The following is a 72,089-nucleotide window of genomic DNA, read 5'->3' as shown; positions in this document are numbered from 1 at the left end:
CACACATATATTAGGAAAGGAGTGATTGTTTATAGTCACCCACTGGTCTTTGTACTGGTGGCAGAGGCTGTGGCTGTAATGCTGGTACTGGCTGTGGAGGCGTGCTTACCTTAGGGGTGACCTCAAACAGAGGTTTTAGCATGAGGTGAGACAGGATCCATCTCTTCTTTTCCTTTTCTTCTTCTTTTTCCTCTTTCTCCTCCTCTATCCTGGCTTGTTCGTCTATGGCCTCCATTGCCAGTTCATCTAAAAGCCGCCTGGCATACTCAAGGTGCATCTAAATTTCTATCAATTTCGCTATTCTGCTCATTTTTTCTAGAAGTTGATGAATCAACGACGGGTAGCCAGACTGAATTAACTGAATAAAATTATAGTCGCTTACGCAAACTAAGTGCTTTTGCGACTTGTTAATTCTTGATGACCAGGATACTTAATTGATAGGGGTTGCAGGAATGGAGCCGCTACAATCCCGGGTTTATGTGTGAGTGTCACACCTCTTAATTATGGTTTCTGGAGGAGGCAAGGGAGGAGAGATATCTTCAGAACGCGCCAGACGCAACCGGAAAGCTAGAAACGCCAAGACCTATTTTAACCAAATTTAGTCCAGTTGTACGATTGCACAATAAAGATATGTCCCAATGTTGTGTGAGCCACTTGTGTAATTAACCTAATCAATTGAGTTTTGTAATGTTGTTCAGCATTGTTTATAGTAGTTGCAATTTTGTGTACAGAGTGTACTCAGGTTTCGAAAAACATTGCCAATCAGCTGGGTGTTAGTCGCCCGATTAGTTTTGAGTCTCGCATTTTGAGCTGGAGTTGTTAATTTTGAAGGCGGTGTGGAAAGGATCATGTCTGATTAGGGCCACATAAGATAGAGTCGTTGTTCTTGTTGTTCTTTCTTCTATTCTTGGTTGATCTTCTGGATTGTGTAGCCAGACTGACAAAAGCCTTCCTTTATATTTGTGAAGCGCGGACGTGAAGGAAAACATCCTATTGATACCAAAACTCACAAGACCCATATCATCACCAAACAAGGCTAGCAACTTAGGCAGCATACATGGACACCCACACCGGATAAAGGTTCCCAGAATGATTAGTTCAACATATACCACATCTACCCAGACCAACACTCAGCAGGTAAAAATGAAGGACGCAGAAACTCAGAAGGACATAATCACAATGGAAGCTACCACTGAAACTGAGATACCGCCATAGACAGAAGAAGAACAGAACTCAGAAGAACAAATGGTAGTAGCGGAAGAAGAAAATACTGATGAGAATAACGAAGAGGAGGGCACACTAGAGCAGCGCCATGAAGAACTAGGAATCCACACAACCATCACGGGGAAAGTAGACGGCTACTCAGTGGGTTCCTGGGAGATGACTGTCGTCCGTATTGATGACATAAGCTTGATGGTCTTGAGGTTTGTGATGAGGCAGTTCATCTTTACCACACACGACTGGATTCCAAGAAGCAGTGTACGAACTGTGGTTCAGAAGGTTATAAAGTTCCCAGGTATACATTTTTGTGTTGTTTTTTTTTTCTTGTTTCTTTTTCCACAGGTAATGATAAGTCATCAATTCAATCCTGACGTTTTGCTTGAAAAGTAATCGTCACTTTGCTTTGTCTCCACACTCTGAGCCAAGACAGCTTCGATGCGATCGCTCTTTAGAGCAATCATTGGAGGAGAGGAATGATCACGCAAGTCTTTATACCACTGATGCAACATTGCTTCTTCTGAGATGAGACCCCAATCGTCCTCCAGATATTCGTCCAATGGTCCAATGTTTCTTCTTGACTCAGCATCAGACATCTATCGTGTTCAATTTGACTGGGATGATCTTTTTGACATCCATAGCTATCTTTCTTGATCAATTCCATAATTTAACCGCCAGGTGTTTGGCAAAACAGGAGACTAAATGTTGTTCTTGTTCTGGCCATATGGATCTCATCACTATGTTCTCTTCGTCTTCTTCTTGGGATTCTGCCTCTACGGTATCCTCCCATTTCCATTTCAATAGATTCTTCACTATCCAAAGAGGGATAAGATACCCTCGTCGCTGCCTTGGTCTGGAGTGAAATCAGAGGCACACAAAGTGTAACCTTCTGTATAATCCTCGTACGTAATGCCGTGACTGGTGTTGATTCCTGACTGTCCCGTGACATCATACAGGGACAACTACGATCTCAAGTAATCCTTCTTCTCATCATTAAAGTCTGGTTCGAAAGGCCTGGTATATAAGGTTTTGCCATCACGACTAACTTCGATCTTGGACGTGTTGTAGTGCTGAAACTAAAGGATTTTCCTCGAAGGTTCTATTGAAGGCTGTATTTTTGACGATACCAATGATCAAACGTTTGGGTAACTGTCATTGGAACAGATGATCCTCGATCATCGATTGAAGTCCAGCTTGAATGGTACAAGTTTTCACTTCCATGCGTCGTTTCGGATATTTGGCGGTCGTTCTGCTCAAAGTGTGACTGATGTCGTTTCCCACTTTAGTAACACTTCCACACGTCGTACGTAGAGTCTAGCTTCTTGATTGACTGTTTTCTAATAGGCAGACTCAGCTATCAAATGGAAAGCGGTATTGCTACGATTCAGTCTCAGGCGGACATCCATTCCGGTCAGCAAATACTTCTCTTGCAACCACATGCCTAAATGCAAACGATGCATCAGTTCTGAATTTTTGTTGGGTCCTCTGATTTTGTTTCGTCGACCATTGAATCCCACACTGTGGTTAGGTTCTTTATCTGTAATGAATTCGGTATCGTTGAAATCGCCTGCTGTGTCAGGTTTCCATACCACACAAGCATCCAGATGGGTGTTCTTGGCTTCTTTTCAGTACGTCAAGAGATTTTTCAGGTACGCTCGGTAAGGGTACGTATCCATGCTGCTACTGACCAATTTGTTATTTACGTACAAACCAACGCCACTGAACAAAGGATGCATGAAATTGTTGATGGGGGCTACTTTATCTTCGTCCATTATACAGGGACCGTCTGTCGACGTGTCGATCACTTTCACTTTTATGTACAAATAACTGCTATTCAGATCAATGTAATCTTCAAGCTGTCATTTGATTTCAAACTCGATGGGAGCTGCTCCTGAGGCCTTGACAGAGGAGACGGGATGGAATTCGACCCTTTGGGATTCTTGCATCGTCATCATGGTGGGTGGCATGGCAAACAGACCCAGTTCCGACTTGGAACATGCGCAAGACTCTCGGTGCATCATTTTCATTCTTTCTTTTTTCTCCCTGTTTTTAATAATCAAAAACATCTAAGTCTCGGACGGTTCATCTTTTCTTGGTCTTTCTAGCCCTAGAGGTGTGAAGGCCTCTGGAAGGGTGTCTTCGTCGTCGCTTCTTTCTGCCCTGTCCTTGCTGTGGTGTCAGGGAAGCAGGAATGCCTGAATCGGTAGCGTTCAGGGCATTTATTGGAATTTCTCGTCGGCCCAAAATGTCCTGCCCGTTTGAATCAAGACATTTTTGCCTGCTCTCAAGAAAGCTTCTTTGGGGTCTTGTTTGTCGATGATGACATTTTGGAGAAATACTTTGCCCTGCGTCAATGCGGCATCTTTCGAAGAGTACAAATCTCGTGTCACCATCGATTTCGAAACCGGCGCCACCGAACGAAAGGCTGAAATTCAGTATATCTCCTAAACCATGTTCTCGCTGTCAAGCGACGTCTCGGTACACTGGATAAATGACTTACAACTCGTTAGAGAGTCGTTTTCGAAAATGTAGTATCACCGTGACTCTCCCTTTGGAGAATGGAATATTTTGTCCCAGATCTCCTTTTACAGCAATGTTGACACTGTCAAAATACGACCTACTGACGGATAAGGTATCCACGTAGTTTGCGAAAATGCCTTTCTGAGTCTCGTCGCCCTTGTTGTATTTTTCTGTCTTGGGAAAGTGGTAAATTTCGTACACTTCTAACATTTGGTATCCCAAGTCCAGAGCTTTGAACAATTCCACGCTGACTCACGTTCCTGTCAGGGCGCATTCTTCCTGGATGTGTTGACAAGGTTGGTGTTCGGCGCAAGTACGACACAAGTTCGGCACAAAGGAAACATCAGTTTTCCTTGGCAATGGGGACGTAAAATGGGATGGTACAAATCCGTGGGAGGCAAGACTTTGCACTTGATCAATCCTTCGTATTGTCGAATGTTGTCCAGGTCGATGTGTTCCGTTAGCAATTGCAGGTGCCCTGCGAGAAAGTGACAATATTTGCACACGTAAGGATACAGCGAACACACGTCTAAGTATTTGATTTCTTCTCATTTCTCTTCGTCGGCATGGTACAGCAAACAGGTGGCATTTGTCCGTCCTCCGTACAAACTGTCCCTCGGGTTCAGTGGATCCACCACGTTGTATCTTTCCACGGTGCGTTTAAACTCGGGATCGGTTTTCAAACGGTGATCGTACTCTTGTTCCCACATTTCCGTCCACTTGGTATCCTTGCTGTTTTAACTTCAAGCGCCGCTGACAAGTGGCCTTGTACAAGTGTTCCATGGTACGTTGTAAAAACTGATTTTTAGTGTCACGTTGAGTATAGCAGATGGGACATCCGTGAAATAAACATCGGTTAAACTCGTACACGATCTTGGGGTTTTCTAAGTCCATGCCATCCACCGAATACGTTCCGATGGTCTTTTCGCCTCCTCCGTTTCTGGCATGTCGATTCTATTTGTCTTCCTTGTCGCAGAAGTAATGTAGCGTAGGGCTTTGAACCAGTATCGACGTTTGATAAAGTTCGTCATTTGAGGGCTTATGACAGCCAGGGTGTTTTTGGGCATGAATCGTTGGCGTTACACTAAGGAACACGCTTTGGCAATGGTACAGGCTACTTTCAAAGGATCGATCCTTCCGTGTTCCATGAACAGTTCTCGAAATTTTTCACAGCAGCGCCGTAAAAAGTCCACGTCTGAACGACAATACTTTAGAATTTGTTCCTGAAAGTCAAAGGGGTCCTAGACGTGAGTCCGGAACCAAGCGTAGAAAGCTTCTCGTTGTTCGGCACACATGAGACTCAGGCAAATGGGGCGGAACGACGTGTTGATTTACTTCTGTATTGAAAAAGTGCGGAAATAGCCTTTGGCCATTTATGTCATTCCAAACGTTTTAGGCATTCGACTCAATGTCTTGGCCAAGTAACTCATCGAATCTTTAAACGGCACTTGTCGCACTTGCATGGAAATGATTTTGGCTCCTTTCAAATTCATATTCGGACGTTCGGTACATTGTTCCGTATAGTATCTGAGAAGAAATTGTCCATCGTATCCAGAGAAATTATGAGCCATCACCATGGCATGGAGATGACAATCTCCGTATCGTTCGATGTCCTCTTGGCTCCACGTCTCGTCGATTGGGTCTAGGATCCACTGGGTGAAATCGGACAACGTGTTAGGTCCCCAAACGTTTTTTTTTTTTTGTTTTGTTTTGACGTCCTGCAGGAATCTTGATGAGCCACGCAGATATTAGCAATGTGAATGCCGGTCTCTTGCGTGCATTCGAAATCGAAAAAGATGAAATTGCCTTTCTTCTGGTCATCTTCCTCCTCTTGTTTGGGATGGCATTTATGAATGTAGCATTCGTGTTCCTAGTCCACGATTTGGTGATAAATGTGACATGGTTTCTATCCTCGACAAACGTGTAACTTGGCACTATTGGTACGTATGCCTTGTCCACAAGTAGGACACAATCTCAGGAGTTATCAAGCACTTTTCCGCTGTGAATCTTGCGTCTTCAGATGTTGGTAACACGCAGGGCTGACAAATATTCGCTGACAGGCAGGGCAATGCACTCGTTCTTGTCCTTCGTCCAGATAGGGTTGAGATGCCAAACATCCCTCACATTTCGATCCACAATGCTTGTGTTGCTTTCCATTGTTATATCCATAGTCACATTTCTCGCAATAATAGCCGTATCTCAGGAATGCAGTGATACTGGTAATGGCATCGAAATGTTCATCGTGATAATAGACGTGAATGTATTTTCCGTCTTTGAAATTTTTACCTCGAAACAACAGAGGTCAGCGCACTTCTTGAGGGTGCACTTTCAAGGTGTAACGTCGAGCCAAGACGTCTTGCTATACTTTTTTTAAAGAGTGTCTTTGGATAGCTTCGCTTGCTGTAACACGAGTTCTGCCTCTCTTTGTTGTTTGGATAGGTCCGATCGTTGAATGGATTTCTAGGCTCGTTTCCATTCTACCGTGTCGTTCTTGTCGGCATACGTTCGTCCCACCACGATGGCACGGGTGAAACATATCTTATCGTGAGGGTTGCTAATTTGGATGATGCTCTTTTTGGTGCTGCGAAGGTCGTCCACCAATAACATCTTTTGAGTCCTGTTCTTTGGGGAAAAGGCACATGTGTCATGATGTGAAACTTGTAGTTGGGTTGTTGCACGTGTTGAATCTTGTCGATGACTTTAGAAGATGCCAGTTCTGTCGGGCTGCTAAATTCAATCCGAATGGGGGACTTGATGAATGGAAAGTCTCAAGCGATCGCCTTTTTTGGCTTCACATTGCCGTTTCAGTGTGGTTAACAAAGAATCCCACACATCGGTGATGAACGCTTCTGCTTTCATCAGTGGTACGTCGGACTTGAAATCTTTAAACTTCATCATCACATGTAGGCTGTGGTTCTAAATTTTCTAGAGGAGCGCCTTTCCGTTTCTCTCATGTGATAGTACTTTTCAGGGTTTACCAGTGATGGTAGACTGTGGTTGGGTGTAGACTCTCTGGGTCTGGATTCTGGCTCACTCATGTCGTCTTCAAAATCGCTGACATGAATTTGAGCCAAGACTTCAGCTATTGTGAGAGGCGATAAATCACGTTTCTACCTCTTACGTTCTTCTCCTTTCTCCACGAAATGATGTGATCGTTTCATCTTGACTGCAAACAGTCAATGACTACATTTTAAACGCTATGGGTCCCTATATCAATGTCAGACTAGTGTATCCCCTATATAAAGGGTCAGTTTCGTCCATCCCAGTATTCATTTCATTCTCAAACCGACCAGAATGATGGGAGAGCCCACACAGATCGAACTTCTGATCAGATCTTTGCGAGGTGTCATACGAAAGTTTTCTTCAGAAAAGCCCACGGACTACTCTCCATGCGTTCGAGATAAAAGTCGAGATAAAAATCGAGATAAAAGTCAAGATAAAAGTCAAGATAAAAGTAGATGCTTGATATATCTGTCAGAAGAAAAGGGCACTGGGCTACAAAATGTCCAGACCGTCAAAAAGCAAAAAAGGCGTCAGAAGAGACAAAAATGAAGATACCTGTTATCGTTGTCAAGAAAAAAGACATTAGTCTTCGGACTTCCCTAAGAAACAACAAGAGCATGAGGAAGAGATTGGTTCCGAATAGGAAGAAGAGGTGCCCTCCAAAAAGGAAGAACCCCGACACGTCCAGAAAGAGAAAAGAGAGAAGAAAAAAACACGAGACGAAACTGAGGAAGAATAGGAGGAAAAACCTGTGAAAGTGAAGAAATTCAAAAACAAGGAGAGTGAACAAAGACATAGAAGTCTATAGACTTTTAAAGTGTTACGTTGTGATATTGTATCGTAAAATTTGTGCCAGAATAGACCAGAAAGAAAAACGCAAGTGTTTCTTGGTTCTGAATTCTTAGAATAAGGACCTACACTCACTCATTCACACAAGTGCATCATGGGGAAAAAAAGTGATTCTGAGTTTTAATTGATTTTGTCAAAATTAATACTATCTCTTTTCGAGAGAGGTGTGTGTTCCTGAAAAGGACCGTTAGATGTTTTTGTTTTTTTTTATTAAAAATAACTAACTAAAAAACTAACTAAAAACATATTCCAGTAATCGTCTTTAACTGCTTCAAGCCTTTGCCACGGACAAGGCCTACTTCTGGACTTGATCCTGTCAATGATTTGGTTGAAAGCACTAGGGTGGGTATCTCAGACGCAGTAACAGGGTTGGGCTGTTTGGTTCGGGAAGGTCTTTTTCTCTTGGGTCGTAATAAAGAAGTCTGATACATTTGTTTCAGACTCATTAACTCTTCGAAAATGTCTAAGAGCACCGTTACCGTTTGACTTTCATTGTCTTCCTTCTCTCTTAGACCTTGTTTCTTCTCTGTTTCTTCTTCTTTCTGTCATTTCCTTCATCTTGCCTCTTCTTCTTGCGGTTGCTGTTGAAGGAGAAAAGCTTGTTCTGCTTCTTTCTGCTGCTGTAACAATTTCTCCAGTGCCTCTTTCTGTCTGTGTTTAAAATCCTTGACATATGGTAAGGAAGGAGAAGGTGGCGAAGGTGCTGGTACCGGAACAAATTCTTGCGAAGAAGAGAGAATAAGTACTAAATCCCAAATTAAAATTGGTCTCTTCTGGAAGTATGACTGTGTTGACTTTGGTAGCCGCTGTTATGCCATTCCTTTTCGACTCCACGGCCGGTGAACAGCAATTCATCGTCTTCTTAGTTTCCGTCATGTTTGAAAATTCTGTCGCATTGATTCACTGCGCAAAGACGCTAGCATATATATATATATATATATATATATATATATATATATATATATATATATATATATATATATATATATATATATATATATATATATATATATATATATATATATATATATATATATATATATATATATATATATATATATATATAGGGAATATGACGCTACAGACAGCTCTTTTCGGATTGGAAGACAGACTCCGCACTGCGACTGAATTTCGTGACGCGTGTTAGGATTGGTGAAAAAACTCAACCCATTTCGATTCGCTCTTCCACTATTAATAACCGCAGTACACTTCATTCCCTTCACCTGTTCTCGTCACAAGATGTGGTCTAACGTTAAAGCCTATACCCTCGTACTGTGGATGCTGTTCCGCACGGACTACCCGTGAATGTCAAATCATCATAGACAAGCATCCTGATCACCGATACGAGCGTTTGGAAAAGAAGGATCAATGTGGAGAGCCAAGGCTATCTGAAGCGAGTCCTCATCTACAGTTAAGAAGTCAGAAGAAGTTTGAGGAAAAGAAGAAAACATATGCAATGCCCTCTGTGTTAACGGAATGATGTTAACATAAAAACCAACGGCCCTTTTCAGGGCCACTCCATTGCCTCTAAAAGATATATTTATTCTCTTTGTCATATATATCTGTATCTTTGTCTGTTTCTATGTCTCTCAAGTTCTATGTCCCGTCCCGCCAAGCTTCCTAGCTTTTTTTACCCGCTATTTGGTCCGATTGAGGTCAGCTCCCTGCAACACTGCTGTCAGTGGACAGTACCATGTCGTCAATTCGAATTGGCGCTAAACAGTTCCATACCCTTGTCGCTGTACTGTCCCAATATTTTTGTCGCTTTATAGTCCCAACCATGTTAAATTTCCCCATGTTAAATTCCCCTTGTCGCCAAACGTTCCCACAACCATTTTTACTGGGATTTCCATTGTTGCTAAAGTATCCCCTTTAACTACTCCTGTTGCTTTTATTGTACTTACTCTTGCAATGCTTGTTGCTATTCTTATACTTACTCTTGCAATGCTTGTTGCTATTCTTATACTTATTCTTGCAATGCTTGTTGCTATTCTTATACTTACTCTTGCAATGCTTGTTGCTATTCTTATACTTATTCTTGCAATACTTGTTGCTATTCTTATACTTACTCTTGCAATGCTTGTTGCTATTCTTATACTTACTCTTGCAATACTTGTTGTTATTCTTATACTTATTCTTGCAATGCTTGTTGCTTTTATTGTACTTACTCTTACAATGCTTGTTGCTATTCTTATACTTATTCTTGCAATGCTTGTTGCTGTTCTTATACTTACTCTTGCAATGCTTGTTGCTATTCTTATACTTACTCTTGCAATGCTTGTTGCTTTTATTGTACTTACTCTTACAATGCTTGTTGCTATTCTTATACTTACTCTTGCAATACTTGTTGCTATTCTTATACTTATTCTTGCAATGCTTGTTGCTATTCTTATACTTACTCTTGCAATGCTTGTTGCTATTCTTATACTTATTCTTGCAATACTTGTTGCTATTTTTATACTTACTCTTGCAATGCTTGTTGCTATTCTTATACTTACTCTTGCAATGCTTGTTGCTATTCTTATACTTACTCTTGCAATACTTGTTGCTATTCTTATACTTATTCTTGCAATGCTTGTTGCTATTCTTATACTTACTCTTGCAATGCTTGTTGCTATTCTTATACTTACTCTTGCAATACTTGTTGCTATTCTTATACTTATTCTTGCAATGCTTGTTGCTATTCTTATACTTACTCTTGCAATGCTTGTTGCTATTCTTATACTTACTCTTGCAATACTTGTTGCTATTCTTATACTTACTCTTGCAATGCTTGTTGCTATTCTTATACTTACTCTTGCAATGCTTGTTGCTATTCTTATACTTACTCTTGCAATGCTTGTTGCTATTCTTATACTTATTCTTGCAATACTTGTTGCTATTCTTATACTTACTCTTGCAATGCTTGTTGCTATTCTTATACTTACTCTTGCAATGCTTGTTGCTATTCTTATACTTACTCTTGCAATACTTGTTGCTATTCTTATACTTATTCTTGCAATGCTTGTTGCTTTTATTGTACTTACTCTTACAATGCTTGTTGCTATTCTTATACTTGCTCTTGCAATGCTTGTTGCTATTCTTATACTTATTCTTGCAATGCTTGTTGCTATTCTTATACTTACTCTTGCAATGCTTGTTGCTATTCTTATACTTATTCTTGCAATGCTTGTTGCTATTCTTATTCTTATTCTTGCAATACTTGTTGCTATTCTTATACTTACTCTTGCAATGCTTGTTGCTATTCTTATACTTATTCTTGCAATGCTTGTTGCTATTCTTATACTTACTCTTGCAATGCTTGTTACTATTCTTATACTTACTCTTGCAATGCTTGTTGCTATTCTTATACTTATTCTTGCAATGCTTGTTGCTATTCTTATACTTACTCTTGCAATGCTTGTTGCTATTCTTATACTTACTCTTGCAATGCTTGTTGCTATTCTTATACTTATTCTTGCAATACTTGTTGCTATTCTTATACTTACTCTTGCAATGCTTGTTGCTATTCTTATACTTACTCTTGCAATGCTTGTTGCTATTCTTATACTTATTCTTGCAATGCTTGTTGCTATTCTTATACTTACTCTTACAATGCTTGTTGCTATTATTATACTTATTCTTGCAATGCTTGTTGCTATTCTTATTCTTATTCTTGCAATACTTGTTGCTATTCTTATACTTACTCTTGCAATGCTTGTTGCTATTCTTATACTTATTCTTGCAATGCTTGTTGCTATTCTTATTCTTATTCTTGCAATACTTGTTGCTATTCTTATACTTGCTCTTGCAATGCTTGTTGCTATTCTTATACTTATTCTTGCAATGCTTGTTGCTATTCTTATACTTACTCTTGCAATGCTTGTTGCTATTCTTATACTTATTCTTGCAATGCTTGTTGCTATTCTTATTCTTATTCTTGCAATACTTGTTGCTATTCTTATACTTACTCTTGCAATGCTTGTTGCTATTCTTATACTTATTCTTGCAATGCTTGTTGCTATTCTTATACTTATTCTTGCAATGCTTGTTGCTATTCTTATACTTACTCTTGCAATGCTTGTTGCTATTCTTATACTTATTCTTGCAATGCTTGTTGCTATTCTTATACTTACTCTTGCAATGCTTGTTGCTATTCTTATACTTACTCTTGCAATACTTGTTGTTATTCTTATACTTATTCTTGCAATGCTTGTTGCTTTTATTGTACTTACTCTTACAATGCTTGTTGCTATTCTTATACTTATTCTTGCAATGCTTGTTGCTATTCTTATACTTACTCTTGCAATACTTGTTGCTATTCTTATACTTACTCTTGCAATGCTTGTTGCTATTCTTATACTTACTCTTGCAATACTTGTTGCTATTCTTATACTTACTCTTGCAATGCTTGTTGCTATTCTTATACTTACTCTTGCAATACTTGTTGCTATTCTTATACTTACTCTTGCAATACTTGTTGCTATTCTTATACTTATTCTTGCAATGCTTGTTGCTTTTATTGTACTTACTCTTACAATGCTTGTTGCTATTCTTATACTTATTCTTGCAATGCTTGTTGCTATTCTTATACTTACTCTTGCAATGCTTGTTACTATTCTTATACTTACTCTTGCAATGCTTGTTGCTATTCTTATACTTACTCTTGCAATGCTTGTTGCTATTCTTATACTTATTCTTACAATGCTTGTTGCTATTCTTATACTTACTCTTGCAATGCTTGTTGCTATTCTTATACTTACTCTTGCAATGCTTGTTGCTATTCTTATACTTACTCTTGCAATGCTTGTTGCTATTCTTATACTTACTCTTACAATGCTTGTTGCTATTCTTATACTTATTCTTGCAATGCTTGTTGCTATTCTTATACTTACTCTTGCAATGCTTGTTGCTATTCTTATACTTACTCTTGCAGTATTAGCTTCTTTCCTTGTACTTACTCGTGCAGTGTTTTACGTACGCTTGCATTTCTTGCTTCCATTCCTGTAATTACTCTTGCAATTCTTGTTTCTATTCTTGTACTTTATCTTACAGTGTTTGCTTATATTCTTGTACTTACTCTCGCAATGCTTGTTGCTATTCTTGTATTTATGTTGAAACACTTGCTTCTGTTTTTGTACTTTCTCTTGTAGGTTTTGTTTCTATTCGTGTACTTTCTCTCTTGCAATGCTTGCTTTTATTATTGTACTTAATCATGGATTTCTTGTTTCTATCTTGTACTTAATTTTGCAATGCTTGCTTCCTTTCGTGTACTTTCTCTTGCCATGCTTGCTTTCATTCTTGTACTTACTCTTACAGTGATTGTTTTGTTACGTTTCTATGGTCTTAAACTAAGTAACAGAAAAGAATAAAAACCGCAAAGTTTTGTAAAATTCATCCAACATTGTACTTCCATAGAACACAAAGTGAAAATTTAAAAAGAACACACAGTTATGTTAATTAAATCCGAAATAGTCCTAAACGTTATATCAGAAGTCGAAAAGGATCAAGTATACCGATTTAATTCCAGTGGTGCTCCGAATGAATAGTGTTGATGTGCTGGAATAGTGTTAATGTGCTAACAGTCTTTATGTATCACAATGATATATTCAAATGTTCTTGAACGAATTTACAATAATTACAAAATAGTGATTTAGTATTACAAAGATCACTTTGTAATTTCACTGAATGATTGAAGTAAATAAATCCTCTCAAATATTAACTGAAACAAAACTTTAATTGATTACACTAAGACTGATGTTAAAATATGGAATGAATAAATATAATAAATTTTAAAACAAGGATGACAGCCATCTTAATGAATATTTCCATCAAATAGTAAACAAATTTGTTTCCAGAAACTATTAAGGTCAAAACATGTGTACCTAAAAATAATAATCCTAATATATAGACAAATATTAGAAATGTAATTTGCTGTCGTAATCTTGTACTTATTCTTGCAATGCTTGCTTCTGTTCTTGTACTTATACTTGCAATGTTTGCTTCTGTTATTTTACTTACCCTTGCAATACTTGCTTCTATTCTTGTACATTCTTTTACAGTGCTTGCTTCTATTCTAGTACCTTCTCTTTGCGATGCTAGCTTTTATTCTTGAATTCAGTCTTGCGGTGCTTCCTTCCATTCTTGTACTTACTCATGCAATGCTTGCTTCCATCACTGATTCTAGATTTTTTTCTTTCATTCTTGTACTTAGACTTACGGTGCTTGCTTCTGTTCTTGTTCTTACCTTTGCAGTGCTTGCTTCCTTTCGTGTACTTATTCTTGCAGTGCCTGCTTCCTTTCATGTACTTATTCTTGCAGTGCTTGCTTCCTTTCATATACTTACTCTTGCAGTGCTTGCTTCCTTTCATGTACATGTTCTTGCAGTGTTTGCTTCCTTTCATGTACTTATTCTTGCAGTGCTTACTTCCATTCATGTACTTATTCTTGCAGTGCTTGCTTCTATTACTGTACATACTCTCGCAATGCTTACTTCCATTCATGTACTTATTCTTCGAGTGCCTGCTTCCATTCATGTACTTACTCTTGCAGTGCTTGCTTCCATTCATGTACTTACTCTTGCAGTGCTTGCTTCCTTTCATGTACATGTTCTTGCAGTGCTTGCTTCCTTTCATATACTTACTCTTGCAGTACTTGCTTCCTTTCATGTACATGTTCTTGCAGTGTTTGCTTCCTTTCATGTACTTATTCTTGCAGTGCTTACTTCCATTCATGTACTTATTCTTGGAGTGCTTGCTTCCATTCATGTACTTACTCTTGCAGTGCTTGCTTCTATTACTGTACATACTCTCGCAATGCTTACTTCCATTCATGTACTTATTCTTCGAGTGCTTGCTTCCATTTATGTACTTACTCGTGCAGTGCTTGCTTCCTTTCATGTACTTACTCGTGCAGTGCTTGCTTCTATTACTGTACATACTCTCGCAATGCTTACTTCCATTCATGTACTTATTCTTCGAGTGCCTGCTTCCATTCATGTACTTACTCTTGCAGTGCTTGCTTCCATTCATGTACTTACTCTTGCAGTGCTTGCTTCCTTTCATGTACTTACTCTTGCAGTGCTTGCTTCCTTTCATGTACATGTTCTTGCAGTGCTTGCTTCCTTTCATATACTTACTCTTGCAGTGCTTGCTTCCTTTCATGTACATGTTCTTGCAGTGTTTGCTTCCTTTCATGTACTTATTCTTGCAGTGCTTACTTCCATTCATGTACTTATTCTTGGAGTGCTTGCTTCCATTCATGTACTTACTCTTGCAGTGCTTGCTTCTATTACTGTACATACTCTCGCAATGCTTACTTCCATTCATGTACTTATTCTTCGAGTGCTTGCTTCCATTTATGTACTTACTCTTGCAGTGCTTGCTTCCTTTCATGTACTTACTCGTGCAGTGCTTGCTTCTATTACTGTACATACTCTCGCAATGCTTACTTCCATTCATGTACTTACTCTTGCAGTGCTTGCTTCCATTCATGTACTTACTCTTGCAGTGCTTGCTTCTATTACTGTACATACTCTCGCAATGCTTACTTCCATTCATGTACTTATTCTTCGAGTGCTTGCTTCCATTCATGTACTTATTCTTCGAGTGCTTACTTCCATTCATGTACTTACTCTTGCAGTGCTTGCTTCCTTTCATGTACTTACTCTTGCAGTGCTTGATTCCTTTCATGTACTTACTCGTGCAGTGCTTGCTTCTATTACTGTACATACTCTCGCAATGCTTACTTCCATTCATGTACTTACTCTTGCAGTGCTTGCTTCCATTCATGTACTTACTCTTGCAGTGCTTGCTTCTATTACTGTACATACTCTCGCAATGCTTACTTCCATTCATGTACTTATTCTTCGAGTGCTTGCTTCCATTCATGTACTTATTCTTCGAGTGCTTACTTCCATTCATGTACTTACTCTTGCAGTGCTTGCTTCCTTTCATGTACTTACTCTTGCAGTGCTTGCTTCCTTTCATGTACTTACTCGTGCAGTGCTTGCTTCCTTTCATGTACTTATTCTTGGCGTGCTTGCTTCCATTCATGTACTTATTCTTACAGTGCTTGCTTCTATTATTGTACATACTCTCGCAATGCTTACTTCCATTCATGTACATACTCTCGCAATGCTTACTTCCATTCATGTACTTACTCTTGCAGTGCTTGCTTCTACCACTGTTTTCAGGATATTTGTTACCGTCTCGTTTTATTATTGTTGTGTATTTGTAGGTTCTTGACCAGAAATATTGTTCAGTTAGAATCACCTTTCCGATGGTTTTGGTGAACTTCATTCAGCTGAATTGTGAACCCGATTCGAAGTCTTTTTATCATAACCAAGGTCATAAACTCATTTTCTGGTTGGACCGTCAAATCACACCAAGCTAAAAATCAAGTTTATGGTCACGTCGCCAAATCACACCCCCGCATGGTCGAGATGATAATATCATATATTGATTTACTACCCTCACTTTCAGCGTATCGAGCATTAGCACCTGATATTCAGCGGTAGCCATCGACAGGCCTTATATTTCAGGTATTCGGCTGCCATCGACAGGCCTTATATTTCAGGTATTCGGCTGCCATCGACAGGCCTTATATTTCAGGTATTCGGCTGCCATCGACGGGCCTTTTTGTTCCTGGTATTCAGCTGCCATCGGCGGGCCCTCTTTTTCTTCGGACATTCTGATACTTGCCATCTCTTTTTCCTGTAGTTGTTATGGTGTTCGTGACCAGACATACGGATAGGTGACAATCACCACTCAGAAATAAAGTGTATTTTTCTCGATAGAATGGGCATGGATTAAAATGTGGTCAGGTGCTCAACGTACAAAAGAGTACAATGTATACAAACTTGACGAACATCAGAAGTTCACTCCTGCTATTTTACTTCACATATAATTTATCTCGCCAGAGTAAAGATAATCATGCCCATTCGACTCTCGTCATAAAAAATTCTTTAGCTTGACAATTAATCCAACACGAACTCTAAGTATACAATGAAAACATTATTAAAAAATACTGAACAATGTTGAAGTTATGAACATTTTAATGTTATATATACTAAATCGTACACGTCAGATATGGTACCTGAATGATCGTCACAATAACAGCCTTATACCTTTTCTAGGCCATGGGTATCAGCAAGTGTGTGCATATGGTTCCTAAGATATTCTATTTTGGCTTGTAGTGTAACCTGTTCTTTATTAAAAACTGCGAATCTTCCATTGTTATCAAAACTTTGATGAATATGTAGGGAAAATCCGTGTTTGTTTCTATCGGACTAAATTGACTGCATCCGGATCACGCCTAATTCTTGGAATTAGTCTAATCTATTGTCATATCGGAAGTCAGATGATGAAACCTTACAGAACTTCCTTAACGTAAGGGGGCAGGGGCCAGTTTTTATGTACAAAGTTAATGTCACAATCAGCGGCCTATTATACAACATCATTCAAAGATCAAATACACAAGTGAAGTCAAAAAGGCCCATATCTTTCGATACCTATATTAAAACAAAGCATAAGAATAGTATTCACTTGACCAAAAACGTCAATGGCAGTTCATAGCAGAAGAAGTGTATGCGTCCCAATCCCAAATTTCAACCTGCAATTTTCATGTCCGAATGTCATTTTTGACACCATGTGATGCTCACAGTGCAAACACAAGCCCGTTTCCTAGATGACATTCTGCAAAACAGTGTGTACTAAACAGGCTGATGAAATTGAAAATATTTGTCATCCAAGCTGTTTTTGAGATATTCTACTTCCCCCAGACCCACGTGTCTACTGCTATGGGAGGCTAGCTCTTCTTCCTAGCCGGTTATTGGTATTTCACTATCAACATACTGCAGAGTGACTATGGAAGGTGTACATGGCTGAAATCAGTTTCATGAACAACACCAGCCTGAAACACCTAGTTCACAAATATATCCATATGTTTAACGAGTAAACAATAATAGCTGAAAAAGTCACATCATAGCCTTAAGTTAAAAAATTTGCGAGGGGCCAATTTATGAAACTGGACCCAACCATCTTGAGAATTTGGCTAAAAATGGTTTATGTCAAAAGTTGTGTACATATCACATATTTAGATATTATCTATTAAAATGGTATAAAGGAAAACGTTTTGTGCGCAAAACTAAAAATGGTACTATGCTTTTAGAAAACGGACTACATTGCGGCAAAAGGCACTGCATTATTTACATTGTAAGTTATGACTGACTGCATTTCTTGAAAGATTTCAAATTGTTTGCAACCTACAGTGCTTTTACCACGATATCATCAGGACAGAAACAAAATTCCTTTACAATGTTTCATGAGTGTCAAGAAGAGATTTGGGAGTTATAAATTTTAAGACGAATGACAGAAATGATATGTTAGTTGTTAGTGACAGAAGTGAAAAGTTTCTGTAAACTTTTCTAGCAAACTTAAAGAAATCACACGTTTAAGTAAATAATGTGCTTTAGAAGTACTTTTAGACTGATATAAAACAAGCAGTTCCTAACCTTTCATTATCATTCTGGAGATGCCAATAGCAGCAATCATGTTGTGTGGGTGCGTTTGTGTGTTTGTGGGGGGAGGGTAATCAGAACAACAGTCTAGCTAATGGAGAGATCAAAGTTTAATCAATTAACATTAGACCATGCTGGAATATTGATATACTGATGTGTCGGACTCTGTTAAACTTACAAAATGACATATCAAATAAATTCATTGACATATAGCCACTGGAATTGACCACACATATACAATTACTCAACACAATTCAATAGAAAAATTTCTTCTCAAACACCAAATCACTCACATTTGACTTTAATTATTTCTGGAGTTTACAAAATCACAGTAAATAATAAGATATGGTAGAGAACAAATATTTACAGTGGCAAATTCAGTTCAAAGTAAAAAGCATTTCACCGGCTTGGCTTTTGATAAGCACGTACCATAAAACAACTCCTGTGGAAGCTAAATATGTCCGTCAAAGTCACTCTCTTGTGCATTTAGGTCAAAATGAGTATCTGGATGAGATTCAAGCTATTTTTTCTTTCAGCATGACTAACCGAATAATCCTAATATTTTACCATGCAAACTGAGACCTGCAAAAAGAAAAGAAACAAGTGATATTGATGTACTTTTAACATTCAGTGAAAACACAAGAATTTCAAAGGAGAAACTGTATGTGTATTGTCAAATGCATGAAACTGCCACTTAATTTTAAGCTTTTCCCCATTTGTTAACTGAACCTAGAAATTTCAAGATATATACATGACATTGAAACATTTCCGATTATCACCGAAGCGTGAGATATGAATCTCATACGTCAACTTCACAGCGAGGTCATGAAGGTAGAAATTATGTCGGTGTGCTAAAACTTTCATTCTTCTCACCAAAGTATAGCAAGCAATATGCCATATGCATCACTATTTCTAAGAACGTTCCACCGTTGACATTCAACATTCACAACAGTGTGCTTATGTATGATTCTTCTGAAGTCTATCTGTTCCTGTGGAGTTAAATTACTTTTAAGAATGCATGTTGACAGGTTATGCAATTGTTTATGTGTGTCTGTATTGAAATGTGAATAATATTCATAAAAATAAGGGTGCAAACCTTGACAACCACAGAAAGAGCAAGACAACACATTATGGTCACCATTTTGATCCAATATTTAGCAGGTTAACTCCAAAATATGCTTGACGCTCAGCATTATGAGGTTAGTGCTAGGACTGGTCGTCCCGGTATCAGGATAATGTGACTGGGTGGGACATCATGCCACACGTCTGCGGCATGATGCCCCAGTGCTAGACATCACTATAAACTGTCACACTGCAGACATCGTAGCGGTATGACTGAAAAATTGTTAAAGCTACGTTAAAATTTCAAATCACACACACACCCAAAATATGCTACTTTGTCATGATGTAAACAGTTCTCACAGTGAGGTACAAAACACATTTACCTCCCTCTCCAAAGAGGATTACATACAACACTATGTGATATATGGAAAAAGGAAGGAAATATAATGAAGCTAATGCATAAAAATTACTTAAATATACACAAAGAAACAGAAAATTATAATAGATGTGGCTGACTGCACCAAAATATTTTAATCAATTTTCCTTAAGGGGGTAGGGGCCATTTTTATGTACAAATTTAATGCCGCAATCAGCGGCCTAGTATAAAACAAACCATAAAAAAATCAAATAAACAAGTGAAGTCAAAAAGGTCCATATTTTTGGATACCTGTATTAAAACAAAGCGAAAGAATATTATCCACTTGACGAAAGAAGTCAATGGCAGTTCATAGCATAAGAAGTTTATCCGCCCCAACCCAAATTTCTACCTGCAATGTTCATGTCTGAATGTCATTTTTGACACCATGTGATGCTCACAGTGCAAACACAAGCCCGTTTCCTAGATGACATTCTGCAAAACAGTGTGTACTAAACAGGCTGATGAAATTGAAAATAGTTGTCATCCAAGCCGTTTTTGAGATATTCTACTTGCCCTAAACCCATGTGTTTACTGCTATGGGAGGCTAGCTCTTCTTCCTAGCGGACTATTGCTATTTCACTATCAACATACTGCCGAGTAACTATGGAAGATGTAAATGCCTGACATCAGTTTCAAGAACAACACAAGCCTGAAACACCTAGTTCACAAATATATCCATATGTTTAAATAGTAAACAATAATAGCTGAAAAAGTCACATCATAGCCTTAAGTTAAAAAATTTGCGAGGGGCCAATTTACGAAACTGGACCCTGCCACCTAAAATGAGTTATCGTGTAGCAAAAGGTGAAAGAAGGCAATCAGTTATCATAAAAGCGGCATAGTGTTGAATGTTTATACATAAAAAAGATGAAAGGTAATTCTTGTCTGAATTAGGATTTTGAAAATTTGGAAAGATTGGATTAAACTATAAATAAAAAAGCCAAAGAAATTATTGCATAAATATTGGTGATACAATTGTCACCTTTCTACACCATTCTTCCGAGATATGTAATTTCTTTATAAACAAATTATTTTTTCTTTTAAACATCGTGTTCCTGAATTGCCAGTCAAGCATTTCCCATCATTTCTATCCTTAAATTTCCATCGTCGATATCACTGAGTGGTATCTTTATTGGTTACATATTTTGTTGACGCATCGTTAGTGAACTAGTCAACAAGCAAGAATATTTATTTTAAAATGTGTCCACAACAAAAACCTGAATGATCCTGTAATCTTGATGCGATTAAGTTCAATCTTTTTAATGCATATATATATATATATATATATATATATATATATATATATATATATATATATATATATATATATATATATATATATATATATATCAATGTTACCTTGGTAACTGTACCGGGATTAGTTAAGAGTACGTATATTTTGTATGTCTTCACTTAAGAAATGGTAAATAATAGATCATCACAGTATTTCAGAGATGTTTAAACACTAATATCATTTTTTTAGAAATATAAAATGGTAACAATTCCCCTGTCTTACATGGTTCTTGTAATGCTGGTCAAATGTTTCCACGGACAAGATAAATCGACTATAAATGCATAATAAAACTGAAACACACACACATATACACACACGTGGGCTGATCCATTGATATGGTTCGAACTCACACCCATTCAAAGCGCATGTCCAGCGCGATAGCATGGAACATTTAAATATATACGGTGTGTGTGTGTGTGTGTGTGTGTGTGTGTGTGTAGTTGACAGAGTATTTCCAGACAAGGGTAATTGCGACCTAGGTCACGTAGAGGGGTATAAAATCTTGTTTACATTAGAATTATTAATTTTCGCCTAATATATATAGCAGAATCAGACTTACTTGGTGTGTTCAATTTTTAATTGGGATGGATTTATATGTCCCATTTATTATTCACTGGAATTACAAAGTGCTCAATAATATTATTGGACAAAACCACTAATTTTGACATTATTGTGATTTCAGACAGGGACATCTTGGATTATATTATTGTGATACATCAAAAGACTGTTACCACATCGCCACATTACAAGCCCTTACCTCATTAGGACATTCCATACTTCAGTTACATCAACACATTCAATATCGTAATTTATTTAGAATACCAGTTGAAATGTGTGACATTTGGACTTGTTATAGAACTTTTAGGACTATTGGTATTTAATTCACATTAAGTTCTTTTTTAAATTTAAGTTTGTATTGCAGGTAATTTGTCGAATTTTGCAAAAACTTTCCTTTCTTTCTTTTCTCTTACTTTGTTTAAGACCAAAGAATCGTGTGGGTGTGCTTGCGCGCGCGCGCGTGTGTGTGTGTGTAAGAGTTGTACAAAAACACAATGAAACGCCTTGGTAATGTTATAGACAGAAATATGGGAAAAGTATTTAGTTTTCATGTGCTGGGCATGATAGAGCCAATGATGTGCACACGCGGTCAAGTGGTTACTTGTGTTATGTATATTTGATTTAATTGTTCGTTTGTTAGACTTAATTTTATTTTATTCCATTACATGCTATTGTAATGTAACGTTTACTGTATTTGACATTGTCCATAATTGAAGCATTGTAACTAGTTGCTGACCTTCAAAATTGGTTATAGTGTTGGTAAACAACTTTTTTAAAAAAATTTTAAAATTTTCTTTCTTAGAGTAAGGATCAGCAAGTTGAGTCAAGATCATACCTGGACTACGTGACAAGTATCATGTTTCAATTGGTAAACAAACTTCTATTTGTTTCCCTTCTGGATTTACTTTTGACCCCCATCCGAGGATCTGTTTTTACTTCTTAATTAGGTGAATAACTGATGTTCTGATAAAAGTTCTATCAGTCGGGCTTAAAACATGTGACACGTTAAGTTGTATTATGTTGTTACAAGTTTGGGATGAATTTTATTTTTCCTCAAATTATTGAATTCAAGTGATTATTTTCTCTGGAAATACAAACGTGCTCTGATATAATTCTTGGACAAAGACATTTACTGGAATTTATACGGAATTCAAAACTGGAGTAATATTGTCTGTGATTCAACAAAAGACTGTTGAGACATCTGCACTTCGTAGGTTATTACTGACGTCATCGCCTTCCATCTTGAATGTTATCGGGATTTGAGCTGAGATTAACTTAGAACTTTTAATTGATAGGACTCGTGTTTTTAATTATTGGATTATTTTTAGAATTAATTCGAAAAACCGTAAGTTCATTTTTTCTCATTTTTCACATTGTATTCTGGTGAAATAAATTATTTGCTAAATTTTACAAAGCTTGTTGTCTTCACTCTTTTCTGTTACTTATTTTAAGAGTATAAACTCATAACACTAGATATTAAACTTTCTACCAACAAACTGTTTGTATACGGAGAGTTGAGTTTATTTAAATAGATATGTGCGTAATACTGAGTCCTGCTTCAAATTGCTAAACAAAACTAATTATATTATTCGATTTAAATGCCGAATAATGCTTAACGATTGCGAACGTAAGAAGGATAAAACTCGTTTTCGAATACGAGAAGGATCCTGTTGATCTCAGAATTTTGAGACAGTCTGGTTTTACCATGGTTTAGTCCATGTATCTTTCTTTGTGTCACTTTTTAACCAAAGACTACGACACATAGTTCATTCTGAATGGAGTTAAGCAGTTGCTTCGACATCTTCATACATATATAAATATATTAACAATATGTTGGAACTTACTTTCATGCCGTCCGTTTCCAATCTGACAAGCACTCTCGATATTTAATGGGTATGCGGAAGAAATAATTTACCTAAAGCCATTTTGTGGTTGGCATTGACACTTATTGTAAGATAAGAAGCGGTTTCGAACATATCTTTTATATCTTTATACATGTAGAAAACTTCATAAATGTATAAATATACATGAGAAATTGAGGTATCATTCTATTGACAAAAGATGTGATAGTGCATTGGTGTAATGTATTTTACTCGGTAAGCAAAATGTCTGGGAATAAATTAGATGTATAAGATAAATTTGTTAGTTGCATACAAATTTACACAATGACATTTTGTAAAAAAATTTACAAAATGTATGTGCTAGATTCGTGAATAAAATTTCCATGTACATACTGTCAGTATACCAAATGCATTGATTTTAATTTTAACACTATAAGTCATTTTCCTATACCGAATTGATTTCAAATTGAAAATTAAGGTTGATTTAAAGTAGCGAAAAGAGGTCTTTGCACTGATATTGTCAGTGTCACTACATATCGTAAAATATTATATGCTCATTCTTTTTCTCCGTTAACTTTTCATTGTCAGAATCGTTCAGCATTTTACGATCTTGAACTTGCGCGCAACTTCATATTGCACTCATAAAGGATCTACTTTCTACTGTAAACAAACAATGGACGCAGATGGCCAGCACTTTTTGTAAACAAATCATGATTGATTACATTTGTTTCTGAAATGAACTAAAGCATATGTTTTGTGGACTGCCACATACGAGCTGCTTTACTACATTCCGCGTTAACTCTTTTGATACAATGTTTCGGATTTAGGCGGGAGATCCCAGATTTCATAAAACTGTTGGATACCTACAAGTGGCATGCAAGTGACAAGGCATAAACTGTCTTCTTTAACTGGTAATAAGAATGGCAAAAAATATACCTACAGTTTTACATCCTGAATTTCTTTTCTTAGTTTTGCAAATCCGAATTACACGAGCCATGTCATGGGTTCTCAAACTTGGTTGCACATTTCGAAATTGTACTGTAATTTAGACTATATTCCAAGTGCAGTTACATCCTCCTTACTGCACTCAAAATGAAATAAACATTATATTCCATAATTGCAATTGAAAGACTTCATATTTTTCCCACGTTATGATTTCAAATATTCAATGACAGATCAGAAACACGCTTGCAGATGTCAACGCACTTCTCCCTCGCTATTTCAATCCGATGTATTTCATATAGAATTTGCACAGATGAATCCAGTCCATAATCATGACATTTCGTAGAATCGACAAAAATACCAAAATCTATTCATTCCATATCAAATGGAAGAGTTGTTGCAATGGGCATTCATTCACAATATGAATCTAAATTTCAATTTTAAGTAGACCAAAACGCCATTTTCTTTCAAAAGTTATGTCTAGCGCGCGACTAAGTTCAAATATATCTGGGCGGAGTTATATGCTCATTAATAATGTTGTTGTTGTGTAATGACGAATCTGCGCTTGTGTATTTAGTTTGGAATGCGGCATACATTCAGTTATTTTGTTTCGTGTAGTGTATTTTGTTTATATAAGTAAGCCTTAGGTAGAATAAGAAAATGAACATATTATAAAATGGTTACTGCATTTGTGTGGGAAAATATGAACTCGTTTTGTTGGATGAATATACGGCACTCCCAAGGTCGTGCAGTATTTCCATCCGAAAAACTTGTTAATATTGTCCCATACAAATGCAGTAACCTGCAACTTCAAAATGGCGTCTTTTCAATGATATTAAAGTCACAATATATTTTAAATTACAGAAGAAAATGTTTATCCGACTGGAGGGAAACACTTATGTTCTTTTAGCGCAGATATTTTTAAACTATTGAAATTTAATTTATAAAAGGTAATAAATATTATTTAATTGATTTCCAGCAGAACACTTACCTGTAACATAGGCAAACGCATCTAGGTAATACTGCCGTAATGCCTTAACGGTATGCGTACCTGACCGCACCGGCCTGCTTGCACTACTGCTTCTGACGTGGCTGTGTCTGGCAAACTTGGATGAATTCCTCTTGTATACTTAAGGTGACATAAGTATTGGTTTAGAATTTAAAATCTGAAAATATAATGAATACTGCATATAGAGAGTTATTTAGTGCAAGGAAATCAAATAATAGTAGTATTTGGATTTCATTCCTAAGAGATAATTTAAGTAGAGTTTGCTTTGTGGGGTTTGAATGCTTTCTGATCCTGTAAATTGTTGTAAAGTTTATTTCAGCTGAATAAATGGTTACATTGTCCATTTTCCGACTAGAACGAGAAATGAATAACTTCAGTATGGACTAACAGAGTAATGAAGTAGGATACGGTATGTAGCAGTCACTATACTAAGGAATGAAATGAATGCTCTAGTTATTTAGTGCCTTCCAGTAAATTTTCTATCTTACGTGTTAAAGTAATTGAAAAGTACATTTGCAACAAACCATCCATGTGCAAGTGTATTTAATTGTTAACTTCTGGTAATAAGAAAACAAAATTTGCTTAATTTTGTATGTAGCGTTTAAAATCACCCATATTATTATTATTATTATTATTATTACAGCATATGTTTTTACAATAATTTGTCAAGGAAATTTATTGGAGTTGTCCATTCTCTCCTTTCCAGCTTTTTGCTGATTACATTTTAAGACTTTCTTTCTAAAGGTGTACGTTTAAGGTCAGTTTGTGAAAATTCGGTCAGAAAACGATACGTGGGGTTTAAGGTCAGTTTGTGAAAATTCGGACAGAAAACGTTACGTGGGTTTAAGGTCAGTTTGTGAAAATTCGGACGTGGGGTTTAAGTTCGCCAGTTGCCTAATGAAGCTTCACGGTAAAGATCATAGATGATACACATAATGAAATGAGACAGGTCCAAATAACGACTCTAATGGCATTCCGTTTTGGATCACTGAAATGTGACATCACTTTTTAAATGGATTCAGGGCATAAAACAAAGCGGAGAGCTTCGGATAGCTATCGCCATGTTTCGGTCGGCAGACACAAATCGGAGAACTTGGGATGGCTATCGCTAGGTTTCGGGCGGCAGACACAAATCGCAGAACAATGGTTCGGACCGAATTAAAGACTGGAAACATATTAGATGATTTTTTTTTCCTGCTTTTATTTTACTTTTGTTTAAAATCATTTATCAGATTAGACTCTTACAAATAATTTCTTAAATCATCTCAAATTGAATTAGACATAAAAAAAAAGTTTTCAACAGAACTGCTGAGATTTCATGATACTAACCTTTACAATTTGTCATATATATATATATATATATATATATATATATATATATATATATATATATATATATATATATATATATATATTCATATCCGTGTGTGTGCAAGATAACAAAAAAGCGACGCTGATTCATGAGAGATTAAAAACTGCATTGAAAATAAGACATTCAAATACGTACATATAAGTAAAATGAAAACGTATATTATTAATTCAGTTTGCTTATGAATTTTAGTTAAATGTAGTCCATTAAGTAGTTTCAATCATTTATTTTATTCTCTCTTTATTATTCTCTATTTTTTCTTGATTTTTCTTTATTTTACTCCACCTGTTTTCTTTTAACTTCAGTAACTTCAGCGCCTATCTGAAGCCTGTGTGATGTGTTGTCTTTTTGTGACTTCTTGTATTTGTGTGACGTATCGTCTTTTTGTGATGTGTTGTCTTTTTCTGCTTCTTCCATTTCATTTGGAGCTGCTGGTAACGCTTTTCCAAGCTATCCGATTGTATCTACACTTTAATAATTACCAAAAAAGCAATATATATCGGTTCGTCTTCACATACATATATTATCCGTTAAACTGTTTTATTTGCTTAACGCGTCGGAAAATGATTGTAATTACCTCACACGGTTTTAGTTCTTGCTGCGGTTCAAGGTCAAACGTTTTGAATGACTGGTTTCAAGAAGTTGATAGCCGAGGTGCAGTCTAAACATTAGTGCATATGTACTTCATCCAACTAAACGCTCATTGGATGAAACACTTGTTACCAGAAGAGGTGTTCATTCGGGTTATAGAGAGCACTACGGCGATAGCTATCCATACAGCATTGCATCAGCAAGACAGATAAACAACATTTTAAGTACTCTCGTCCGAATTCATCCACAAGTCCCGGATGTCTTCTACCAGTTGATAATCACACGGTAATTGTGGTATGTACTCAATGAACATGTCGATGCTTATACGTCTTTGTATAAACGTATGTAGAAAAGCATGTCCCATCGACCGCTTGAAGAAAGAAAAAATAGAAATTGAAAAATATATTTAAAATAAACGTGTCTAGAATATGGGTGGAAAACCCCATTACTTTCGGGATTTGCTGCGTATCTTTTTTCTTCTATAGGATGCACTGAACCCCAGATAAAAAATTTCTTAAAGTTTGAAAATATACACATTAATGTTGGTTCGTCCCGAAAAGAGTGATTGATACTCTCGATCTCTGAGACACTTGAGTGACTCTTTTTACTTTCTCACTGAGCCCTGGGGTTTGGGGTTCATAATTGTAATTAATAATAAAGAAATACAAAAACATTGGTTTCGATATTTATCTTTCTGTATATTAAGTATGCCTTTACATATTCAACAGACATCATTGATCAAAATTCCATCTGATGAGGTGAGTAGAACTTTAAAATTATTATGTTCGACAATATACTTCTAAACAGTCATTATTTAAGATTTTGTTGTATATTTTTAATTCATAAGCAAAAAGCAGATAAATTGATAAGGATAGGATTATATATTAAGTACATTATAGATCAGCATTTTTGGAAGTGAATTTCCTTTTGCATGTCTGTGTTCTCAAGCAGCTTTAAAATTGATTTGTATTATTTACAGAAATAAAACACGTAGGTATTATTATTATTTACAGAAATAAAACACGTAGGTATTATTATATGAACTTGAACTACAAACAGAAATATTGTCTACTGCAATATAATTTATACAACTTGGTATTTTTACATTTTTAAGAAAAAATACAAATCACTCGTAATGAACTTATCACCTATACTAAAAGATACTTCTTTGCCAAATACTGCATGTTTTTCGGAGGTTAACAGGTCGTCATATCACGTTATTTGCTAGGCGGAGCGATCTATAATCTCGCAATTCAAGATAAGTGAGCACATATTTTGACAAATACAAAACAAACAACAACAACAAAAAAACATCAAAAATGTGTAAGTGCTTCGTGGGACATGAACGTGGTTTTGTTGCATTCTCTTGGCCTAAGAGATGGACAACATGGTGGAGGAAATGCTTTGGTCATACAATTGTCTATTGGGATACAAAATTCTTGAGTGAACAAATTATCAAAACTTATATCCGTGATGTAAAGCTAGAAGGGACAAATACTGTGCCTCTAAAGGTGACTTAATATGTAACCCAACCATCTAGCAATGACGTAGATAACTCCGTTGAGGCCAAGCAGTACAGCGTTGTGGTGCAGATAGCTTACATTCACTCTTTTTCGACTTTGTTAATCGGTTTCGTTATAAAAAATGTTCTTATTTCATTTTTTGTTCATTTTCTTTAATTTAGACTTTTTAGTTCTGGATAGTTTTGCCTCTCAGTGCCAAAATGTAAACATTAACTGCTCTATCAGTACAGTATCACTGTCTCTGTGTGTGTGTGTGTGTGTGTGTGTGTGTGTGTGTGTGTGTGTGCTCAATTTTGTCCCCTAAAGTAGACCCTACTTTTGATCGCAACGTAGAGAAACTTTTTTTCTCTCTCCTGTGTACAATAAACGATTACATTGCAAGTTAGGTTTGTGCAAATAGATTTGGAGATCTGAAGTTTCACCCATATCAGTTTTATAAAGTCAAAACAACACATTTTAGAAAATTCCTTTTGCCATTTTCTAATGAAAAGCATTCACCAAAATGTTTCCGTTTCTATATTTCCTATGACACATATAAGGACTGAAACGTGTTTAAATAATGATATAGTTTTTCATTATGTCGAATATGTTGGATTGGTTACCTCCGTTCAACAACGGACACAGTGACAATACGTACAGTCAAATTTGTCCCCAAGTAGAAGTAACAGGCTTCAACAACAACAAAAAAAAATGAACACAATAAGTTGCCATACCTAAAATAGTACTTACTTATTTGCACTTGGTTGTCAGTCATTCACAAAGGCGTGAACCACTCCTGGTTTTCCTACATATGAATTAAGTGTCAATTATATACGTGTCGATTATATTATGTGTATATGACACTAAAAGTACACAGGACACATAAGAAATCCAAAGGGTTCTTATTCAGTGGGGTCAAGTTTTTAAACTATTAACCACATTTGATGTCGCGAGCAAAATAAATGTACCGAATAGCCGGATGCTGCGCGCAACCTCTTATATAACGTAAAGCCATCACTCAGATCATGTATTCGTACGCAACGAAAACTGTTAAATGAATTTATGACTGCCGTCTGCAAGGATAAGAATAATAAACCAATTAACGAATACGCTTGAAGTTATTGGATAGAAGAGTAATTTGTAGGGGTGGATAATTTTAAAAAGTTCATTATTCCATCCTACACAGGGCTGCAAAAAATGTACTGTAAATCTCGATTTCAACAAAAACGTGTCCAATGGGCAAATTATAATACAAACAGAACGTATATATCAGGTTGCAACAATATGCAAGTATTATATATTGCTCAATACACGATGGTAGAAAATACGGATCTATTCTCATGTTCTATTTACAAGAAATTTGGTATCTCAAAATTAGAAATTCATTCTACATCTTGACTGAAGTATTTAAAAAAAAATTTAAATCCATCTTTGATCTCGAACATTTGGCTGGTATTACATAGTACAAAAAGAATACACAATGGAAGCAATGTACTTTAACAAGAAAAATATGAATGGCGACAACGGTTTCATTTACATGCAGCTGGTATGTAAAGAGTTTGGTAACGTTATTTAGAGATCAAAATTAAAATACAGAAATGCCCTCGTTTTAATTCTGTCTTAATTCCAGAAAGATAGTCAAACTTATATTTTCACGGAAGATTCATTATGTTATAAACAGTCTCAACATTTAAGAAAAAAACACATTAGAAATGTCTTAAATGCAGAAGTATTTTACTGATGATCATCTGTATCCCAAAATGGAATGCGTTACACTGAATAAACGCGTTTCTGATCATCTACATCCGAAGATGGAGTGCCACATGGTGCAATTACCGACTCTGCGCGATGCTAAAACCATGCATCTGTTGATATATGTGTAAATTAGGGGGAAATAATCGTGAAAATATGCTGTTTTCTTTACAAATAGGCATCAACAATATTCTGTAAGAAATTTGGTTTGGCGCGTGCATTAGAGCTGACGTTCAGATCTCTTTGTTACTATAGGTTACCAGTATTCTGAGTCAGTCTGGGAAATCCATGTTGTTTACTCTCTGACCCGGTAAACCACCATCGATCTCACTTAAGTAGGCACGATTGATCTTAAACCTTGTCATTTTAGTGCTCTCTTGATCAATATTTGGGAGTTTCCAAACTCTTCGTGTTCGCATTTAATAAGAGTTGATGCCTTTAAGGATCGTGACAAGATCTAGTTGCTCAATTAGTAACCACTCATACCAACATTTTGTATTCCTTCTTATCCTCAAATCACATTTTCTAGCACTAACCTATTTTTTAAAAATCTGACAGCTGTTTCCTTCATTGGAATTATTAGTGTACCTTACGGAACACGGCGTATTTCACAGCTGTATTGCTATCAAAGATATTGTTGGATATGAAGAAATGATACAATAATGATGATGTCTTTACCTCAATGCATATATCTCTTTTCATAAACCAGATGGCTTCGGAAATATAATGACAAGATCCATTTCCGACATAAATAACAAACATGCTATAGCATTGAAGATTTTCTTTTCTAATGTCCAGTATATAAATATTCTATGGTATGTGAAAGCAGTGATACTGAAGATTAATTTCGGTTTAGTTTAGTATGTCCAGTATGTTATGTTACAGCCATGACGGATTGAAGATGAGGGAGCAGATTGCTTACAATAGTGTCTGCTGTATATCGTGTATGCTCAGATATATGTACATTTGTCTGATATGTATACATTCGTCTGAAATGTGTATATTCGCACAGAAAATATGACTGATAACATAATTCAATTTCCTAATTCAGAGTAAGAAAGTATATTCTTGAGAAGAAGAAGAAAAAAGAACATAGAGAAAAATGTAAGTATTTACTGGAATCTAAACGTGGTCGTCTACCGTTTTCTTGGACTTATCGAATGTCAACATGGTGGATGAAAATCTTTGGTCACACTTTATCAATATCTATTGAAAAAAGTTCTTGAATGTACCAATGTTGAAATACCGAGATACCATCGTTTGAATTCTTTTATAATATAAAAATTTCCAGTTCCGGATAGTTTAGAATTTCGCACCGTTTTACGCTTGGTTAGCGAAACAAAGTCAACAAGGGAAGGAATCTTAGCTGTACTACAGATCATTATGGTTAAACCAATGAATAAATTATATGTGTCCACCATCTTTTGTTTATACTAGGAGAATAAGTATAGACATTACATCATATAATTAGATTCGGTGTCCATATTTACATTATATCAGATAAATAAATAATATTTCCTGTCCATACTTAAATGATATCAACGAATTAAATTAAATACACTGTCTATATTTATTTTATATCAGTTAATATAAATTAATTATCCATAATTTCAGATACATTTGTAGGAACATTTCACTTTGTTCTCAGATTTTAAACATTTATTGCACATTTTTGGCTGCATAAAACTTTAACGAAAACCAACTTAACAATTTGCATTTTTCATACGTTGATATATCCTTCTTTCTCAGTTATTTTCTCAAGGATACCAGTTCGTTCATAACACGAGTTAAGAAAGTTATAACACGAGTTCGATAAGAAAATTTTAACACGAGTTCGATACGTCAGCTGATCTGTAATGCTGAATATTTTAAACTAGAACATTTTTGAAAAAATTGAACATAGTATATTAATGTATTCAGAGGAACTTAACAAAGCAATAATTACATTAACTATCACGAAGATAAAGGAGTGTAATTAATGCAGATGGAATATTTATTCATATTTGGGTGTAAATGTCATACATTATTAAGATTAATTAGCATGCCAAATGATGCTTCTGTTGTCATTTTCTTATTGGTGGGAGAGGAGGGGTTCTCCCGTCTTTAAACAACCAAAAATAAGTATTTCCTCGTATAGATATTTTTTTTCTTGCTATGTCCAGTCGAATATAGTCATGCATTCATTCAGCCTAATATTTAATTATTTACATTCCTCGCTAGTTTTCTCAGCATGATTTATCCTTGCTTATGCCCTACACGTTGTAATTACTCTCAAATTTTGCTCTGGTCGTTAGACAACATTTCTGATTGCCACGAGCAAACTCATCTGGAACAGCCTTTTTAAAATTAGTTTAATTCTGTTCGACATTCCTTGCATCGAATATGTAAACTTAAAAGATCAAATTATTTCACAGATTCCGTCCTCTTACTTTGGTTCTCCTTTTATATCAATATTGATCCACGTGACCGGATGTAAAATTGCAGAGAGTATGATTTAAAAAAGAGACTGCTTGTAATTTACGAACACGCTCTTCAAGTCAATAATAAATGGATACGCACAAATTTTCATATTTGTTGTCCTTATCTATCAGTCACTTTTTCTATCTTAGCACCATTATATACTCGTTTTTAACCAGAAGTATGTTTATGTAATATATGTATGCGAACACACATGCATTCAAGATTATACACACCCATGAACCAGATGAAATGAGAAGGACAGAGAGACATACAGACAGACAGGTAGATAATGAGAGCCACAAATGTCCTATACATGCATAGTGTGTCAAACATCGATATTTCTCCAAATCGTAAACTCTAAAAATTCCATCTGTTCAAGCGTGGATGACATTTGTGCATTTTGAAAAAAATATATATCCTTCCTAGATATAACTCAAGTCATTTCATGAAAAATATAATGAACATTTACAGAAATGCAAGAGCCTACATCAATAATAAAAGAACCTTAAGAAGTTATAACTTTTTCTCGCTGTAGTTCAACCTCAACTAACTGCAGTGATTACAGGTGTAAAAAGTAAATACATTTTCATTGTTCTTCAAGCGAGATAGACTGCAGTAACAATCTTTTTACACAACGATACAATTTCGCACGATCAAATAATACAAACTAGAGCATGAGATAGTACTGGAATGATAATGAAGTTCTGCAATGGGCAGAGAACATTTATTTTAAAGCTATGAAAGCGCAAGTTAGAGAGAAAAAAGAAGTAAAAGCAAGTGATCAAATATTGATAGAATTTCTTTTTAAGATAGCGAGATATATATCTTGCTTGAGGAATGTGAGCAGTCTGTTACATTTTATTGATCTACATCTGCCATCTTTATTGATTGAGCTATGCGGAAGTGAGTTGCTCCGAGACGCCCTCTGTGTTTTCCAGGGGAGATAATAACCATGAAATGGTCTATAACCAACAACAACAAAAAGTGCCTTATCGTGTAAAAACATGTTTCTGGTGATCATCAACATCCGAAGATAATTATTCCATCCAGGAGAAATTACTGACTCTCTGACTCTCTGCAATGTTAAAACTATGCAACAGTCGATATCGGTATATAGCTAGGTGTACCAATAGTCATGAAAATGTGCTGTTTTATTTTTTAAGACATATTGTTTTCCGCGTGCATTAGAGCTGGTATTCGGATCACATTGTTTACCATATGTTGTCTTGCATCAGTCTGGGAAACTCCACGTTGTTTTGTATCGGATCCGGTAAACCAATATCAACCTCACTTAAATGGTCACGACTGGCCTTGACCTGTATAGTTTGATTTTCCGAATTATTTTGGGAGTTCCCACAGTTTTCGTACTGAATGAGGTTAATGACAGATAAACAACTAGATATAAGAGGAAGGCAGTGGGATGGTTCCCAGACCCATTGCTACCTATATACGGGGAATAATAATAATAATAATAATAAAATAAACAGATATAAAAGCAACCTGACAAAATCTTGCTATTAAATAGGTTATCCTTGTCTCTTAACCTCAAAGAAAATTTTCTAACAATACTCAATTGTTGAAGGTCTGCCATCTGTTTCCTGGAATGGAATGACGACAGTACCTTACGAAACTCGGTATATTTCTCACGTATATTGCTTCTCAGCTAACAATTCAGCGTTACAGCAGCGTTGCACCAAAAGTTGTGGCAGCGTTTTTGTATTACAACGAGGCAACGTGATTTAGTGAACTTGCTGGAATGTACTTATAACGTTGTTGCTTAACTTCCTAATGTAACAATCATACAACCTTCTGAAAACATTTTAAAAACTCAATTTTGAACACTATGAAGAATGAAGTGTTCCGAAACACATATGCCCCATTGCTTACAAGAAAGTGAAATTCTACAACTCAACATTATAAAAATGTCTGTATGTACAGCCATCAAGGAGGAGTAGGGACAATTTCGGGATGATGGCCACGTTGAATGACAGACTTTACAGCATACGTCATATGATGAAAACTCAGTGTCAGTATGACCATCCATCGGGGAAGATTAGCTATACAAATTTTCAAGATAGCTGCCATGGTGGCCACATTGTATTCCCCACTAGCACAATTTTCATTTGGGACCGACTAAACATTACAATATATGATGAAAACTCCATGTCAATATGAACATTCATCTTGGAGGAGTAGATACAAGATTTTGAAGAGGGTTGCCATGGTGACCATATTTGATGTCAGGTTGTTATCATTTTCATTATGGATCAACGAGACATAATCATAGGTCTTTTAGTGAAAACCCCATATGATATGATCATCCGTCTAGGAGGAGTGGTGATACGAGTTTAAAGATGGTCACTGTGGCAGCGATACTGGTGCTCGAACGGCACAATTTTCATTGAAACCTAACTAAAACCTTAGGCCGAATCTGTATGCAAAAGATTTCTGGCATTCCTCAACTTAGTTTAGTAGCAGTACTGATCACAAATTTGTATTAGTGGATGTCCAGACAATGAATAAACTAATGTAGTCTATTTACAGTAAGTATTACATTAATATGGCAGATTATTCAACACCTAGAACATAAACACCGTCTAACACGTTTATATGATGAGGATTCAAGCTTGTCTGTCTGTCTGTCTGTCTATCTATCTATCTATTTATATATCTGTCTATCTATCTACCTATCTATTTATCTATCTATCTATCCATTCATCCATCCAACTCTCTCTCTCTCTCTCTCTCTCTCTCTCTCTCTCTCTCTCTCTCTCTCTATATATATATATATATATATATATATATATATATATATATATATAGATATAGCTGGCTAGCAAGTCGACAATGGAAGTAGGGTACTAATGTGAAATTAGTACTCAGTCTACAAAGGAAGTAGGGTACTAGCTAGCAAGCTGACACTATGCACAAAGAACACGGGTGTGAAATGAGTACCCGGTCGACAAAGGAGGCAGGGTACTTATGCGAAATGAGTACTCAGTCGGACAAAGGAAGTAGGGTACTAATGTGAAATTAGTACCAAGTCTATAAAGTAGGATGCTAATATTTGTGCTAACTAAATAACAATTATCTACTTAAATTGTTTTTGTGCAATCATATTTGATGAAACTGCAGAGGTGACTGGCCATACAAAAAGATGGACAGAATCCCATTTAGACGCTTTTAATGCAAGCAGTGAGGATGCGAGGATACAAAGCATAAATTCACTAAATTAGACACAGCTTACAGATCTTGTGGTTATAACGGGGACAGTCTTTCTAATTTTATTTTGCCTAAATCGAGGCAGTTTGATGATGTTCTAACATTGTTTAAATGCAACGATTGATTACAGTAAGAAAATCTTTTTTATGTTTTCCAAATAAGATTAACCGAATCATTTTTGGAGGGGGGAGGGCAGGGTTCTTTTAGGATAAGAAATTCTAGTTCTCAAATAACATGAAAAAAGCAAGTATAGTAATCAAGCATTTCTGACTCAATCATAAAATCATCACTTTGGCAGGTGACAGGTGTTTAAAAGCATTCCAAATACTATAGTCAGATTGCAAATTTAACTATAATGGCTCACTATAACAGACACACCTGCAGATTTAGAGGAGCGGAAATGATTAGTACAAAAACAGATGTTAGTCTTCTTAATATAATCACATTACATCAAAAAAAAAAAAAAATTAGAACGTATTGTTTCAATGACTATAAGTTGTACCTGAAAATGACTACACAGTCCTTACATGGAGGAAATGTATCGCGGCGACTGAGTGGAGGAAATAAATCTCGGTGACAGAGAGTAGAGGAAATATATCTCGGTGACAGACAGTGGAGGAAATAGATCTTGGTGACGCACCGTGGAGGAAATGGACCTCGGTGACAGACCGTGGGGAAAGTGGGGGAAATCGATAATATTTCTTCATTTGAACTAGGATAGTCAGATTAACTGGATCTTTTTACCTTGTTGGGTCAAGTGCACTTGAAAGGACTGTTATTCTCCATATGATTTGTATTCTTTATCAAATATTTTTTCAGCATCAACATTGAGTTGAAGCCAACTAGTAGCAACATCAAAGCTTACAAGCTTTTATTCCTGTAGAACTAGTCATGTAAATATGTTGTAACCTCAACAGTTTTTGTTTTCTCTTTGTCTTGTCTTTGTGTTTTGTTTTTGACTTTGAAAATGAATCATTTAGGGTCGAAAGCGCTAAGGCTTGTTTTGCATGGTTAGTTGTCAGTCATCGCATTTACAGTGAAGATGGGTTCTCTCTCTCTCTTATACATGCACAATGCCACGTGGACCATCGAGAACTAGACACCGTTAGCTAACACTGGATGTAGAAAAAAAAATGATTTAAAGAAGACGGACATGAGTACACGGCCAAACACAATGAGACGATTGACAATAAGTGAATAACGCTAGTTTGGCCATGGATTTGTAGCAGGGACGTCATTTCCACTTTTTTCGGGGGGAGGGGGCGGGGGCAAAACTTGATGGGGGGGGGCAAAACTTGACGGGCTTGTCAATTTTCGTATGTAGGCTACATCAATTTTACAGCACAATTCGGGAGGGGGGATCCCCCCCCCCGAACCCTTCCCCATGACGTCCCTGATTTGTAGTTTTTCGGGAAGAGACAACACATTTATCTTGCATAATCATCTGAAAACAGTCTTTCAAGCTTGTGTAGTATTATCGGCATGTCTGATCCATTACCGTCCATGACCCATTTTTATGAGATAATATGAAACGATTCGAATAAAGTAAAGATTTACAATGGATAGCAGGCAATAGTATCATGACATAAGATGAACATTTTTTTTTAGGCTGCTGGCTACACCCCACCCACACCACCATGCAGCCCACCCCTCTTCCTCGGATTCATTCCTATCAAGGTTGCAGAAATTGTATCTACTTTCGCAATGGTCTAATGTACATTTGCATGCACGTGTTGGCGGTGCTGTTATCTAGGGAATGAATAAATGAATGGATGCATGCATGGATGAGACAATATATTGTTGTCGTGATGAAGGTTGTATAACTTTAAGATACTTCCGCATAGATTGGGGTCTCATTTTTATTATACCCCTCCCGACAAAAAATCCCCACCAAAACAAAACAAGAACAACATATAACAAACCAAAAAACAAAACACCTGATAATTATACAAAGTATGAATGAAGGCAAGGCAAACAGGGACAGGGGAGCTCTGAACATCTGAACACGTAAATGTTGGTTGCAGAATAAACATTAATTATTTACATGTAAAGTCGTGAAAATTGCGCTGGTACTTTAATATATTTTACCTACGTCAGTTTTGCCTGGAAGATAAAATTATAGCGGTCCCTAAAGATTACTACAACTATTATGGGATATTAAAATAAAGTAGTCGAGAGTTCTTCTTCCTGATGATGCAAACAACCATTATGTATTATACGTGTCACGCCCATTGGTATAGAAAGAGTTATTTAACCTTTTGTCACCAAACACGGTAATAATCAGATTTAAATAACCCAGGTAAATTAACCTGGTTTACCAATACCTAAGATTTATTTTTAAAAGCAGTTCATTCGCTTGTAGCGAATCAAGAGAACATAGTCTATATTTATTTTAAAGAGCAGTTCATATAATTGTAGTAAGGCACGTGCATAGCATATATTTATTTTATAAGAAGTTCATTCATTGTAGCAAAGCAAGTACAGTCTATAGTTGTTTCTGTGCTGCTTGTTCTGTAAAATCATGACTGCATGTATGCAAAATAATTATTTTGGTTTTGGTGTGCTTGACAATTTACTCATGTTTCTTCTTTTTGTCTTCTTCTTCTTCTTAATTAATTAATTAATTAATTAATAACAATAATAATAATAATAAATTTTTTATTATTATTAAAACAACAACAACAACAACAACAACATAATAATAATAATAATAATAATAATAATAATAATAATAATAATAATGATGATGATGATAATAATAATAATAATGATGATGATAATAATAATAACAACTACAACAGCAAAAATATTTAGCGTTTAATTACCGTAGGAGAGTTGCACCTCTTTATCGGGACCTATTAACCTTGTATTTTTCTCTGAAGGTGGTTACCTATAAAGAATGTATTCGAAAGGTGTATTGTTATCTTTGTCTGAAACTGAAATGTGCGACCAAACCTATCCAACAAGAGGAGATAATCGTACACCATTATTTATCAACAAATGGACCAACCGGAGAACGTTAATTAATCTAATCAATGGATAGAAATATCACCATCTGCTGGTACACGAGTCATGCTGGAAATGTCATTGTTAGGATTAAATCTGTCGATGACACTGAAGAGGTGGCAATAATCAGTGTCTGTATGTATGTACTTATGTATACATGTACCTGGGTTTTCTTGGAGATACTATTGGCAATGAAATATTAGCTTTCCAAAAGACTTGATGGTTCCGCAATATTTGTTTAAATGTTTTAGCTGGAAAGAAAGCAATTTTAAAAATAAATTTAGTGGTAGGGGTTTTCAAGTATGCCAAGTAATCTAGTTAAAGAGGGACTATTTTTGTAATTGTTGAGCAGGTGCATATTACCAGGAGGATGTAACTGTGGTCGAATCATCATTTTCATGTAATTGTGGTAATGTTTGCCTTCTGCATGCACAAACTGGGCAGATTAGCTATATCCCAAGTAGACCTGAACATATACTTAAATGAAGTAAATCTTAATTACCTAATAAAATTCCCAAAATGCAGATCGGCTCAATTTAATCCAAATAAGAATTATGCCAGAAAAGACTCTTTGAAATTTTGAATGCAACCCAAATTGGCATACACGGACTGGTAAATATGCATGCAACTAATATATGCACGATGCACGGGGATTTGGATCATAAAGTGATAGTTTTAGAAGTTGAGGAGGAGGAGGAGAAGGAGTGCGATTTATGTGCATAATAGATATAAGAAGGGAGGAAACATATCAGAACACTGGTCCACATCCATACCTTGTTCAAACGTCAGGTGAGGCTTAACACCTACGTGCTAGAAAATGCCCATATAACAATATAATTTGGACAATAATTACTACCTTCTTAGTCAACTTAAATTGTTGTTACGGAAAAAGTAAGCCCGGACTACAAGGACATGAGATCGTAATTTCATGTTGAAACTCTATGTCCGTTTGTCACATCGTCGACATAGATGGGTTTCGTTATTCGAATTTCTGGTGGTCTTCCTTATATGGATATCTGGTGGTCTTCCTTATATGGATATCTGGTGGGCTTCCTTATATGGATATCTGGTGGGTTCCCTTGTATGAATTTCTGGTGGGCTTCCTTATATGGATATCTGGTGGGTTCCCTTATATGAATTTCTGGTACATTTATATAAACTCGATGATGTATCTTCCAAAATTAACATAGTTCATACATTAATGCGAAGCAAAAAGAAACACAGCTGCTTTTTTAATTGTTTAACTTGAACAGTTGTTTTTCATAATGAAAAATTGAATAATCAAAAGAATGACCAGTAGGTGGTCATATGAATACATACTTTGGACATCTTTTATTGTCTGCATTTTTTTGGTAACAATTGTTCTAGTCTTTGGACAGTTTATTTTAATTCTTCTTTAATGATTCTTTCTCTTTTTCCTTTTGTATTCTGTCCATCCTTTTTTGTCTGTCTTCCACACCGTACAAATATAGATATGGATGCTTCATACAAAAATAAACGTGTGCATGATTCTTCTCTAGACCCAACGCATGCAGAATAAGGCATCCATTCTTTGTTCTTTCATTTGCTTGTTTGCTTTTGTCACTTGCTCAACAGACATTTGTTTGACCTATCTTTACTTTTTATCAGCCTGTCAGAGGTTATGCAGGTGTATATGTATGTTTTCTCTGTCTGTTTCTCTTTCTTGTTCTCTCTCTCTCTCTCTCTCTCTCTCTCTCTCTCTCTCAACTGGTATGCTCGCTAGATATTCTATATATATTCATTTTTCGTGCTTGATGATTCTCACTTCAGTAACTATTTTTTTTTCTTCACTCGAACTTTTGAGACGCAAATCACGTATAAGATATACTATGTTCACAGTGTTTATTATGCACAGATCACGTACGGATGATTCACTATGTTCAAAATGTTTCACGCATGAAAATTACGTACAGACGAATCAGTATGTCCATTTGATAAAACCAGGTGAGCATAGGAGAGCTTACAATTTTTAGGAATAAACAATAATCCTCCATCTGGCGGATAGTGTACGTACATTCACGTCCAATCACTATATGATGAGTGTATATTTTATAATATATTTTCGTTTGATACAATGGAATGTATATTTTATAATATATTTTCGTTTGATACAATGGAATGTATATTTTATAATATAGTTTCGTTTGATACAATGGAATGTATATTTTACAATATAATTTCGTTTGATACAATAACTTAATGGGAAATCGTCTCATAGACATGAGTGGAGACACGTATATCTTCTCAATAACTTAATGGGAAATCGGTTCCAAAGACATGAATGGAGATACATATGTTCTCAATAACGTCTTTCATCTTTCGACTTCAAAAGTCAAGGAAACAAATAAGAGTATCATTTTTATTTTCGTTTAGTCTAATTTTGCGATACGTAAATACCGTCGTCTTTTCTTTCTTTCTTCTCTTGGAAGTAGTTCTATACGAAGTTTGCAAAACTGGAGTAAGCTAAATTTATTTAAGTAGTTTCGAGAGGACGAGTAATCGGCCACACCCGTCCTTATTATTATATATTTGTCAATCACTAATATACCGATGCCCACACGATGCAAATAAAATGCAAGTAAAACCATAGGCCACCCCACCACCATCCACACGCCACAAATATTTTGTTGGTGAAAATCGTCGGTCATTGTACCACCCACCAAATTTGCAAAAAATCCTACTTTACCATATTACGCACATACATTTTTCATTCATTAAGAATCCAAGGCCACAATGACCCTACACAAAGTTTGATGCGAAAAATCCTAAACCAATATAACACTATCCAACCGTGTACCAGACTTTATAAACGTGTTTATTTTGTCATCCCCATTTCACATTGACTTTAATCAGCATTTCAGCCACTATAAAATTAGGATTCTGTGCATAGAATTAAGCACTAATGGCATAATCCGAACTGTATTTGCTATTAGAACTTCTCAGTCAAGCACAAGTCATGTCACCCCAGTATCATAGTAATTTTATCAAGGTGAAGTCATAGGGAAACGAAACCAAATAACTCTGAAACTAAACGATGACTATCAGAAAATATACACATAAACCATTTGAAGTGACCAATAACATTTATAAACTTAAGAAAATATTACCATCTAATACTCTGCGACGAAGTACCAGAGCTAGATGGTAGTCACACGTAGAGGTAGTACTGTCGTGACAGAGCAATCACAACTTAAGAAACGGACAGAAGATTAAAACTATATAGTAATCTAAACGAAGGCAACACTAAACGACGACCATTAAGTTACATACGGTATAATAATTAAGTACATGTTCTACACGTTGTATCACTCTGTCTGTCTGTCTGTCTGGGCTTATACTAAAATACTTGACGCAGAATTTATCTTGTACAGTATAAACATTTTTAAAAAATAATTTTATTCTGATCTGAAACCATCGAATAAAACATGAACTGATAATAAATATTCCTCAATTCTAATAATTATGTCTCTTAATTTTTATATGTATCTCCCACAATTCTTGAATCTCTTTCCATTTCCATCACATAGCTCGTGGCGTTGACTTAACCCACTATAATATACCCTACATTATTTGGTTCAACCTTTATAAATCCATGCATGTGTATCATTATGATATTGTTGTGTATCGTTATGATATTGTTGTGTATCGTTATGATATTTTTGTGTATCGTTATCATATTGTTGTGTAGTATAGTTATGACATTGTTGAGTATCGTATGATATTATTGTGCATCTCTGTTAATGGTGTGCATCTCTGAGACATTGCTGTCGTTAATGCGTAAGAATGATATTTTCCTCCCAATATTAGACTGATTAATAAATCCGTAACTCCAACTTTATTTATAAATTCATGTATTTAATTGCTCCACCCCACCCTATAATCACGGAGTTTATGGCTCAGCAGATGTGTCCTATAAAAATGAAGGTATTATTATCTACTATGCAGTGTCCTTTAACAATAAAGGTATTATTGTCTACTATGCAGTGTTCTTTAACAATAAAGGTATTATTGTCTACTATGCAGTGTTCTTTAACAATAAAGGTATTATTGTCTACTATGCAGTGTCCTTTAACAATAAAGGTATTATTGTCTACTATGCAGTGTCCTTTAACAATAAAGGTATTATTGTCTACTATGCAGTGTCCTTTAACAATAAAGGTATTATTGTCTACTATGCAGTGTTCTTTAACAATAAAGGTATTATTGTCTACTATGCAGTGTTCTTTAACAATAAAGGTATTATTGTCTACTATGCAGTGTTCTTTAACAATAAAGGTATTATTATCTACTATGCAGTGTTCTTTAACAATAAAGGTATTATTATCTACTATGCAGTGTTCTTTAACAATAAAGGTATTATTGTCTACTATGCAGTGTTCTTTCACTGGGACGGTATTACTATCTATTATGCAGTGTTCCTTAACAATGTTATAATTGTCTTGTGTTATGTGTAAAATATATTAAACAAGACAATATGTGTGTGACAATTTTGCAGTCATATCGCTACGATGTCTGCAGTATGGCAGTTTTTAGCGATGTCTAGTGCTGGGCATCATTCCGCAGATATGTATCAGGATGTCACACCCTGAACATTATCTTGACACCAGGTCCACCATTCCGAACACTAACCTCTTAATGCTGAGTACCTAGCGAGGCAGTTACTAGTACCATTTTTATAAGTCTTTGGTACGACTTGGCCATGGTTCGAAGCAGCAACCTCCGCATCCAATGCGGACACCAAAACCACTTAGGCCACCGGAGCGGTCAAGACAATATAATAAATAGGGAATTATTTTATTGTCGCAAAAAACAACACTTTCATTGGATTCAAATTTGCATTCTTTAAAAAAAAAAAACTTTTTTGTTAATTTACTTTTCTTATGTCCGTTGTTAGGTAATTAATGTAAGCACTTTCAAGTAAAAATCAGACACCAAAACCAGTAGTCTATTGGTGGGATATCTTTTAGCAGTATTACAGCCAACCTTGCTACCTTCAGTTATTAGCTAGAATTTAAATATAACCGTTTGTTTTTTGTTTTTTTTGGGGCGGTCACTTCTGCAGACACTATTCAATAAAATATGAGGGAGAAATAACGAGAAAGCAAAGAAATAACCTGGGTAGGGCAGTTCATTTGCAATACATCTTTACAAGCTCATAAAAAAATTGGCTTAAAATGAATGTACCTTGACGAGATTTCGCAGAGAAGACAGTTTAGTAACATGCATTGTCAGCCTATTACCTTCAGCCATAAGTTACCATCTAATAAAATTTAGGTATAAATTTTAAGATTTCATATAAGGAGAGAGAGAGAGAGAGAGAGAGAGAGAGATTTGGATTTTTAACGTAGTTTTAACAATTTTTCAGTCATACGATGACTGCAGTGTGGCAGTTTATAGTGATGTCTAGCATTGACGCATCGTACCGCAGACATGTAGCACGATGTCTCCTACCCAGTCACATTATCCTGACACCAAGCCGACCAGTCCTAACACTAACCTCTTAATACTGAGCGCCTAGCGAGGCAGCTGTTAGTACCATTTTTATAAGTTTTTTTATATGACTCGGCCGGTGTTCGAACCCGAGACCTCCCGCATCCGAGGCGAACGCTGTAACCACTCGGCCACCGGAGCGGTCTGAGAGAGAGAGAGAGAGAGAGAGACATTTAATATCTTCGGTTATATGCATGGGTTAGATGTTCACCATTTCAGAATTGGTGGTTATATCCACTCCTATAAAACCAGTTTACTCCACTGAATGTTCCGGTTTGGGTAAGAATTGACAAATGTTTACTTCTTGTCTAAATTTTATGACCCCTTTAAGAAAAGATTTAAAGCTATGCGGAAGTCTTTTTAGTTCGAAACATACTCGTGGTAACAAAGTACGCATTGTAGCACGTAACACGTATTTCTTATTAAATACAAAATAGACATGACTTATGACGTATGTATACTAATCAACACACACGAATTGTCATGTCCATGACACTGGCCATGGCGCATTGGTAAAATAAACTAACCCTCTACGCTTAGGCGACCTTGTAATATACCTAGAAATACATGAACCTGCAAGATAGATCGAGTTCGCCCTGACCTATCCCACCCCGCTTTAGGCATTTGGACAATTATGTTCGTCCCAGCTTTCTCTGACCTTTCCCCACCCCTTTTTAGATATTTGGAAAATTATGTTGGAATCCCACCTGTATGATATCAATTAGTAGAATAGTGATTTTCTCTTTCATAACAAATAATATTTGGAAAATTATGTTTGAATCCCATTTTTCTCTGACCTTTCCCCACCCCGTTTTAGATATTTAGACAATTATGCTGATTTTCTCTTTCATAACAAATAATATTTATTTCGCAAGGCCGGATCAGAATAGTTAGTTGGGTCGGGGTATTTTTTGGACCCCCCCACCCCCTTGGCTATTAAAAAAACGTGCACACACACAATGTACAATTACTTGTCGCTTGAAATTTGACCATCGTTTTATTCTTGCACTTCTGTATTGGTTGGTATGCACATTTCGAGTAAATAGACACACAGACTTTTGCTTTGGAGTCCTTTCGAGGAAAGCCGGATCCCTTTTTAAATTTTGGAAACTCCCCCACTCCCACCCCCAACACTTGACCTGTTTCGACCCTTTGTCGTCTCTTTTATAAGTCTAAATTTTATGACCCCTTTAAGACATACCCGTATTTCTAGGTATATTACAGGGTCGCCCGAGCGTAGAGGGTTAGTTTATTTTACCAATGCGCCATAAGACAAATTTGCTTTGTTTCCAAATCTGGACAACTGTAAATACTATTTTTATATTCGGGTAGCGGCATTTAAATAGACTAAATATATTTTAATTCTTATATGCGAGGAAAATAAATCATCTCATCGATTTTGTAATTTCACCAATGCTGATTATTACCGGTGGTAAGCGGCAATTTTGTGTTTCGCCTAATTCCAACTTTTTAATAGGCAGGCAATAACCTTTCCCTCCCACTTAACTTTCGAGTTATCTTTCACGGGGTGGAGAAAGTTCAGTGGAAACTCAGAATAGCTGCAACAACAATAGCTGTAATTCTTTTACTGTACGGTCTGAAAGAAGCTCTTGTCAGTCATGGTGTACCATCTGATATTTATCAATTAAACCACATTTCATAGAACATTCGATTTGACAGCAGTTTATTTCAATGTTGTAGCGTCCCTTTACCCTTGTATGATTTGGTTTCGTATCGCTAGTTGACAACGTCATATAAGGACACAACAAAGCGAAGTATTCTGGGCACAGCGTTTGGTGCAATCAAATATTATCAGTTACAGTGTATATTCGGAGGGTGTACAGGTTATTCAGAGGGTGTACAGGTCAGTTAATCGTCATTACGACCCACCTCTGGAAGCACAGAATGTCGAAAGGGGTACACCGAGACCAGAGGCGGGTCCGGGAATATTATTTGGGGAGGGGAGAGGGCCGGAACAAGTAGACAAGGGGTGAGTGGGATGGAATCCCTGGTTGGTAACCATGTGCGACACCCCAAGAAAAAAAATCCCTCCATTTAAGTCTTTCCAGGGCATACTTTTCAACTAATTGTAACGAAATCTTGCTCTCGGAAAGGTTCCGTGCGTTTCTTGTTCATATTTTTTTCTTGGAGTGTGGGTGTAGGGTTACGGGCGAATGACTGCCCCTACACTGCGAATCGTAAGATACACCAAAGAATTACACGTTTTTTTAACATCCTACCTAATGTGATTTATGTTGGTGTTTTTTATTTTTAATTGTACAAAATTTGCATTGTCCACAAAAAGAGTTTTATTGATCGTAGAAACGATGCTGGAAAATTTGATGGAAGAGTTTTTTATTATAGCACTTTGAAACTACTTCACTTATTTCGACTGCAAGAACAAACTTAAAGACATAATAATGTTCCCTACCTTAAATATTTACGGCATGTTTTTATGTTTTCTAATTTCATGGTGTTTGTTTTCTGTAATAATATCATTATATATGTTTTCTATGTTATAGGTGTTGTCTAATGTTGTAAAGCGCTCAGAGCTTCTAAAGATTAGGCACTATACAAAGTCCTCATTATTATTCTTATATAACTCCAGAGAGAGAGAGAGAGAGAGAGAGAGAGAGAGAGAGAGAGAGAGAGAGAGAATGGAGGATAGGAGATATAGACGGACTGGACTAAATAACAATCACAGACGTCACGTGGCAAAGTAATTTTTCACAAATAACTTATGTTTAATGTAACACATGCTGTATCATATGTGGGTAAATAACTGATGAATAGAGCAGTGTACTTTTTGCTTCATTGTTGATTGCAATGCGAAGCCATAATGTAGAACATACCCTGGATGGTCCGACGGAAAGTCCCTTAGATTTAACAAAGTTTCGGTTTAACCGTGACACAGAACCATGACTTACTTAGATATAAGCACTGCTTACTTGCTATTTATAGCACCATTCAAAGGGCAAAATACAGTACCTGGTAGAATAATGCATACAGATTAGTAACTTTGTGAAAAGGGACCTGCTCATATTAAACCTTATGCGTTGCAGATGTGCAGCAATTGATATGGACAAATTCTATTTTGCTGGCATTTGTCGCCTTTCCAGTCTGATGTTGATATAGTTTATCAGTCTTAAATGAGCCCGATGTAACCCATATAGACCAGTATCCATGTCAGTCATTCTGTATTCAACCATTTTTAAGAGACCCGCCATTAAATATCGGGGTGGGGATACAAATCATAGCAAGAATACTTTGTTCAAGTTGTTTTTGAGGGCAGGAAAATTTCCTACACAAAAATCCAGAAAAATGAAATGGCCAGGCCCTAAAGAGGGCTAGCCTGCGGAGAAATGAGTCTTCATGCGAGATACATTTCATCAATTGGAACTGATTTGCCTTTTCCGTCCAGTCGAGAAAGGAACATCATATGCAATTTGCTGCCATTTAGACTGTGTTCGAAACTACTTTAGTTCAATAGGCACAGTCTGGTGACGGAAGGAGCATAGTTGCAGAATAGTCGGCCTTTTCAGTTGCAACATCTGTGCCTCATACCGCCAGAGGGGAATCGCCAACTCGTTCCGACTGACTGTTCCATGTATCATGTAGCTGACAAACATCTTATATATCAAGGCGTCAGGGCATTTGAGAGAAACCAATTACACAATAGGATTAAGAAAAGAACAAGTAATAATTAAAAATTGCATCAACGAGTGGGAGACACATTTGATGAACTGACAAAAACCAATAGGTCGGCATGCTAGGGCAAAAGAAGGTAACACTTAATGCCACTACCATACTCCTGATGGAGGATGGAAAGGTAGCAACATCTGCAACTGTAACACTCGTGTTAGGGCATGAAAGGACAACACTTAATGTCACTATCACACTCCTGTTGGAGAATGAAAATGTAACAACATCTGCGACTACAACACTCGTGTTAGGGCATGAAAAGGCAACACTTAATGCCACTACCGTACTCGTGTTAAGGGTTAAAAATTTAACACTTTCTGCAATTACCACACTCGTGTTAGGGCATGAAAAGGCAACACTAAATGCCACTGCCTCATTCGAGCTGGGGCATAAAAAGATAACACCATGTGCCACCACCGCACTCGTAATGGCATAAACAGGAAATCAAAGGGCATAAAGGACATAAACAGAAATAATGCATCTAATTAAATTAACAGTTAAAGGAAGATTGCAACAGTCAGAAACGATATATACAATATATACAAATATGCTTTCAAAAGGAAAGGTTTGATTATAGATCCATGTTGAAATTTGGATTTTTAACATAACATAGACAGCAATGTACCCAATAGGGTGCTGTTGCAACCAAACTTGTCTATTATGACCTCAAATCACATTTTTGTTGCAACCAAACCAGTCTAGTATGACCTCAAAATAATATTTATCTTGCAACCAAACCTGTCTAATACGACATCAAATTACATTTCTGTCACGACTCTATGGTCTTAGACTAAGTAACAGAAAATGCTAAACCATGAAGTTTAGTAAAATTCAACAGATAATTTCTTTCCGTACAGTACAAAGTGAAAGTTTAAAAAGGAACGGGATTTTAAATTTAATCCCAAAGAAACATAAATTTGATATATCAAGTCCAATAGAACAGAGATGTTCTGAATCAATTCAAGGTCTTGAATGTGCTGATGTCTGAGCACAGCCAAAAGTGATTTCACAAAGACTGACATTAAAATAGGAATGAATAGTTGTTTACTTTGGTCATTTTACATACAGACTGTCACCTGACTTATGACACGACAAAACTTCATAAACAAGGTCAGGTCTGTTTACATAAGTTTCAGCAAACGACCTGACAAAAATCAGGCAGACCATAGTTTTTCCAAGGGAAAAAACAATGTCCTGAGCTCAAATCCAAGTAAACATATTTTTAAAAATGACATTAGTCAGGTAGGCCCAAAATCCTACCGTCAATTACGGAGAAAGGTCAAGCACGTAATAAAAATTAAATATACATAACAATTATCAAGGAAGCAAACTGCATGTAGATCATTTTTGAAGAGTATGCATTAAGGAAGCGTTTTTCTGTGTTCTTTTGATTACAAAAAGATATGCTTGACAATTCCTGTTATACTGTTTTGGGAATATCAGTCGATTTACTAGTAAAATACTGATTTCACCCTTTAATAATAATAATAATAATAATAATAATAATTTTAATTTTAGATTTCAGATTGTTCTGGCGTAAACTATGACTTTTTAAAAATGTATACGAAATTTCACGTACAATAGACGCGAAGATTTGAGGATAATTAAGGGAATGGTGGAGTACATAAACATTGGTTGCATTCATAACCAAAAGATGTGCTGCAATTTGTGCTAATTTAATACAAGACTTTCAAAAATACATGTTTCATTAAGCTCCCTTTTTAGTTTATTAGTAACGTAGGTGTAATAATTTGGCAAATATTGATTAATATTATTATTTTTATTATTATTATTAGTAATATATATATATATATATATATATATATATATATATATATATATATATATATATATATATATATATATATATATATATATATATATATTTATATATATATATATATATATATATATATATATATATATATATATATATATATATATATATATATATATATATATATATATATATATATATATATATATATATGATCTTTTATCATCATGTAAAATTGACAGTTTCATAACAAATTAGCCCTAAGGCATGCAATAAATCGATGTGTGATGCATGGAAAAAGTTACCTATATATATAGTGAACAATTACACAAATAATTATTTAATTTAATTTTGTGAAAATTCAAAAATAACAAATGTACACCTGTAAATACATTTCAGACTTCATTTTTATTCGATTGTATCACTTGACAGTGAGTCGACAGTTGATGTCGTTTTTTAGCTGATCTTGGCTGCGTGTGTGTGTGTGTGTGTGTGTGTTATACACGTCCTGCTACATACAGAAACTTAACTAAATATGAGAGAGTTTCCAATCTGGGTCAGCCCTACTTTATGACCGCGGATGCAACTGTAACAATGGCAGTGCAAAGTATAAGGAATGCTTTGCTTCCTTTCTATTTAAGTACTGGCACTGTGAAAAGACAATTAGTATAATCCGTGGTTTAGTAGTTAGCATGCGTGTGACAGATAATGGAAAACCCATTCAAGTGATGTAAATAATATAATCTTTGTCGGAAATTCCTTTCCATCCCATCTTCAATCCCTGTGTTTGTGTGATAAAAATATCATAATTTAGTACACACAGACGGTCGTGCTACAACGGTTCAGTGTCGATAACAATGTTTTGAATAAGTTTTAACTGCACTGGATTTACTATGAATAGCATTTTGTGGGTATGCATTCCTCTTAGATTAGGCATTTAAATTAGGTTACAAAATGTGCACGTCTGATGAAAACTACACTAAAATTAAAAGCAGTTGATATATTGCAAGCTGAACCATCCTCAAATTAAAATAACAGGAATTACTTTTACACCTAGAAATTAACAAAGATTCAAATTCCAGTTCTCGCAATATATAAACCTCAAATTTACTGGACTAGTCAGGCTTGAGTACTCCAAACATTATTTTAAAAAATTAAAATTTACAGCCAGGGTATGATGACAATCAGCTAATACAATATAACAACTTCAATCACTTCATATATAATAAATAATGGTACACATCTGCGATGCATTGATTTCAATAGTTTGAGAGCAATAGCACATAATGAAATATATCCGGTTGTTGCATAGAAAAGCCATATTGTAAACTTTTATTTTGTCACAAAAGTGATGATGATGTCAGAGATCCACCACTTCATTTGGTGCTTTGGTTATCGTCATCTAGAAGATGATCGACCACGGTTATTTGCTCGAATCGAGTAAGCAATAAAATAATATGTGAAATTAATAGATATAATAACAGAGATCAGAGCAGAGATATATAATAGAACCCCTGTATCAAAAATATAACAATTTAATCAATTACATAAACAAAATCAAATTGAAAATAACATTTGAATTATTCACTTTCTCTTAGAAATAAAGTTACAAAATGTATGCAAAATACCAAAAGCCGTTCTATTACACCGATAAAACAAATTTCATCATATAATCGATGGAACTCAAATTGCCGGCATGTAAGCATCACCTGGTTACTTCCTGTCTTTTGAAATCACTGTTGGTCGTAGACCGACCTTTACTTATTCTCTCTCTCTCTCTCTCTCTCTCTCTCTCGTCTTTCTTCTTCGGTTGTAGACCGTACTCTTTTCCACTGTGCAGTAAAGGTTTTCCCATTCAAATAAAGTGTAATACCCAACCTAAATACATGTCAGGTGTTTTTCTCCTGGGATCAGACAATTATGCCACTATTTTTACGTCAGATACTGTCTTATCGCAATTCGACAGACCTAAGCTAATATGGTCAGTTTGCCACCTGATACATGCTTCTCCTATTATCAGAAAATTAATATCTTATCTAGCTGCTAATCGCTTCCTACTGCTATCCCCTTTCTACTGAAACATAACGTAATTAGACCCTTTCGATAACCATTACACCCCGCTGTGGCTATAAATTACTAGTTGAACTGTCAGTCGACAGACGTTCCTAATTCTAAAAACAAAGATTCTCGGTTTAAACGAATTCACAACTTGATTAAACAAATGAATTGGTTGACTCCACTCCTGGTCCTTACTACTTTGTATTGTTAATTAGCGATTCATTGATATAGATATAGTAAAATCAATTCTTATCATACATTTGATTTTCACAATTCGTATCAGAGTAGTGCATGAAATTGATACAATACATGACTTTATTTCATTCAAGTTGGGATTGTTATTATTTGTATCAAGTGCAAGTTTATTAATTGATAGACATATCGATTTAAAAGTAAGGAAATTACGGCATGTGAAAAAAATGTATTGGTTGCTTTAGGTGACGCACTGTGTACCCTGAACAGTAATTGTTACAACAGCTGTTATCGCAAGGGTCTCTTTCATAAAATAAAACAACTCAAATGATGGAAAAGAAATAGGTCAATATAAAGGTCGTCACTGACCCTTCAAGCTGTTTGAAGTTTAGTCATCTACGGTAGATTCATGGAACGCTGTTTTAAAAGTTGTGTATGATACAGCGTTGTCTCTTAGCCACGATATTACCCAAGACCTTTGTGACAAGAAAACCTAAAGATCCCTTTAGTTGGCCCCTTTCAGACAGCTAGAGAGAAGTGCCTGCACAAAAAAAATCAGTTTATGACGAAACAGTTATATATAGTCAGTCACCATGCCCCATACAAATGTAATTTTAAATAAATCAATCCAAAGTACCCATACTTAGCCTTTACATAGATGTTATTTAGTCATTATTCATCCCTTCGGGGTATCTAGGATAACCATAAATGGCGTTTGGGGGTGGCAAGTGGGGCGATCGCCCCAGGCCCCGCTCTTGAGGTGGCCCCGCGCTTCAGGCCTAAGGTCGTCCTTATGAGTTTGTCAAGCTATATTCTCCGGTAAATTGGAAAAGCTGATACAGGCCGCACGTAATGCACGCAAAGTTGTGAAGTCAACTTAGTCAAATTCGTAACGCAGTTAACAGGTGGCAGCACCGATGCAGCCATTTTCTCAACGCCACTAGCAGGCAACGGCTGTCTGATAACTTGGATCTCCGTTTTTCAAATTTTCGCAGGGTTGCGCGGGAGCCGTTGGGCTAGGCGGGCGATGTCCCGTCTATCTCTTGTCTATGGTCATTCGTGATCGTAGCATACCAATCGAGATACCAATACTCTGGCCCCGCGCGGTCATGGTCGGCCCTAGACCCCGCGTACTCCTACTGCCGCCTCTGAGGGAAACCCTTATCTTTTTAACCGTCCTTTTGTAGCATGCTAACTCATTTTGTTCTGATACATTCAACTAAATTATATTTTGTAAAATTATTTAAATATACAACTCACAATCTGTAAGCATTGCTATTAGAACAAAGGTTGTTTGTACTTTGTAATATTTCTGGAATAAATTTGTATTTCTCTAATAGGGCCTCGTACATTCGAATTTGTCAAAAAACACAAAACAAGTGATATTCAAGCGAGTTTCTGTGTTATGATAATGTTCTCGAGTGAAATCTCAGGAGCTGTATGATTCAATAGGGAGTTACACGTTATATTAACATATTCCACATGACGTAGGTGCTGGGCGTGGTGTACTGAATTAGTATTTTCACAAAAATGTCAAAATCTGCAAAAATGTAATTAAATCAGCCACGTAAGTTTACCTGCAATATAGATGGAACGTTCTTGAGAAGTTGAGGGTAGTCGTAATGAAAACCTATATAGACAGAGGTTTTATTACGGTATTCGTACTGAAAACTTATATAGACAGAGGTTTTATTACGGTATACGTAATGAAAACTTATATAGACAGAGGTTTTATTACGGTATTCGTACTGAAAACTTACATAGACAGAGGCTTTATTACGGTACTCGTAATGAAAACTTATATGGACAGAGGTTTTATTACGGTATTCGTACTGAAAACTTATATAGACAGAGGTTTTAATTACGGTATTCGTACTGAAACCTTATATAGACAGAGGTTTTATTAGTATTCGTACTGAAAACTTATACAGACAGAGGTTTTATTACGGTATTCGTACTGAAAACGTATATGGACAGAGGCTAGTTAGACGCCCGAAGGCATGCAACCGTAATAGACCAGAGGTGGTCGGAGGGCGGTCGATGTAATATTCCAGAGTAACTGTCTTTTTCGACTAGGTAAGGAACGTACTTCATACTCAGCTGAATTGCCTTAACTGTTAACTTTGTTTTTTTCATTTACATAATTTTTTGTTGCAATTCGTTCTGTTTTTCGTTTGGGTCAGTTTTGTTCATCATTTTTATTATCGGTAATTAGGTATATCCTACTTTAGTCATACCATTAAAGAGTCCTACAGTATAACCATGTATTTTTGATGAAAATCGACATAACATTAACATATTAAAAAGACTTACATGCACCTAACCAACTTTACATCATATATCTATCCCGGAATAACTATGTCAACAGCTTCACACTAAAGCATAGGTGATTTCAAAAACAATTTGGGTAATTGAGGAGTTTTTTTATTTTATAGTTTACTTACATTATTTTAAGGTTTTAAGAACAAACGTAGAAAGGGTTAAAAAAATTGTCCTGCAGTATCCGTGCTGATCATAGGCGATTTGGAACTCACGGTACTAATGATATGGAAGAATTGGAACCAGTCTAGAAATGGCTGGACATAAAATTCTGAGTCTATATGGGGTTGGCTGGCCAGGATTGGTTGATAATCAAAGTTACGTTTTAGCAAAGGAATCTTTTGAAGGCTTATCCTAGTTGTAACTGAAAAAGACAGACATTATTTTATTGATGGAATTTCAATCTCTTTACAGACACGAGTTTGGAAAACTCGTTACTTAAATTAACACCTGAGTGGTTGGTGCGGTATTGAAAGCACAAGTTTCAAACACAAAGATCATGCAATTAAAAATGCCACAGCTGATATGAGTTTCTTTTCTGCACAGAAACTGTCATCAAGGATCTCTCCATACTGATAAATATATATTTCATCTTGAGCATTCAGAAACGTAAAGTTTTTGAATTTATAATGTAATAGTGTTTGCATAGGTTTAGTAAAAGTAAGGTTTGCTGAAAATAGAGACAGGCAGGCATAGCAGGATTGAGAGAAATAATAGGTATTGCGAACTATGCCGGAAAAATAATGTTTATTTGGTAGAAGATGGATTCCATTTTGTTTGTGTTTGTCCAGCTTACGACTGTGTAAGACATAAATACTTCAGTGAAGTTTATTATCTCTTTCCGTCTGTAGAAAATGTCTATCCTTAATGAGTCATAGCAATATGTATTAATTGTAAGAACTCTTTCTAACTACATCAATTTCGTCTGAGAGAATCTTTGATAACTAAACGAATGGTGAATACTATACATAGAGATAGTAACATCTTTATAAAATTATGCACTAATTATTGGAAAGTATTAATCTATAGTCATGAAGAACACCATATTTAACTTCTTTAAACCATGGCGCACATTATATTTACTGGTATTGCATTTTGTAATATGGGCCAGTGGCCTAAATTACAGAATAAAGTATTATTATTATTATTATTATCAGTAGTAGTAGTAGTAGTAGTATTAGTAGTAGTATAAGAACTGAATTAGTACAATGAGTCTTATAGAGCCTCTGCAAAAAGACGTTTTGTCACTGATGAGCTTCGCAATGGGAGATAATCCGCAGTAATTCCGCCATAACTGACAAGTTCCTAGTGACCTGTGACGTGACCTCTTTTCACCAATCGTTATGTTGCATGGCAAAATATTCCTTGCCAGCACTACCTGATCCTCTCCAAAAAAAAAAAAAATGTGTGATGCTCTGAAGCCCGTTTGGCAAGCAATGCGGATGTAAATTGTCCGGTTTGCTAATGACTGAGAACGCAGTCTTCCTTGAAATAAAGCAATAAATAGTAGAGGGTCCCCCTGCGGCTTCAGCAATCAAGATGAGTGAACTATAAGTATGTGACTTATAAACTTAATGTATGTGCACGCTTGTAAAACTGTATAGTCTTCAACATGCGGTGGGCATGGATTCATTATCCAAAATCAAAACAGAAAATGAAAAACACAAAAAATTACACAAATTAATATAAGTAAATAAATACAATAACTGAAGAAAAAAACCTCAGAAACATGACACAAGGGAAGTGATACCCGTAAGCGACATTTTACGTTTACACCCAAAATGAGAAACAGAACTCGTTCTAATATAGACCAATACATTGTCTGCATATATAAGAAATCAAACTCGGTCACAAATAGGAGATACCTTTAAATGATACATTCGCAGCTCTAAAACTAAAGAAATAAAAAAAGAAAGAGCAGTTGGTCGGGGCATAACATTTTTTTGCATAGAATTTTTTTATTCATGGAAACCATCTATGACTGTAATGCATGTTTTGATGAGGATCATTTGCCAAAGTTTACAACCTGGGTTCAATCACCGAAAAAAAGATGAAAATAAGATGAAAAAGATTATTTTTCTCATTATCTCGAATTGCAAACTGCCAACAGTAATTTTTATAAAGTATCTGCAAGATCTGTCAGAATGGAATGGTAAACTGCTTTCCATGCCAACAAGGGAATATTAAATTGCTTTTCTTGACTACAAGGGAATGGTAAATTGGTTTTCTTGACTACAAGGGAATGGCAAATTGATTTCCATGCCTACAAGGGAATGGTAAATTGCTATTCTTGATTACAAGGGAATGGTAAATTGATTTCCATGACTAAAAGGGAATGGTAAATTGCTTTCCATGCCTACCAGGAAATGGAGGATTGCTTTTCTTGACTACAAGGGAATGGTAAATTGCTTGTCTTGACTACAAGGGAATGGTAAACTGATTTCCTTGACTACAAGGGAATGGCAAATTGCTTTCCATGACTACAAGAGAATGGCAAATCGCTTTTCTTGACTACAATGTAATGGTAAATTGCTTTCCATGACTACTATGGAATGGTAAATTTCTTTCCTTGCCTATAAGGGAATGATAAATTGCTTTCTTTGTCTACAAGGGAATGGTAAATTGCTTTCCATGACTGCAAGGAACGGTAAGTTAGTTGCCTCGAAGACAAAAGTTTTTCATCACCCTAAGGCTAACGAGCAAATAACAAATGAGAGAAAAAGAAATGATATATTTTCGTATATTTAAATATATGTCTGCTGTACGTGCAATCTTGAACGAAACGTGCTGCGAGAATGGCTTGCACTGACTAATGGGAAGAAACTCTAAAGTTCAACTGTGAGGTGACTTGAAGTTTGCTCCCTTAAATCACAAATGCACTGTTTGAAAAACCTAAGTCAGTTTCATAAGGTATTCGTTTGCTTGCAAAAGCAAACAAGTGAAAAAGATCACTATGTTGACGGCTTCTGCGACAAACCAGGTGAGGTTTTGAATTAATCTTTTGACGCAACGTCTTTCTAGGGTTAATATTGCTTATGCTTCAACACTTTTCCTTTTCTGAAGACTTGTCACAATTTTCTTTATGTTTTTTTTTTGACAATTGAAGTTTTTACTCTAACTGAGGTTATATCTAAGAGAAGACAGTTACTCAGAAAGTTATAAGAGAGAGATGAAGGTCGTCGAAAATGGTATAAGAACGAGATGAAGATCATAGAAAACCAGTATAAAATTCGTATTTATTCTTTGGAAAATTTTGTTAATAATACCCAGAATTTATCGTCCATCATCCGGGATTTTGTATGAATCTATCGCGATCATGTGGTTAAAATGTGACAGTGTTTTCATCTAATCTTTTACGATTATTTGCTTAAATTATCGTCATATTTTTATCTATTAAGCAGTAAATGCAGCAAATAATTCCACAGTAGCTAGAATTTTATATTGTTTACTCTTACTTATGTTAAAAATAATTTCAATGTGTGATATGCATCTAGAACTATAAGCAATGTGATATCCAGTATCGAGAACAATAAGCAATGTAATATGCAGTATCTAGAACAAAAAGCAATGTGATATGTAGTATCTAGAACAATTTAACAATGTGATAAGCAGTATCTAAAATCATAAACAATGTGATATAAAGTATCTAGAACAATAAGCAATGTGATAAGCAATATCTAGAATCATAAACAATGTGATATGCAGTATCTAGAATCATAAGCCATGTGATATGCAGTATCTAGAACAATAAGCAATGTGATAAGCAATATCTAGAATCATAAACAATGTGATATGCATTATCTAGAATCATAAGCAATGTGATATACATTATCTAGAATCATAAGCAATGTGATATGCAGTATATAGAACAATACACAATGTGATATGCTGTATATAGAACAATAAACAATGTGATATGCAGTATCTAGAATCATAAGCCATGCGATATGCGGCATCTAGAATCATAAACAATGTGATATGCAGTATCTAAAATCATAAACAATATGATATGCAGTATCTAGAACAAAAAAACAATGTGATATGCAGGATCTAGAATCATACATTTTCTAGAATCATAAGCAATGTGATATGCAGTATATAGAATCATAAGCAATGTGATATGTAGTATCTAGAATCATAAGCCATGTGATATGCGGTATCTAAAATCATAAACAATGTGATATGCAGTACTTAGAACAATAAACAATGTGATGTGCAGGATCTAGAATCATACATTATCTAGAATCATAAGCAATGTGATATGCAGTATCTAGAATCATAAACAATGTGAAATGCAGTACTTAGAACAATAAACAATGTCATATGCAGTATCTAGAATCATAAGCAATGTTATATGCATTATCTAGAATCATACACAATGTGATATGCAGTATGTAGAACAATAAACAGTGTGATATGCAGTATCTAGAATCATAAACAATATGATATGCAGGATCTAGAATCACATGCAATGTCATATACATTATCTAGAATCATAAGCAATGTGATATGTAGTATCTAGAATCATAAACAATGTGATATGCAGTATATAGAACAATAAACAATGTGATATGCAGTATCTAGAACAATAAACAATGTGATATGCAGTATCTAGAATCATAAGCAATGTGATATGCAGTATATATAACAATAAACAATGTGATATGCAGTATCTAGAACAATAAGCAATGTCATATGCAGTATCTAGAACAATAAACAATGTGATATGCAGTATCTAGAACTATAAGCCATGTGATATGCGGTATCTGGAATCATAAACAATGTGATATGCAGTATATAGAACAATAAACAATATGATATACAGTATCTAGAATCATAAGCCATGTGATATGCGGTATCTTGAATCATAAACAATGTGATATGCAGTATATAGGACAATAAACAATGTGATATGCAGTATATAGAATCATAAGCCATGTGATATGCGGTACCTAGAATCATAAACAATGTGATATGCAGTATATTGAACAATAAACAATGTGATATGCTGTATCTAGAATCATAAGCCATGTGATATGCAGTAAATAGAACAATACACATTGTGATATGCTGTATATAGAACAATGAACAATGTGATATGCAGTATCTAGAATCATAAGCCATGTGGTATGCGGTATATAGAATCATAAATAATGTGATATGCAGTATATAGAACAATAAACAATGTGATATGCAGTTTCTAGAATCATAATCCATGTGATATGCGGTATCTAGAATAAAAACAAACAATGTGATATGCAGTGTATAGAACAGTAAACAATGTGATATGCAGTATCTAGAACAATAAGCCATGCTATATGCGGTATCTAGGATAATAAACAATGTGATATGTAGTATATAGAACAATAAACAATGTGATATGCATTATCTAGAATCATAAGTAATGTGATATGCAGTATCTAGAATCATAATCCATGTGATATGCGGTATCTAGAATAAAAAACAATGTGATATGCAGTATAAAGAACAATAAACAATGTGATATGCAGTATCTAGAACAATAAGCCATGTGATATGCGGTATCCAGGATCATAAACAATGTGATATGCAGTATATAGAACAATAAACAATGTGATATGCAGTATCTAGAATCATAAGCCATGTGATATGCGGTATCTAGAATCATAGGCAATGTAACATGCAGTATATAGAACAATAAACAATGTGATATGCAGTATCTTGAATTATAAGCAATGTGATATGCAGTATCTAGAACAATTTTATTGCTATTTTATTTCTTTTCATGTTTTATATATAGTATAGTGAATATGCACCATTTATAAAATAAAATGAACCCAAATTCAAGTTAACTGTGTTGCACGGGCGAGAAAATAAATAATGTGTGTTGCATGTGTGCTATGGAATGGGCATAAACATTTGATTACAGAAATAACAAAATAATCTTTACAATCTTAATGCTTATATTTATTCAGTAGATTGTTTGTACACAATACAGGTATCATCTATGATCTGCTGTGTGAAACCGCTTGCACGAGCGAGAGGACAGAGTTAGAGTCCCAAGGACAAGCTTACAAGTAAAATCTTTCCCAGAGTGCTCAGAAAAAACATTTGCGCACAACAAACTGAATTTGATCGATATTTTGACATGGTCGACGTTAACTAGACATGTCAAAAACCTATACAGGGCTCAGCAAAACCTCTCGTCCTGACTGGGTAACAATTGGCTTTGCCGAGGCAAACTCGACAACATGTTCGTCCCTGGGCCGGGCAGATGGATGCCGATGCACACATTGAGAACATTGTTTAATATCTAGCATGCGTCAATATTCTACTACATTTGGCTTTTCTGCCTAATTGTTTTGTGTACTAAATTGAGAAATTCGAGTTTCATACCTAGCGTTCGATCGTGTACATGGTATTTGCATTTAGAATGACACTTTTTGGTAATTTAGGCATAATTTTAATGTGAATGAATTTTCTTTTCCTTTTCTCCGTCCTGTCACACATCTTTACGAGTTAGACATGTGATAAGCTAAGAACCAAAGAATATCAGTATTGGTATTTTTCCTCTGGTCAGACAGTATTATGCTAGCCCCAGGTCAACGATATTCACAAGAATGGACAACTTAATTAATACATTGTCATATAAAACGTGGACACATGCAAATATTTGTAACGTTATGTGATTAATTTTCACAATAAATATGTTACTAGCTTGCATTAGAAATAAGTATTTTAAGTGTCTCCTCCGATTCCCGATAATTTTCAAATAAGGAACGCCATACTAATCAATGTATGCAGCACATAATGTCCATACAATACCTGATTGGTCGTAATTTAATGGAAGTCATAACGTAATAATCGATCTGGTCTTGTGGCAAAACAGTAATCTTCCCTTTCATAAACGCCATTTGGTATCTCTGTGACAATGTATAAACGAAGTACTGGTAATACCCGTGACCTGAGTAGCACTGTTGAACTAGGAGAACTCATACATGTTTGTGCTTTTGTTTCGCAAGAGCTGAAGTAAAGTAGTTTGTAAGTGTACCTACTGAGCAAAGTGATGACACGGACAAGAACCTGATGTAACTCATACTTCCCAGTGACGGGTACTTAGAAAACCTTTTCTGAACCATGACCATAAGAGGACTTTTAATGACCTCGCATACTTACGGAAGGAGCATTAGCGTTGCTTATGCCCATCTGTAACGTCCCGTACCGTCATGCAACTTTAGTTGCTAATTTCTAATTTCGTTTCCGCTTGAAAAAATTTAATTTTTTTTTTTTTGCTAACTTCATGTGTGGAGGTCAGTTTTGTTGGGATGCATTTCATCAAGAAAACTTAGAGCTAGTTCGATTTTCTATATTTTCCGACAAAATTTTGCGGCGTTATAGCCCATGTTTTACTTAGAATTTCGCTAAATAACATATGAAAGATGTGTATTCATTATTGTGCATTTGTTACTATAACTGACAGACCGTTGCAAGTTTCTGCACATACTAGGTTACCTTAGTATATGACAATCCTAAATGTTTCATAATGGATTGACTGGTTGTTGTTTTTCATTAAGATAATAAAGAGATTTACTCAAGGGAAGTAACTAACAAGTGCTTGACTGACATGCAATTAGATGACATTTGATATTCATATCACTGTCGTCATTGCAGAGAGGGCAGTTTTAACAATTTATACAGTTTGGTAAACTTTTAAGTCTATCCTCTTGTTATCAACATAGTATGTAATATTGATAAAAAGTCAATTAACTTGGCACTATTTTTTTCAGGATATCTTTCTGATTTTGGTCAATCTCGTCTGGAACTAATTGTGCATTTAGGCCAAATTTGGTCACGTCGATAGAGGAATTCATGTCATATATACATCTTTCCTTGAGAAGCACACGTAATTTCTATGCTTGAATACGGCCGACGTTCCAAACCAGCCAAAACTGGCCTGATTATGAAAGAAGTTGTAAATACTGAACAAAGAAGGTGGAAAACGTTCCCAGCATATGGCAGGCTGGATAGTTTTGGATACAGAAGGCTAACTGTTAAAGACGGGCCACTGCAGTAATTGGATTTGACTAGGTCATGGTGTACGTAAAAATTCGCTGGTAGCTGGTATAAGTTAGGAAGCCATTATCATGGTCCGGTTATTAGTAAATCTTTGTCTCCCGATTAGTTAGTCTTGTAGTAGAGCATTTCCACTAAGATGAGGATGATACTTATTTGTGGTCACTGAAACATGGGGAGTGTGACGCAGTCGTCCTGGAAGCTTACAGGATGAGGATACAGCTATTTAAACACATATCACTTTTGATATAATCATTCGTAACTCCTGAATGAAAAGCTTCTGTTCAGACCTATCCCTGCGTTTCTAACGAAGAAATATTTATGAAAAATAACTTCACATTTCCAACATTTAAACCGTAAAATATTGCTGCACACAACATGGAAGTTTCACCCAGCATAGCCCTATACTTGCTTTATAATTTTGCACTCACGGGTTTGATCTCAGCTTAAATAGCTGGCCATCCAAAGTTTACGTTATTTAGCGGACCTCAAACAAACATTTCAACAACACCTGACATATCGACAAGACCTCGTGTATGATGGTTAAACATTATTATAATTTTCTTTCTTTGTTTTTTACTGACAAAAATAAAGATTAAACAATATATGCGAAGTATTTTGGTTACATTTTTTTAAAAATATATTTATGAACAACCAAGAGATTATATTGCATATGGTGTTACCTTTCACCGTTTTTAAATCACAATCTTGTCACGTGTTATGTTTAGGACATTACTACAAGCAGTAGACCGAGTGGTCTAAAGCGCTCACCGTTCCGGATCACTGCCATCTCACCTCTGTCTGCGTGGGTTCTAGTCCAAGGATCGGCTAGCGTGGGTACGTGGGAAAGCCTGTCAGTAGTTTCTCGTGGGTCGGTGGTTCTTCCCTGGGTTTTCCAGGGTTCTTCCTCCACCAGTTATACTGGCCGCCATGTATAGCCTATCCTGTGCTGAAAAATGGCGTTAAACCCTAGAACAACAACAACAACAACAACAACAACATGCACTAGGTTGCGGCGTCCATATTACTCCAACACATTTTTTAAAGATTTTTTTGTTGTTGTCTGTTGTAGTTTCTTTCCTCTCAGATATCACTGTGTATTGAGTTACGTCAGATATTATAAGATATCCTAATATTAGCTGAGACAAAATTATATTGTCAAATTTAAAATATAGTTTTAAAATTAATTATGCATTTAAGAAATAACAGCTTTGTCACAATATTAATATGTTGACACAAGTACTACATTGACTGTCAGGGGGCACATGCACTTAATGTTTATCGTCATGGGTCATACTCATATGTTGACACAAGTACTACATTGACTGTCAGGGGGCACATGCACTTAATGTTTATCGTCATGGGTCAAATCCAATGTGAAAATATTCTAATCTCAAACAAACGCATAAAATAAGCCATATAATAAATGTGCTACAATGTCATGGCTAAAAGATCAACATAAAATAAGATCAAAGAACGACATATTTAAGGTTCAGTCAAGAATATTTATAGGAGAGATTTTATTAGTAAGAAAGGACGGTTGAAATCAGGCAGTATGTCTTTTAAAGTCAGCAGGGAGTATGTCTTTTAAAGTCAGCAGGTAGTATGTATTTTAAAGTCAGCAGGCAGTTTGTCTTTTAAAGTCAGCAGGCAGTATGTCTTTTAAAGTCAGCAGAGTGGACTACTTGCACCTAAAGGGAACAACTACAACATATATTTCACCAAAGTCAATTAAGCAAACACTCCATTTGTTCCAATTATATATCATTAATTTAATGCAAGAACCCATATTCCACATATTTGTATGCTCCACGATGGATATACTACACATTTGTATGCCTCATGTTGGATAGACTACACATGTTTGTTCATGCACTGGGATCGAAACCACTCTCTCTCTCTCTCTCTCTCTCTCTCTCATCATTTTTCATTATTATTTTGTCATGTTGAATATTTTGTAGTACATATATCATGTAGGGACAGAGCTACTTTAAGTTGTTTGAACTTGTGCCTAATCCCATTGTATCCAATTGTGGCAATAAAATATGTTTAAACCAAACTACACATTTGTATGCTCCACGTTGGATATACTGCACAGTGAGACATATGTATGCTCCAAGTTGGATATACTGCACAGTGAGACATTTATATGCTCCAAGTTGGATATACTGCACAGTGACACATTTGTATGCTCCACGTTGGATATACTGCAATGACACATTTGTATGCCCCAATTCGCATATACGTCCGTACGGTCAGGTCAGTCCCTCAGAAATTGTTTCCACGGAGACATGCAACTCGGCTTATAAATGTGTTTTGGTGGGTACAACCCTGTCATGCGAAAATTAGGACACCGTGTCATATATTTCGCTGACGCTGGTTAAGGGTTTTGCGTTTAGACTAGTTTCTCAAGCATTATTATTCGGGTGTAGTGCAACTTCGTATGTAGAGGCATCTAGCAAGTTCAACACCATTTTAGAAAAAGTAGTTCACGATGGCCCACATTTCAGGTTTCAGTAACTTTGGCTCAACTTTTGCGTTTAGGACAGTTTCTCGGGAATTATTGGCCACAGAAGCAAACAGCTTAGAGTGTACAGGTGCGTCTTGAGGTACAATGCTACCGAATAAAATTTAGTTCATTGTGGCCTACATTTTGCGCTCCATGACATTGACTAAAAATTTGCGTTTAGTTTCATTTATCGGGTATAAATGGTCACAGAGTCCTGCAACTTGGTGGTAGAAGCGTCTTAGTGAGAAACAAATATCTTACCAATACGAGATAGCCGTTTACCTACATCTCACGCTCCAGTGATTTCAGTTAAGTATTGCATTTGGGTTAGTTTAGCAGGCATTATAGGTCACAGAAATATACGACATTGTGAGTACATTATGGTATGTACAACTCCATTGTACTAAAATTAGGTTACAGTGACCCATATTTTATACTCCAGTCACTGATTAAGTTTTGCCTTTAGGCCAGTTTCTTGTGTAAATTTTGACGACGAGGTTTTACAAAACGGGAATGACAGGGTTTTCTAAGAACACGTCTCCAAGCGTTAGCTTTTCCTACCAATTACCGAAAATATGATGTGATAATATTAACTTTGTCTCCAGACTTTTGTAAATGTTAACTCGTTTTTGCATTTTTAAAGAGACTTGTGTGAATGTTAACTCGTTTTGGCAATTGCTGAAGATATTTGTGTAAGATGCTAATTCGTTTTTTTAATTTATTTAAAGACACTCGTGTAAATGTTAATTCGTTTTTGCGGTTACTAACGATACTTTTGTAAATGTTAACTCGTTTTTGCAATTACTGAAGATATTTGTGTAAGATGCTCACTCGTTTTTTAATTTATTGAAGTCACTTGTGTAAATGTTAACTCGTTTTTGCAGTTGCTGAAGATACTTGAGTAAATGTTAACTCGTTTTTGAAATTACTGAAGATACGTGTATAAAATGTTAAATCATTTTTGCATTTATTAAAGATACTTGTGTAAATGTTAAATCGTTTTGGCGGCAATTACGAAAAATACTTGTGTAAAATGCTAACTCGTTTTTGAATGTTCGAAGATACTTTTGTAATTGATGACTCGTTTTTGCGTTTATTTAAGATATTTGTGTTTACTCGTTTCAAGGTTGAAGATGAAACTATTTGGCCTAATACTTGTGAATGATGCAGACCTGTCTCGGTTGTTCTGAAGTCGTAAATGATAAATACTGAAAACTTTTCTTAGTGACGTCCAGTCAAACAGTGGATACATTTAATTGAGATGTTCCTTGTCATTCCAGCTAACTGCGTCTAAGAGTGACCATATTCTATCCTAAACGTTTGACTGTACTCTTACAAAAAATAAATTGATAGAAACCCATGTTTCTGTCTGTCCACGTGTCTTTGCTCTAAAGGAACATAGTTACATCATGTATCTATCTGGGGGTATAGACAAATGTGAAAGTGTGGTTACCTACCCTGTCCTCTAGAGCGTGCCGTTTCATACTTACAACTTCTGGCAAGTACAAAGAGCGAGCAGTGGACTAAAGATGTCATTGCTTATGATGGTACATACATGTACGTGTATGTGTTCACATGCATGTATGTTGGAATAATGTTAGTTATATTACGACTCTATGGTCTTAAACTAAGTAATAGAATAGAGCGAAAACCAACCAATTTGTACAATTCACAAGTAATTTATTTAGCTAGAATGAAAGTGAAAAACGTGAAAAAGAACTCACGGTATCGCGAATTAAATTCCAAATAATCCTTGATTCTCTAACACAAGTCCTATTGATTAAAATTCTTAATAAAGTTTAATGGCATTCAAAAATAAATTAAACACTGGAATTGTTGATGTACCTTTGATGGAATGTGCCAATATTATTTTGTTGAATCACAATAATTCAATTCAAGAATATATCCTTATCTAAATTTCATTATAAATGCAAGTCTATATTTCCAAGAATATTATTTTAGATGAGCACTTTGTATTTCCAGTGAACAACTAATTTGAATCAATAAATTCCAGCCGAAGTGAAATACTGAACAAAACAACAAGACTGATTTCTACTAAAGCTGTTATTGCAGAAATAAATAATTTCTAGATAATTAAGATTATAAAGTCCTCTACATGTCCTCAGGTCACAATTAGCGTTTTCTAAGAAACATAGCCATTATCTAATGAAAAATGTCATTCCGGAAGGTTTAAAATGTTTATAAGATAAAATCTTAGTTACAATTAGAAGGTCAGTTACTAAACTTATAATATAAAATATGGTAAACAACAGATAGACCCAGCATTTCATGGGGAATTTCCAATGTTCTGGACTCAGATTGAGATAAGCATATTGTTTCCAAAACCAAAATCAATGATTCAGGTCAGGTAGAAAATGAACTTGAGTTTGGACTAATGAAGTCCATATTCAATTATCCATAGCACATAATGAATAAAAAAACTAACAAACAATGCAAATTAAATAGACATAACAGTGATCTTAGGTGTACATTTTTTCATAGAATGTTATTTTTCATTTTTGGATTATTGCTGTTTTGAATAAAATGTATATAAGTGGATTTGTAACCCTCTAGCCTGTCATGTGATGTTTAAATGGTAAGGTGGATTAGTTATGCATGTATAGATGAGAACATTTGTATTTAATCAAGGAAGCCAGAAAATTCCTCAACTCACTCATTGATAGCATCACATATCAGATAAATGATGATTACTGTATAATTATCATCCAATTTCATTTTTTTTCATTTGTTATGTTATTCATTCAAGGATAGGAAACGCTTACTATAGCACTGACAAGCAGAAGTGTACCACAAACAGCTACGTCAATTTTTTGAGGTATCAAAAAAATCTACATTTTTTTTAGGTATCCACATGGTGATTGGGTAATATTATTTTCAATTTATTGGTGAAAGTCCTAAGATAGATGTATGTTAAATGATGAAAACTTGTGAGTTAAAAAGAAACAAAATCATGTAATTCTTTTCACAATTTAACTGTCATGTTTTCAGCATATATATGAATTAAAATATACACATTGTGAGTGTGTAAGGTGTCTGTGTAAAAGTGATTGTTATATGCACATTTTTGTCTCCGTAAACTTTACATTGTCAGAATCGTTCAGTATTTTACGATACTGATCACCCTGATATTGCAAGCAAGTTCACGACACATGTACCTAAAAATAGTATAGTCTATTAGGAACTACTTTGTAAACAAACCATGTACACTTATGTAATAGACGTTTTGGTTTTAGTTGACTAAATTTGTTTGTGAATGAACTAAACAAGATGTTTCGTCCATTGAAAGTATAGCTGATAAAGTTAATGATGTGGACAAGTTCACTGAGTCTGGAATGAAACTTTCAAACAAGCACACGAATGAACGTGATATTCACAATGTCGTCTTGCACAAATTTTCCATTTTTTTTTATGATTGATTTGCCATGAATATTTGCATTACACACTGCATCAGCTGGAAATATGTAATCCTCTCTATTGCTCTTTAACGTGTATCATTAGATTAACAATGTTTCTAGTCTGTTTTTTCTTCGCGCTTAGATAGCTTCTTATTACTTGTAAATGGTTGAATGATGAGATCTGTGCCTTTTGGGGTAGTTAGGTCTGATGTCATAAAACTTTATCTGGAATCGGGTCACAATTAATACTTCCAGTTCAGTATCCACGAATGTAGTTCTAGTCTATTTTTAGAACATTGTTCCCTCTCTCATTTTGGTGGTGATAGAAGAGTTTTATTTATGCATATTTGGTAGGGATTTAAAGGTAACTGTTTATTCTTGATAATATGAGCTCAGGGTGTTCTTGTCTGTGTTTATTTCAGCGAAAGTGCACAGTGAGTAATAAGGCCTTGGTGATGATCCGGAAGTGAAATCTGTGTTATGTTTACATGCTGCTATGTTGACAGTCCAGCATTTCAAAAAAGAGCAGATCAACCTTTGACGAGAACTTCACCGTGAAGTCATCTTTGAAGGTATTTTAGATTAACATATGATTTGTATTGATTGTCACACGGTGGAAAGGTTAGTACTGAAAAACAAATGTAGAGAACATATAGTAAAATTAATTGTGTTCTATGTCCTGTCAGGGCAGCATTGATTCAACTTTAAATCGCTATAAAAATTTTATTATTAATGATAGACACATGAGATTTTCATACCATGTATATACTGACTGTCGCAATCAGAAAAGAAAATATAATTAAAATTAAAAAAAAATTAATTTGTTTAAATAATTTTTAAAATTTAAAAATTTAAATTGACTGTCGCAATCAGAAAAGAAATGGTATCTTTTGGAGATGACACTCATTATTATTAGCTGCAATGTATTCCTACACCATATAGAAATTGCAATGGAGGATGTTTTTCAAAGCCTGTCAGCGAAAATCTCATTAAATTCTGTAATAGCACATAATAGTGTTTGTAAATATGGACAGGAAATGTAACAGCCAATGGATTATATGGCCTATTGTCATATAAGGATCCTGTGACAAACACATGGAAGAAAAAACATGTTCACAGACTGGCACTGATGGTGAAATTGAGAAGTCTGACTATACCAAAGGAGCAAGATGCATCCCATTTATGCCATAATAGTTTGTGTGTGAATGTGGATCATCTGATTCTAGAGCGTCATTCCATTAACAATAATAGGCAGTATTGCAAAGGCTATGGTCATTGCATTGGCCATGGTGACTATCCAAACTGCATGTTAAAGTTGAAATCGTAAAATGGAATAAATTCAGGTATTATGATCCTTTACACCCACCCACATCCATATCAATTTATGTCTGGCATGGAAGGAGGGAAGGAAGGATGGATGGATGGATGGATGTGTTGAGTAACAAGGAGAAAGGAAAGAGTGTGGTCTTTATTTTAGTAGACCATGCTAGTATGACAGTGCTTTCTTAAATACATTCCTCCCTCCCTTCCTTTCTTCCTTCCTTCATTTCATTCATTCATTCATCCATTCATTCATTCATTCATTCATTCATTCATTCATTCAGTCAGTCATTCATTCATTCATTCATTCATTCATTCATTCATTCATTCAGCTAGTCTAGTAAGTCATGTCGTGTTATTTTAATTTTGATTTTTTTAATCTTTATTTATTTTGCTTTTTAATTTTTTTATTTGTGTTTTCATATTCAAAGAAAACTGTTTCGACCTCTCCATAGGTCTCATCAGGTGGTAGTAAGTAACACAACTGCACATAACATGCGTTGTGTTACCTACGGATTTCCCCACTACAGTTTTCCCTTCTGTACAATGTGTTCTTCATGGTGTCTTTGAGCACTTTCATTTTGCACATGTAATTAAGATAACTTTTTCTGTCTGCAGTGTCCATCGGCTCCTGCTAAACCTTTGCATAGGAGTGATCGCCCTTGGTGTCTAGCAGTCCTTTGCAGTAGTCAGACTTCCTATTGCCTTGCTGTGTCCTGTACCTCAGATGGGCCTGTATCATATTTCCTCGTCTTGCTAGAATACGTTTCCTGGTTTGTAGATGCTTTTGATACAACTGATGGTAAGTGCAGTCTTTATCCATTGTCTCCAGTGATCTCAGAGTCCTTGTTGAAAGTTTACCTCCCAAGTGTGTCACTTTTATTTTCAGTGATGATCCCAGGCTGTTATTGAGTCTATGTATTGTTGAATGCACTCTTGCCTCAAAGTTTCTGGAATAGTTCACATTTTTAGGTAATGAAACACTGATTGATCTGTTCACCGCCTAGCATTTATGTGTGTTTGTGTTCAGTCGCAGTCTTTCTACAACATCACAGGAGAGTTTCATTTTCAGAACTTCTAGCAGGATATTCTTATCATTTACTGTTATGTTGAGATGAGTCACTTGATGAGGGCCCATGTATGCTGATCGCATCCACCAGCTGTTAGTACTTCCTCCCCCACAGACCTTTGAATAATGCCGGCATTTGGAGCAGTCCCCTGAATAACAGCGCAGAGTGGCATCCAGTACTTGGGGAAGTTGACATTTAATTTTTGTAACATCACCACTTTTGTCCTCCATCATTTGCTTGAAGATTAAACCGCAGCGTGATTTAATGTCTTGGCTGACAATTTTCTGTTTGAGCCTTTTTCCTTCTCTTGTTCTTATTCCTGGAAACATGTTTTCACTAAATATTGCAGAATTACACCGTTTGCACTGTAAACGACCCAAATGGATGGGATCCGACAGTCTTTCTGCTTTCCACATTGGATGCAGAATGGTGTAAGCATTTTGGAAGCCAGCAGCAGCCTGTGCATCTCCATCTGTTGTTGCATATCTAATGAGAATTTCTTGCAGCACAGGCTTGTTTCCCATTTCTCTTGCCATTTCATACTCTGAATGTAGTGCAAATGGTGACAGATTTGCTGTGCAGTCAACATGGCCTCCTGGACATTGCACATCAAAACCTTTCCCCTTCAGCCATGCTCCAGTCCAGCACAGCTTGTGTTCTACTGTTGTCCCCACAATGTATTGCTTCTCTGTAACAGCTTCGCAGGCAATTCCAACAGCTTGTGGTGAACTTTGACCAGGTTTCTTTTCATGTCCAAAGCTAATGGCATTGTATCTTGCTTCAAAAGCAACATTAATTTCCTCAGGATGCTGAACACACTTGTCTGACTAGTTTCAGCTTGTCTGTCATGTCCATTTCATTGAGCTCCACAGTTGCTTTGCCTACAAGGTTGGAGGCCCTTTGCATAAATGTTCTGCAAGGTGGCGGAATGTCAGTGGCTGCAAGCAAGTATCTAGTCCTGGTGTTGCCCATTGGTGTATCTTGTAGTCCAGCTTGAAACATCATATTACAGCAGCAGGATTTGGGCCAGGTTTATTTGTTTTTATCTC

General features: G+C 35.7%; 1 long non-coding RNA gene across 2 annotated transcripts; it reads right to left on the bottom strand.

Moving 5' to 3' along the window:
• Positions 1–18,180: 18,180 nt before the first annotated feature.
• On the bottom strand, positions 18,181–29,756 carry LOC149785839 (uncharacterized). Of its 2 annotated transcripts, XR_016425466.1 has the most exons (5): positions 29,425–29,756; positions 27,159–27,542; positions 25,195–25,369; positions 19,185–19,423; positions 18,181–18,670 (listed from the first exon to the last, which is right to left on the bottom strand). It is a non-coding gene; the product is annotated as an uncharacterized LOC149785839 (long non-coding RNA). The 2 variants fall into 2 exon arrangements; XR_016425465.1 differs by lacking the exon at positions 27,159–27,542 and having other exon boundaries at positions 29,425–29,752.
• Between the last annotated feature and the right edge of the window lie 42,333 nt (positions 29,757–72,089).

This window comes from Sinohyriopsis cumingii, chromosome 13, assembly GCF_028554795.1.
Source record: "Sinohyriopsis cumingii isolate HCF-2022 chromosome 13, ASM2855479v2, whole genome shotgun sequence".
NCBI classification, from domain to species: Eukaryota; Metazoa; Mollusca; class Bivalvia; order Unionida; family Unionidae; genus Sinohyriopsis; species Sinohyriopsis cumingii.
The sequence above is the reverse complement of the archived record's forward strand: the minus strand, read 5'-3'. Positions and strand labels throughout refer to the sequence as shown.